The 72,089-nt window shown below is 44.7% G+C and overlaps 2 long non-coding RNA genes across 4 annotated transcripts; one reads left to right on the top strand and one right to left on the bottom strand.

Annotated features, from left to right (window-relative positions):
* Positions 1 to 23,164: 23,164 nt before the first annotated feature.
* On the bottom strand, positions 23,165 to 47,636 carry LOC120324794. 3 transcript variants are annotated; one of them, XR_005566383.1, is made up of 3 exons: positions 47,557 to 47,636; positions 35,920 to 39,016; positions 23,165 to 24,205 (listed from the first exon to the last, which is right to left on the bottom strand). It is a non-coding gene; the product is annotated as an uncharacterized LOC120324794 (long non-coding RNA). The 3 variants fall into 3 exon arrangements; XR_005566381.1 differs by lacking the exon at positions 23,165 to 24,205 and adding an exon at positions 27,370 to 30,700; XR_005566382.1 differs by lacking the exon at positions 23,165 to 24,205 and having other exon boundaries at positions 34,891 to 36,034; positions 36,772 to 39,016.
* LOC114002349 lies at positions 36,790 to 44,801 on the top strand. Its single transcript, XR_005566384.1, has 3 exons — positions 36,790 to 36,931; positions 43,626 to 43,726; positions 44,647 to 44,801. It is a non-coding gene; the product is annotated as an uncharacterized LOC114002349 (long non-coding RNA).
* Positions 47,637 to 72,089: the final 24,453 nt, after the last annotated feature.

Genomic DNA, 72,089 nt, shown 5'->3' with positions numbered 1-72,089 from the left:
CCGTGCTGTAAGCTGATCCAGTCAGGCAGGAGGTTTTAGCCTGCCTGAGGAATTTGGAGGAAGGGTTTCTAAGCCTCTCAATGCATAAGCCATGCGAGCATATGGCCATAAATCCTATAAGCTCGGGCACTTAGTGGTGATCCAATAGCACTGGATGGACCCCTCCGGATAATGCTGCTCTAATGGAAGGTGGATGCAACAGGGAGGGACTGGAGGGCTTTGCTGCCTCAGGCAATGTGGCAAATGTCCACTGTACACACAGACAGCTCCAGCCCCAGCAATCCCCTGGGGCAGCTGCTTCCTGACCCCCCGGCACACAGATGGACCCGGCATCGTCTGCCAGGAGGAGTTTTGGGAAGGGCGGCGGGATGTGCTCGTGGCACAGCTGAGAGCTTCCCCCTGGCCTTCCCCTCTCGGCCCCCGGCTGAGGATGAAGAGCATCTGTTTGGCCTCCCCATCCCTTCCCTGCTCCCCTGAAGCGTGGCTCACAGAATCAGGGAGCCACAGAATATCCTGAGCTGGAAGAGACACACAAGGATGGTGGAGTCCAAGTCCTGACCCTGTGCAGGACAACCTCAGGAATCACACCGTGTGCCTGAGAGCTTCTCCAAATGCTCCTGGAGCTCTGACAGGCTTGTGGTCACGACATCTTCTCTGGGGAGCCTGTTCTAGTGCCTGACCATCCTCTGGATGCAGAACCTTTCCCTAATGCCCAACCTAAACCTCCCCTGGCACGGTTTCATTCCGTTCCCTCTGGTCCTGTCACCGGTCACCAGAGAGCAGAGATCAGTGCTGCCCTTCCTCTTCCCCTCAGGAGGAAGCTGCAGACCATGACATTAAGGATCTGTCTTTCATACTGGGTGCCACGAGCCTCAGGACCCCAAAATGCCACCCCTTGTGCCAAACCCCAAAACACCGGGAAGGATCGTCGCGATTTGTTTCTGTTTGGTTACGAGGCGATCACGGCATTTCCTCCCGGGGCTTACGGAGCAGCGCCACCCCCTTCCTCCCCTCTCAGATGTCCTGGGGATGAAGGGGCTAATCCTTTACATTAACCAGCCCATTAACTATTGTGCCTGTAAAAACACCCAGCCTGTCACAATTACTTCTGGCTCTGTTCCCTCCTGCCCATCAACTTGATCGAAGATAATGTGTAAGGGGATAGGGCAGCGCTGCGTGCTGTTGACACTGGGAAGAAAGATCCCGGGGCTGGAGCGCCACTCAGGTTACAGATGAGCTGGAAAATCCACCCACTCCTCAGAGTGGTGACAGCTTTGTATACAAACTCTCGCTGCAGAGATTGCGGAGGGGGAAAGTCTGCGAGCACCTGACAGACAGGACCTTGACGGGAGCCAACAGGGAGAGGGGCTGGCTGGGGCTGGAGGTCAGCTGGGTCGTCCCTTTTTAAACCTTGATGCTGCAGCATAAGTGGAATGAGTTATCAGCTTAAGATAAATCAAACAGGGGCGTATCTGTTACAGCTCCTCCTTTTTGGGGCAGGCAGGTGGAGGAGCTGCATGTGCAACGTTGTCGTGGCCATAAATTGCTCTGGCAAACCCGCAGGGCTGCAGTTGGGTGGGTTCCTACAAACCATGCCTGAGATATCTGGCACTGCTGAAGCACCTACAGCATCCAAACCAAGGAATTAGGACCAGCAGAGTCCCACTCAGAGGCCCTGCCTTGTCCTCCTGGTCTGACACCAGCAGTTCACACTCCCCTGGCAGATATGCAGGGCTGCAGTTGGGTGGGTTCCTACAATTGCCCCGGTAAACCTGCAGGGCTGCAGTTGGAGGAATTTCTACAATTGCTCTGTTGAACATGCAGGGCTGCAGTTGGGTGGGTTCCTACAAACCATGTCTGGCACTGCTGAAGCACCTACAGCATCCCAAGGCATTGGGACCAGCAGAGTCCCACTCAGAGGCCCTGCCTTGTGCCCCTGGTGTGACACCAGCATTTCACACTCCCCTGGCAAACCTGCAGGGCTGCAGTTGGGTGGGTTCCTACAAACCATGCCTGAGATGTCTGGCACTGCTGAAGCACCTACAGCATCCAAACCAAGGAATTAGGACCAGCAGAATCCCACCCAGAGGCCCTGCCTTGTCCTCCTGGTCTGCCACCAGCCCTCCACACTCCCCTGCTCTGCCTCACAGCAGCAGTTTTATAAAACCACCTTTATAAATGCTTCAAGGCAAGACTCCAATATTGACTTTTTTTTTTTTTTCCTTTTTAACTTCACCCCTCAAAAGTGTGGGTTTTTTTGATTCTCTCTTATTTTTTTTTTTTCATGGGAAAAGGTTAAAAAGTCACCTTCCAACCTGCGGTGGCTCAGCCCGGAGCAGAACGTTTCAGTTTTATCAGCTGGCACGAAGGGATCTGTTTCAAATCATTTTTGACAGCATATTAAGCTGCATTTCTATCCCAGCTTGAAACTGGCCTGCCCATTGGGTCGTTCCCTTTTCTCCAGCAACAATTTGCTTTCCTCCAGCTGAAACCCAGGTGAAAAAGCTGAGTAGGGGGAATCACTGGGACTTGGTGAACTCTGCTCAGAGGGGAAAAAGAGGGGCCGGGATTTTTGGAATATAGATCAACAAAGGAGCAGTTTGATTTTCACTCCATCTGAAAATAACCCCTGCAGCCAGGTTTGATAAACAGAAATACAATAGTGCAGAAATCCTGCAGTTCCCTCACCTCTAACATTTATTTACCAGCGGGCACAGCCAGAGTTCACTGTTGGCTGAGACTTCCCATGAAATAGCAGGGATATGGAATAAAGGCTTCTGAATTCTCTGGGAGGGATGAAATATGTTGGGACTCGAAGCAGTTTTTAGAATAAGAGCTCACATAGAAGGATTATCCACACTGGGATGGAAGAAGTTGACCAAAAATGTCTTTATATTTTTTTCATCCGTGGCCTTTCACTGATGTTGTGGCACAAGAAAGCTCCTCTTACCAGGACAGAGAATGGAGTAACAGAAAAATAACACTGGTTTTCCCAGAGAAGTTGTGGCTTCCACATCCCTGGAAGTGTCCAAGGCCAGGTTGGATGGAGCTTGGGGCAACCTGAGGTAGTGGGAGGTGCCCATGGCAGGGGGTGGAACAAGATGAAATTTAAGGTCATTTCCAACCCCAAAAGTTCTGTGATTCCATCATTCTGGGGATTCTGCACCAGCCATGGAGGTTTATTTCCATGATTTGGCCATTTCCAAATCATTTCCATGATTTGGCCTTTTCCATTCCTTTCTGGGGTTCCTAAAACCTTTCTTAATGCAGCAGTCCTCTTGAACTCAGTACATTCTGGGATTCAAGGAGATTCTGGGAACCAGTACTTGGAATACCAGCACAGATCGTGTCATAGTTTCATCATTAATTAATAATGATCATTTTTGGGCTGAGACAGGGTGAAAAGTAGTGTTGAGCAGGGCAAAGTGAGTTCATGGTGTCATGAATGTTCCTTGACCTCCGAGGGGTGATTCTGTCAGAATCTCACGTTTCTGGGGTCAACTTAGGGGGAAAAAAAAAAAAAGTAAAACTAAGGGCAGATTTTGAAAAGAACAACTCATCACTTCCATGTCATGGTCAACAATTCCTCACTTAACACAGACAGGGTGAAATGGCTTGGAATGGGGAATATGAACCAGATTCCATCCTTTGTGCCTGAGGTGAATAACCAACAGATTTCAGCTGAAATATTTCCTGCACTGATTCTTCTGCCCACGGTGGCATATTCTGGATGAAAATTCTGGATGAAAATCCTCAGGAGAATTTGCAAACAAAGGCAGCAAAAGCAACGAGAGAAGCTAATAACAGAATCAAGAGAAAGTCTGGATAAAAAGAATACCTTGGAAAAATAAAATGATATGGACTTTACTAATTTTAAGCACTTTTGGAGGCCCCTAGGAAATGACACTGGGTTCCCATTGATTCAGTTGGCACATCCAGACTTCACTTGCCCAGAGAAACTGTGGCTGCCCCATCCCTGGAAGAGTTCAAGACCAGGAGGAACCTGGGATAGTAGAAGGTGTCCCTGCCCATGGCAGAGGGTGGAACTGGATGATCTTTAAGGGCTCTTCCAACCCAAACCATTCCATGATTTTCTGATTTTCTGATTTAAAGAGTCTGGGCATTGCTGTGACTCCAGATGTGGGAGATGGGGCAAGAATTTGTGTGGAGATCTGAACTTCTCCCGAACACAGAAAAAACTTTGTACAATTTACACCCCCTTGATAATTATATTAAATCCTCTTCTCAGCATAGAAATAAAAGGACTGAGAGTAGATCTTTGATAAACTACAACAAGATGCCTCCGTTTAGCTGCTCCCAACTTTATGTCAAGAGCAGGAGCAGCGTTTTCCAGGTTCCCGGGGTGCAGATGTTGCAACAGCCAACAATGAAACATCTGGAAAATGGTCAGCAACCAGTGCAAGGGAGATGGTGATTTCAGCACCTTAATTCCATCTCTAATGGGTGCTGAGGAGAATTAATCTCCTGGAGTGAACTTCCCCAAGCCAGAACTGCAGATGATATCTACTCTTAACAGCTGGAAAGAACAAAGAGGGATGCTGGGAGGGGAGCAGTGTTTGATTAGGGCTATAACTGGTGACAAAGAGAGATCAGAAGCCATTTTCCTGCTCTGAGCAGCTTTTTGGGGATTTCTACAAGGGATATTTATACTTGGATAAAAAGGGCCTTGACCAGAGACCACTAACCACTGGATTAGGCAGCCAGATTCCCCTTTGCTGCCTGCTCTTCAAGCACCATGAATCTTCACAGAATCCCAGAATATTTTGAATTGGATGGGAACCACAAGGATCACCCAGTCCAACCCTCAGCCCTGCACAGGAACATCCCCAAGAGCCACACCCTGTGCCCCAGAGGATCATCAAGATCATCAAGAGAGTGAATCTTGATGCCACATCAGCAGGAGAGAAGAAGTGGGTTCACTTCCAGACTCCAACTTAACCTTTACAGTGCTTTTTTTTTTTTTTTTTAACTCGTGGAGATGTCATTCCACAAGTTTGGCATTAGTTGTGGAAGGTTGTTGACCACTGCAGTGGTCTTTGAAAGCAGTTTGGTCCAACAAGCTGGTTCTTAACTGGGGAGGTATTTCTGGGGGAGTTAAGTGCTGATCCATCTGCTTTCTTGTCTTAAGGAGGAAAACATGTGCTGGTCAGTCTGTTGAGATATATAAATTTATCCTACATAAATATATAATATATATATAAATATATATATGTAAATATATATAAATATATAAATATATATAAATATATAAATATATATAAATATATAAATATATATAAATATATAAATATATAAATATATATGAATATATATAAATATAAAAAATTATATATAAATATATAAAAATTATATATAAATATAGATATAAAGTTATCACTTTATATATTTATATATCACTTTATTTATCACTTTATATATTATATATGCACACTGGGCATTAAAAGCATAGGTAGTAACATGAATTCAGCTTCAGAGACCTCAGTGTGACAGGTTAGGAGAAGGAAGAGAGAGAGAGAGAGAGAGAGAGAGAGAGAGAGAGAGAGAAAGCGTGTGTGTGATGGGAGGCTGGGCTTGGAAAAACGAAATAACACCCAAAGTGGCAGCGTTGCTTTACAAACACTTCACTCTGGAGCTTGGAGAAACGTGGAGACTTTTGTTTTAGAGGTGCAGGAATTTGACTGCCTTTCTGCTCAGTTCTGTTCCTTTCCCAAGGTAAAGGGCTATACAATGAAAGGCCCTGGCAGAGCTGCCCGGGATTTTGTCATTAGAGGTCGTCGGTGCCTCCTCTCCCGTCCCTCTCCTCCTCCCCTTTTCCCGCTGCCCGTGGGAGCAGCCCCGAGGCTGTCACAGGAATTGTGAGCAAGATTTGCGAGCAAATGTTGCTGACTCTGCTTTCAGTAGAGGGTTTGCAGGGCTTTTCCAGCCGGGCTTTCCCCTCCAGGCCTTGGGGCTCAGTGGTGGTGGACACAGGAGAGGACTTGGCCCCCCAAAACTATGGGAATTGGTGGTTCCAGTAACCGCTGGCTCCAAGCAAAGACAGAAAGCCAAGGAGGGGAGGCATCAGGGTGAAGAAGGAATTTCCACCACAGCATGATGTTGGCTCTGTGATCCAATACAATTGACATGTGGGGAGGTTTATTTCTTCTCCTTCTCCTTTCTTCTTCTCTTTCTCTTTTTTTTCCTTCTTCTTCTCCTCCTCCTTCTTCTCCTTCTTCTCCTTCTCCTTCTCCTTCTCCTTCTCCTTCTTCTCCTTCTCCTTCTCCTCCTTCTCCCTCTTCCTCTTGTTCATTTTCTTGTTCTTGTTCATTTTCTTGTTGTTTTCCTTCTTCTTCATCTCCTCCTTCCTTTTTTTTCCTGCCTTGGACAGAACTGGAGGTGGTCACTGTACCACAGAGAGCAAGATCCCTCTGCAGAGCCAAGGAGACTCGGAGCACGAGGCAGCTGAGCTCAGGATGGCTTCAAAAACTCATCCCACTCGTGCAGCAGAGCCAAAAAACATGGATTTAAGGAACATGAAGGATCCCTTTCCTCTAAAGCCGAGGTGCTGGTGGTGGATCCATCCAGAAAAGCTGAGGAGAAGCTGCAGCCTCACACGATTGCTTTAATCTTCCACCAACAGTGTGGTGGTGGCTTTACAGAACAACCAGGTTTGCTTTTCTGCAGGAATATTCACTGGAAGTTTTTCCGGAGAGACAGTTCTGCGTTCAAAATAGGATCGGTATTTTTAAATGTTACTTTTTTTTAAGAAACAAAACTTCGAGCAGAAGAGCTGTGTCTGCTCCCAGGCTGCGTTTTGCAAACATATGTGTGTGTCTGTGCCTATGCAAATGTGGTATTTTGTGGGATGGAAACGTTCTGTCTCCGTCTTGGGCAGAAAACAGAACGACCAAGTTTCGTGTCGTCGTGACTTTTCATCTTTTCAACTGTTTTATATGACATAATATCCATTATAATTCCATCAATTATTATTACAGGTTTTACCTATTTCATACCTGCGAGAGCTTTGTCTTTAATCCAGGGTTTTTTGTATTCTTTTCCCTCAAAAAAGTAATTTTCAGGTTCTTTTGGTCTTGCCAGCAGTGATTTTCTTTTTGGATATTTTGAAATATTTCAGAAAAGACAAGTTCATATTTTTATGAAGACCGAGAAACTTCTCAGATGCAGACAAGATACACAACATTTTTCTGATCAAAACCTCACTGACAAATGGGTGTAAATCACTCTACATGATCTAAGAATGTGCATTTTTGCCCCGTGAGCTTTATGTGAACATTGCTGCTGCCAAAACTATGAGCTGTGAGGTCTCTCCAAGCCCCAACAGCAGGAAAAAGTAGAGAAAAGAGGCTGCAGTTGTTTCATTCTACAGAAAAAAATATGGAATTAAGATGTTATTTAATGGTAGAACTTTAGCAGAGCTGTAGGATCTATGGAGTAATTTTACACAGGGTGTGGGGAAGGAGTAGAGTCACATAGGGTTGTCACAGGTGGAAATCCTGCTCTTAGTTAAGGGACTAGGAGCAAGACTATTTCTAAATGTGGCTTTGGGATGTAGTGGATTTCTTCTACATTTTGTCACGGAGATATCTCCCAGTTCCCATCCTAAAATATGGGATGTGGAAAAAAGAGCAGTGGAATAAGGTTTCAGGGTCAGTGAGGGACTGTGAGAGTGAAGGACCTGAAAAACTAAACTCCACGTGGTTGTGTCTGAACACTTGAGTGCCTCCTGGGACGTGCCATAGTGTGGAAGAAATGCTCAGGGTCTGTGGCTCTGGAACACTCTGGAGTGTATCCCAAGGAGGAGAAAATCCCTGTGGATGGCAGGATTGTGGTGCTGCAACAGGAGATGTGGGACGGGCTTGGCTGAGTGGTGGAAAAGGCATAAGGAATGTGGTGGGAAGGGAGCAAAGGAGCTCCCAGCCCATAAGGGCGCTTGGAGGGAGGTGAAGGACATGGACAGTGTAGGGATGAATGTCTGGGAAAGACACACCAAGGCCTTGGATAATGAGCAGGGATTGAGTCAATACAAGAGGGAGCACTCAGGGTGCAATTCGTGCCCAGAAATAGGCCAACAAAGGCTGATAAAGACTGAAAAGCTGGAGTCTGTCATGCATTGAAAACCATCTCACTGGTGGGATTCAAGTCAGTCCTACAACCTCTCTGATGTGAGGCTGAACTCGCTGTCCTTCAGCTTCTCTGGGCAGAGGTTACAGATCCCCTGTGATCTCCTGAGACCCTGTAGAAAATAAACCCTTTGTCTTGACCACCAGGTGCAGGAAAAGAGCTCTTAAACAACACCACTGAACACAGAATTTGGGTTGAAAGGGAACTTAAGGACCATCTCATTCCAACCCCTTGCCATGGGCAGGGACACCTTCCACTGGTTTAGGTTCCTCCAAGTCCCATCCAACCAGGTCCTGGAGACTTTCAGGGATGAGGAACAATGAATAAGGAATGATGGCTACTCATTTCACTGACAATTTCTGTCTGAGACATGTTTGCCAGGGTTTTGGAAGAAGATAAAATCCCACCCAACATCTATTATTCCTCTTGGTCCATCACCACTCACGAGAAGAGACTTTGCCCGCGAAATCTCCCATAAAAAGTGACATTATGGGCCAGACTGGCGAGTGGTATAAATGGAAATCTCCAGGGGAGATGCTGATTCACTCGAAGCCGAGGATGCATCATTCTGTTTTCCGTTTGGAAAGTCAGACAGGGATGTACGGGAAGGCTCAGCCCCGTCTGGAAATGCCATCTGGGGAAGGTGGGGGGGCACAGGTGGCCAGAACTCAGTGGGTGATCACAATCACACAGTGATTGCTGAGGGGAAAAGATGGTCTTCCCTCAGCAAAGATCTTCTGTTGAGCTTCGGAACCGCTGCTGTCTCGTGTGTCCCGAGAGGAAAATGACCCTGAAAGAAAACATTCATGGATGCAACTGGTTTTTTTTTGGTCTCTTCAGGTGAACAAAGATCTCCCCGTTTTTCCTCCAAGCCATCCGACAGCGGTGGAAACTGTGCTTGTTTTTCTGCCCCCTCCTTCTCCCCTGGGAGCACTCACAAATCCCGATTTCCCAAACTGATCCCGGCTCACGGCACTGCTAAGCCTCCTGTTCGTGTCAGCACCTGACCGGGAGCTCGGGCAGCCAGAGAGCTTTGCTGTGGCTGCAGGGCTGAGCACACGAGGGGCAGGGGCTCAGCAGTGACAGGGTCCTCCTAGCATCCCCTTCCCTACCCTCTGGCCACTGCTGGTACAGGATTTGCCTCCTTCCCTGCCAGCAGCAGCGCACAGGCTTGCACCGCCCCGCCGGGAGCTACCCCGTAAACAACAACAAAATGAGCTTAGAACCCTTAAGCCTCCAAATGAAATAAGAAGCTAATTTGCCCCATCACCGAGCTTGCCATCTGTAAGAATTAGTCCCAGGGGGAAATGAATAGAGCCATTATTCCTACTGTGCTCTTGGCCGTGTAATTCCTACGCTGGTGAAACAGGAGACAGCGAGAGGAAAAACATAATACTTGTGTGACCAGGCTGCCATTGGCTGAGGGAGGGCGTGTGTGTCCTGGTGGTGAAATGAAGAGTCGGGCAGGCAGCTTAAGGGGTGACAGACTTCAGTGGCCCAACTGCTCCTCAGGCACCGAGTAATTAAAGCAAGGGATAACAGGGCTAGGAGGCAAGTTCAGAGTTCATTTATTGATGGGAATGACTCAAACCATGGAAAATATCGGCCCCTGACTGCAGTGATGTTTGTGCTCCCTCAGAAGATCTCTCGCTCCCTTCCTGTGTCTCCTTTTGTTGGAGATGATGTTAAAAGTGAGGTGTGACAGCCCCGTTAACCCTCGCTGCTCGTTCTTGCCAGGGGAGGTTGGATCCTTCCCAGGTGGAAAATGGCCTGATTCCCATTTTATCCCATGTGAGGATGTGGCCTCGGAATTCCTCAGCTGAGCTGGACCCAAGGAGTGAAGTAAAAGGCTCACAAAGATTTTCCAGCCTTAAGCAAACGTTACTTTATCTGAGAGGAATGAACAGGAACAAGCACAGGGAGCAGGACAGAGATGGGAAGCTCCTGGCCAGGGTGGAAAATGGTCCTGGGGAAAAGAAAAAAAAAGGATATTGTCACTGAACACCCAACTGAGTAATTCCTGTCTCCTGGAAAGGTCAATGTTATATCCAGGAGAGCATCTAGGAACTCATCTGCACTCAAACCTTGCCTTTATTCCTTATGTCTGTGTCAAGGAGGTGCATCTACAGTAACTCACAATGTGTCAAATGTCACACAGGAATTCCCAGTGCAGGGATTGTGCCCCCAAACCACTTGGATTTTTCCCTGTCCCATTCACTATGATGCTTTTTTGGCTTTGCCAGTGAAGGAATAAGTGATTCTGCTCATCCTGATTTGGATTAGAAGCTTCAATTTTGCTTTCAAAATGGAGATTCTCTGAGCCCAGAGGCGAAGGTAAAAAGCATCATGGGACTGTCACCCTTTCAGCTGAGGAAAGGCTGCTCTGGTAGGAGCGAGGGAGTCAAATTTGAGGACTTAGTAAGTGATTCTACATGATAAGCAGCTTTTCTTGTGCAGCCCAGCACCACTCTGTGCAGGCACTGCTTCCTGCCAACTTTCTGCTGCTGACACGACTTTCATAATTTTTGATTTGTTTTTCTGCCCAGAGGCCCCTGTTCCTGCTCAAAGACAAGAATGTCTCCATTGATGCTGCTGACCTGCCCTACAGCTTTTGTTTGTTCTTTCCCTTGATGTTCCATTTGGCTGTATGGTTTATTCAGAGCTATAACTGGAACTGTCCTTCACCATTCCCTTCCCTTCCCTTCCCAAACCTTCCCTTCATTTGAATATCATTTTAAGACTGAACACCTCAGTCTCTGAACTAAAGAGGAATCCAGAATTTGCACTGAGAACATGGAATAGGATCACCAAGCAGGAAATTGTACTGGAAAGGATCCTAAAGATCATCCAGTTCCACCGCCTGCCATGGGCAGGGATAACTCCCACTAGCCCAGGTTGCTCCAACCTGGCCTTGGACACTTCCAGGGATCCAGGGGCAGCCACAGCTTCTCTGGGTAACCTGTGCCAGGGCCTCCCCACCCTCACAGGGAAAAATTCCTTCTCAATATCCCATCTAACCCTGCCCTCTGGCAGTTTGAAGCCATTCTCCTTTTTCCTGTCCCCCATCCCCTGTCCCCAGTCCCTCTCCAGCTCTCCTGGAGCTCCTTTAGGCCCTGGAAGGGGCTCTCAGGTCTCCCTGGATCCTTCTCTTCTCCAGGTGAATCCCCCCAGCTCTCCCAGCCTGGCTACAGCCCTCGGAGCATCTTTGACTCCCTCAATTTATTGTGTCACAGCACATTTTGATACTTTCTTTTTAACCTGTGCCGAGGAAGACAATTTGAATCCCAGTGGAAATGGATCTGACTCCTCAGAAAAGGGCTTTGTAGGTTTGGGTCCAAATGACCTGAGTACTCAAATCTTCCCAAAATCTACCCAAATCTTGTCTTGCTCCAAAGACCAGCAGAAGAAATGCCTTTGATGCTGAAAAGGCTTCTCAGGCACGGCAGGAGGTTCAAAAGGGTTTTCACTCTCCACAGCTGCTCTCCCATGCCTTGGATCTCTGTGTCCAAGAGGAGAGGTGCTGCTGTTCCACGTGAATGCTCTGGACTGGGACAGAGCAGATTCCACATCCCCTCCAAGCCCATCAACTCCAACAGTTTTAACTCCTAAAAAAAAGCAGCCTGAACCAAACCGAACTAATTGCTTATCACGTTGGGAGCTGGCAAAGGGGTGGTTTTTGGGGGGAGGTTGAAGGGGGGGGGGTGAAGCGTCTATTTGATGTGGAGAAAGAAAAAGTATTGTGTTACTGACTCAAGAAAAACACTTTGCAGCCAATTTGCACAGTTTGAGCCCGTTGCCATGGCGTTCCTGCAGGAGTGGGAGCCCGCAGGAACTCGCCGTGGGATTTGCGAGCGCCGAAGCCCTGAGGTGTCTTTCTCCATCCACCCCACCAGCTATTAATTGTCCGGGAGAAGCTCGTGAAAAATGGTGAGCCAACAGTTTGCTGGGAAGGGACCAAGACAAAGCAGGGGTTTCATAAAGGGCAGCCCCGGCCCCGTCGATTCCGTGCTGGCGGGCGGATCCGCACGGATCCACAGGCGGTGGAAAAACGGGGGCTGGATGGATTGCTCGGAGCTGCCATGACGTTACCAACAAGTGTTACCTCCCCACAAACCTGTGACCCAAACTCAGATGTTCCTGCTGGGAATATCCCGGCCCAGGCCATGACGTCAGCCCCGCAGGGCTCCCCGGGAGCGGCGCTGCCTTTTCCGCCCGGCGCTGGATATTCCTGCCTTTCATCTCTTGGAGAGTTCCCAGCACTGCTCGTTCTAGGCATGGAAATCTGGCCTTCCAGCTCCTTAGAGCCAGTTAACACATCCCACGGAACGCTCGTGTTCACATGGGTGGACAACATCATAGGTCAGGGAAGGCTTGTGTTGCCTCCTCTGCGCCAGCCCGGTGAGGTGATGGTGACCTTCCCAGATCCCTGGGTCTGCTCCAAGGACGTGAGAAGGTCACCATCACTGGGATAATGAGAGGAACAGGAGGGTCACAGAATCCCTGAATATGCTGAATTGGGAGGGACCCACAAGGATCATCCAGTCCAACCGTCAGCCCTGCATAGGAACATCCCCAAGAGTCCCACCCTGTGCCCCAGAGGATCATCCAAACCCTCCTGGAACTCTGGCAGCCTTGGGGCTGTGCCCACTGCCCTGGGGAGCCTGGTCAGTGCCAACCACCCTCTGGGGAAGAACCTTTCCCTGAGATCCAACCTGAGCCTGCCCTGGCACAGCTCCAGCCCTTCCCTGGGTGCTGTCCCTGGTCCCCCCAGAGCAGAGCTCAGTCCCTGCCCCTCCTCTGCCCCTCCCCAGGAAGCTGGAACTGCAGTGAGGTCTCCCCTCAGTCTCCTCTTCTCCAGCTGAACACACCAAGTGCCCTCAGTGTCCTCCTACGGCTTCAAATCCAGGCCCTTCCCCATCTCTGTTGCCCTTCTTTGGACACTCTCTTGAGGCAAATGAAAGGTAGGTGTGGAGAAATTATCCTGAGATGGAGAAGGAATTCAATTAAAACAGCAGAAATGTCCCCAGAGATGCGACATCAGCAGGGCTGGATTGCCTGTGCTATTCATAATTAAATTGGTCCCAGCAGAATCAGAAGGTCGATGGTGTCAGAGAAAGGGAATCTTGTACCAGTCCATTGGAAAAGTAAAGATCCATATTGAAGAAGTTCTTCCCCTGGTCCACATGATGTTCCCAGGTGGATGGGGTGGGTGCAGGATCAGTCTCCTGCTGAGTGATGGCACATTTTTCTTATCTCAGTCCTCCTTTTGACAAGACAATACCAAATACTCGCTTACGACCCAGCAACCACAGTTAAATTCAAAATTCAAAATTCTTTGTTCTGTCAGGACCTGGATCTCTTTTAATCAACCTTCACAAGCTGCCTGTGGTTGCTGTTATGTCCACATGGAGACACTGTGAACCCCTGCTCCTGACTGATCTCTTGACAACTGTCCTGACTGGAAGTGTTCAAGGCCAGGTTGGGACTGTGTGTCATCCATAAGAACTATGAAAAAGAGGGAGAGCAAGTTTTCACACAGGTAGATAGTGATGGGGCAAGGGGGAATGGTTTTAAACTAAAAGAGGAGTGATTTTGGTCAGATATGAGGAAGAAATTCTTGGCTGTGAGGGTGGTGAGGCCCTGGTACAGGTTGCCCAGAGAAGCTGTGGCTGCCCCTGGATCCCTGGAAGTGTCCAAGGCCAGGTTGGACGGAGCTTGGAGCAACCTGGGCTAGTGGAAGGTGTCCCTGCCCATGGAAGGGGATGGAATGGGATGATCTTTAGGATCTCTTCCGATCCAAACCATTCTGTAACTCCAGGATCCTCTGATTCTCAATGGCAGATGTCTGTACCTCACGGATGAAGAGTGGGCTGTATTTAGGTCACCTATTAAAGTGCCTGAAGTGGATGAAGATGCCCCAGATGGTGTTTCAAGATGTGACAGTGATGAATAATTCAGAGCACCCACTCCCAGAGCTGCAGGGCTCTGTCCCTGTGCCTGTGGAACGAAACAGTCACGACAACACAATTCAGCTCCACGAGTAGGTGGTCGAGACACAATCCCTCCTTCCCTCCACTCACTGGGAGAGGTGCCAGTCTCTGGCAGCCCTAGCTGGTGGGTATTTTGGGTTCTCATCACTCTTCCATTACCAGAGTAGGATCCCATCCCTGTGAAGGACACCCCAGAGTCCATCACAGGCACAGATCCCTTGCCCTTGCAGGAAGCTTCTTGGGGTCTCTCCCTGGGCCTGCTGAGGGTGGGGAAGCTCAGCCAGCACAGACAGAAAATCAGCCACCACACAGCCCGTGATTCGGGCCCCCCTCATTATTTTAATTTTGGGTTTGCAGGGAGACAAGCTGGCAGCCTCGAGCCGTGCTTGGCACCGCAGAAGGGTTTAATAATCACCTCATAAAACTTTTCATCTGGCTTCCCACATCTCTCCCTTTCCCAGATTCCTGCCCTGCCCTGCACTCTCTATCAGGGATGTGGGGTTTGGCATAACACACATCATTGCTGTGGCAACCACCTTCTCCCTTGCAGCTGCTGCTGCAGGTATTTGCAGGTACCATCACAATTTCAGTGTCTCTAATCCAATTTCAGCCAAAATTGCCATTTTTGGTCTGTCTCCGTGAGTTTCCTCATGCCCATTTTATGGGATTCCTCCCTGTATCCAAGGGTAATGTGGATCTAGGTTTTGTATTTGGTCAACAGCACTGGGAGTAGTTCAGTGCTGAGGTGGCTCAGGCTGTGCCTTCATAATCTGGATTGTTCCCGGTGGTGATGCTCCAATGAAACCATGAACTTCCCAACCTCTGTTCTTCCAAGGAAGGCATGAGAATTCTGACCTTGAGCAAAGTGGCAGATTTGGAGACGGAAATGCAGATCAACATCAGCCTGGGCTGACCCAAGGTGACTGAAATCATGTCTTTTATGGAATACTTGTTCCCTTCCTCGCTGTATCCAGAGGAAAAGGAGAATGTGGATCTTGATTTTATATTTGTTTGGTCGACAGCACAGGGAGTAGTTCAGAGCTGAGATGGCTCAAGTGTCTTCACAACCTTGACTGTTCCTGGTGGTGATGCTCCAACGAAACCTGGAACTTCCCAACCTCTATTCTTCCAAGGAAAGCATGAGAATTTTGGCCTTGAGAAAATGAGATGGAATTGGAGATCAACATCAGCCTGGGTTGACCCAAGGTGACTGAAATCATGTCTTTTATGGAATACAGGTTCCCTTCTCTTCCTCACGCTGTTAATGTCAGAGAATGGCATAAAAATAATCTATTTAAAGCAACAGGACAGTTGGAAAATGAACATTTTCTAAAAAAAAAAAGGGGGGGATGGAACTATAGATGTGCAATAATTGACAGTTCTTTACAAAAATTGCAGCTGAGCAGCAGGAGACAAAAGTGCTTGTTTGTCTTGTATCAGATGCTCCCCTTTGGGCCAAAGAGAGGAAATGGAAATTATAACCCTCCTGAAAGCAGCAAAGCATTCCTAGGAAAAAGACATTTATGGAGGGCAGGGAGAGAATGAGATACAGAGAGAATGAGCCCAGAGGAAAAGCAGAGCTCCTGGGAACTCTGGTGAGCACAGCATGGCAGGTTTCCAGTGTGACCAACACTAATTCCCCAGGGGAATTTGTCCAAATGGGGCTGTGTGGAATAATTTGCAATCTGGGATGGTGCTGACAGTTCCTGGGCTGAAAACAAAGCTGTGCAGAGAGACCCCTCAGACCCCTGGGACCACCAAGGGCAGGTGGGGAGGCTTGTTTACAACCAGCTTCATTTCTAATCTCGTTTGGTTTGAGTTTTTCCCAGTTCAACCCCAAATGAGTGGGTAATTCTTTTTCTTGTTCTGGGATTTTGGGGTAGAAACTCCTTTTGGTGGCTTTGGAGAGAAGCAATGGCACAGGACAAAGGTAAATGGGACTTATTCCTGTATGGGCAGTGATGGTTTAAGGTGTTAATCAACCCACAGCCTGATGTCAGGGCTTGAGAACATGTTAAACCGACTTCAGGGCTTCCAGTGATGAACAAGAAATGCTGCAGGTTCCCAGAAAATAAACTCAATTAATTTATTCAGATATTTTTCTTGGCCAGTTAATGGAACAGCCCCATTTTACTCATTCTGAAGTGGATGCTTTGATTATGTGGCTTACATCCTAAGACCCTTTTTTTATTGTCTCTAAGCAGAGCCAAGATTTACAAACTCAGGCAGATTTCTGCACTGTGGACATCTCTATTTTTGCTGCTTGGATCCCACTGAGTACAGTTTGACTCCTGAAATATCTGTGTGGATGTTTCTTGGTCCAAATTCTGCAGGTGAGTTCGGCAGCACTGCTTGTGCTGAAGGCAGAGAAGGTGTGCAAGGATTTTGAACACCAGGGAACTCTCTTTGTGCTGCATCTCCTCCCTGAAAAAGAAAAATCAGTAGGACGGATCCCAGGTGTGGCATTTTATTTATCAAAGACATTTGGAGTGGTGGAAGGTAAGTTAAATGTCACTTTGACCAGGACATTTTGGGTGAATATTCCCAGTGATGTGCAGAGTGCACCAGGTCTTCCATGGACACACGGTCAGAAGGACACGGGTTTGACCCACTGCCCAGAAGAACAACTCCAGTTCTGCTCCCAGCTCTGGAATAATCTTTGACTGAAACAAAGTTTTCTGCCAATTGATGGAACAGCCCCATTTTTGATGGACAGGGGGGGTTTCACTGAGAGGAATCTCATCCAACCTCTGCCCTGGGCTGACCTTGCTCAGTTTGTGAAATCCGAGAGGATCCCGACCCTCTGGATCCCAGCGTGTGTCCAAGTGCACTTGAGGAATTCCAGCAGGCAGATAAGCTGGCTAAATGTCTAAGAAGAGCAAAATTTCCTGCTCTGTTATTGTTAAAAACACATCCATAGGATCCTTTTTTATTTATTTATTTTTTGGTTTTTTTAAGAGGTCATTTCGATTTGTTCCCCGCCCGCTTTTCTTTCAAAAGTCAGCGTTCGGCATCTGATACCTTGTGCAACGTATAATCCCCGTGGTCCAAAGAGCTTTAGAGAGCCAGGAAATCCAGAATCTTGGCATGGAGCTGGGGCCCAGCTCCCATAACACGCACGGCTGCATGACTTTCCTCTGTTTGCGGTATCTTTGTGACACCGCGGGACGTGGTGTACTCACAAAATCAGCTGTGGCTTTGAGACCCTGGGAGAGGATCCCCCCCCATCCCTCCCGCCCCCTGAAACTTGTAGGAGCCCCAAAACAAAGAAGGGCTTGTTCTTTCCAAAGAAATCAATGATGCCTGGGAAGAATAAAACCCGGAGTGTTGCCCCCCTCCCTGAGGGGAGGAGAAGTGGTGGCCAAAGGAGTGATTGATTGGCCACAACCCTTTGACACCTGAATTCACTGGTGGCACGTTGGGCACTGATGGCCTGGGCGGGCACAGGAAGCCCTGGAGCATCAGATTGTGGATTCAGGGATAAATTGTATTTATTGTGCCACTTAGATCCACTCACAGATTCATCTCCTCTGGGCTGAGAAGCTCTTCTACACCTCAGCCTCTGAACAGCTCACTGGGAGAGGAATTATTACAGTTACTGCTCTTCATATTGGAGGATAATTATTACAGTTACTGCTCTTTACATTGAATGAGGAATTATTACAGTTACTACTCTTTATATTGGAGGAGAATTATTAAAGTTACTGTTCTTTACATTGAATGAGGAATTATTACAGTTATATAATATATAATGGCCAGTCTTCGCGAGCGAAGATTTTTGGGAAAGGTCATTAACCCTTCCAGCCTGCGCAGTGGATTTTTAGGTGAGACACAGCGTGCGCTGAACTGAGCCCACCCTTTAGTCCTGAGGTTCATCTGCCGGGGCCGAGCAAAGCTTGGACAGTGGCAGTGAGGTCCCCAGGATGTCGGTTTGTTTAGAGTGACCTTCTCTTAGGTGGATTGCCTACCAAGGCTGACGAGCTCCACCTGCCCAGGGGGCCGGGAATCGAACCCGGGTCGCAGAGGTGAGAGTCAGACACTCTAACCACTAGACCACCAGAGGCCCCATTCGGCCCCGGCAGATGAACCTCCGGACTAAAGGGTGGGCTCAGTTCAGCGCACGCTGTGTCTCACCTAAAAATCCACTGCGCAGGCTGGAAGGGTTAATGACCTATTACAGTTACTACTCTATATATTGGAGGAGAATTATTAAAGTTACTGTTCTCTATATTGAATGAGGAATTACTACAGTTACTACTCTTCACATTGAAGGAGGAATTATTAGAGTTACTACTCTATATATTGGAGGAGAATTATTAAAGTTACTGTTCTTTATATTGAATGAGGAATTATTAGTTACTACTCTTTACATTGGAGGAGGAATTATTAAAGTTACTGCTCTTTACATTGAATGAAGAATTACTACAGTTACTACTCTTTACACTGGAGGAGGAACTATTACACTTATTACTCTTTATATTGGAGGAGGAATTATTAAAGTTACTGCTCTTTACATTGAATGAGGAATTATTACATTTACTACATGACATTGAATGAGGAATTATTACAGTTACTACTCTTTATATTGGAGGAGAATTATTAAAGTTACTACTCTTTATATTGAATGAGGAATTACTACAGTTACTACTCTTCACATTGAAGGAGGAATTATGACAGTTACTACTCTATATATTGGAGGAGAATTATTAAAGTTACTGTTCTTTATATTGAATGAGGAATTATCAGTTAGTACTCTTTACATTGGAGGAGGAATTATTAAAGTTACTGCTCTTTACATTGAATGAGGACTTATTACAGTTACTACTCTTTATATTGGAGGAGAATTATTAAAGTTACTGTTCTTTATATTGAATGAGGAATTATTAGTTACTACTCTTTACACTGGAGGAGGAACTATTACACTTATTACTCTTTATATTGGAGGAGGAATTATTAAAGTTACTGCTCTTTACATTGAATGAGGAATTATTACATTTACTACATGACATTGAATGAGGAATTATTACAGTTACTACTCTTTATATTGGAGGAGAATTATTAAAGTTACTACTCTTTATATTGAATGAGGAATTACTACAGTTACTACTCTTCACATTGAAGGAGGAATTATTACAGTTACTACTCTATATATTGGAGGAGAATTATTAAAGTTACTGTTCTTTATATTGAATGAGGAATTATTAGTTACTACTCTTTACATTGGAGGAGGAATTATTAAAGTTACTGCTCTTTATATTGAATGAGGAATTATTAGTTACTACTCTTTACATTGGAGGAAGAATTATTAAAGTTACTGCTCTTTACGTTGAATGAAGAATTATTACAGTTACTGCTCTTTACATTGAATTAGGAATTATTACAGTTACTACTCTTTACACTGGAGGAGAATTATTACAGTTACTTCTGTTTACATTGAAGGAGAATTATTAGTTACTACTCTTTACATTGAATGAGGAATTATTACAGTTACTACTCTTTACATTGGAGGAGGAATTATTAAAGTGACTACTCTTTACATTGAGTTAGGAATTATTATGGTTACTACACTTGACATTGAATGAGGAATTATTACAGTTACTACACGACATTTAATCTACTCTTTACATTGAATGAGGAATTATTAAAGTTACTACTCTTTACACTGGCTGAGGAATTATTAAAGTTACTTCTCTTGCCCTCCAGCATTCCCAGATAAAGTCCTCTCCACCTTCTCCTCTCCAGAGTGACCTGAAGCTCGGGATGGGATCCACAGTCACTGCACAGATGATTTCCACATGTAATAACTGCACCACGTGTGTAATAACTGCACACCATCACTGAGCAGGGTTGTTTTGTTTTAAGGAATACAGACATTTTTAATTGCATTTAAATTATGTCCATTAACATCCCCTTCGGAAAGAAGTTGAAATGTTGCAATTAATTGAGCGAATGTTATCTCTTGTTCTAAAGAAGTCGTAAAATAAACTGTGAATTTTCAGTGATCTGGTAGGACTAGGTAATGGAAAACAGAATTTTGGAGAGGTGGAAGAACTTCTGGTTCCCATCAGCTGATCCTTGGAAGCTTCTCCTGCAGGAATCTACCTCAGAACAGACCAGTGTGGATACCACTGTGAGTCTGCACATGTATCCTTGATGGGCTTTGAACATCCCCTTCTTCCTTCATGAGACTCACGGAGCTGGAATCCCACCCTGGAGGGACTTTATTTTCACAGCAATTTAAACAAAAAAAAAAATAATCCTAAATTATTAATTATGTCTTTCCTCCAGAGAACTTTCTTGTTACCACGTGTGGAGAACACTCACAGGAGCAATAGTTGGAAAAAAAGTGAATATTGGTGCGTCTTGAGAAGACTCAATTTCATGGTTTTCTAATCAGGAATTCTCACAGATAAATTTTAGCACTCTCTCTCTATATTTCTAACCAAAATTAGAGAATTTTCAATTAGAAAGGAGTTTTAACTGGTATTAAATAAAAATGAAATCAGCAGCTGCCAATCCCTGACAAGAAACTGGTAAGTGATAAGGAAGCAAATCAACGAAAGGGAAACAACTTTTCTTCTTTATCCAATTAAAACTAGTGAATTAGAAAGAAAAATTAGAAAGAAAAATAAGTCTAAAATGTTTCCTGTTTTGGAAGAGTTAAAAAGTTATTCCGGAATGGTGAAACTTATTTTTGCTTAAGGTGGAAAACGGCAAAAAGCCAATATTTTTGCAAACGTGCATCTCGGTGTGGGCTGCTGAAAATGAAACACATCCTTGATTCCTGTTGGGGAATGGATCCCAAACGTGAGATTCAGCTCGTGTGGCTGAACTGGTCACGGCAGCTGCTCATCCAAGGGTCATTTGATGCTCTCTGGGGTGGGAAATGTGTCTCCAAAGGGTTTTTTTCCTCCTTCCTGGACGTGCCTGTTTCTTTCTCAGATTAAGAAGAAAGCCAAGAGTGACTTGCTAACATTCAAACTTCCCCTCTAGAGTTCAGGGTTAGTAGTCAAAGTGATTTTCACTAGAAAATAGCATTTTTCTATGGGAAGAAAATCTGGAGAGTAGAAAAGGCAGGGATGTGATGACGAGAAATCAAGATATTGTAGCAAAACAAGTTATTTGTACCAACACTATTCAGTTTTCCGGGCTGTGCTGATGAAGAAGTTGGTGATTTCTGGTGATAAATATAATTCTTAGCTGAGACAGCAAAATAATTTTTGTGTAGACATTCATTTGCTCACACAGAGGTGCTCAGTTTTAATTAAGGTGCCCTGAAGTGTCTCAGACACAGAATCACAGAGCCACGAAGGTTGGAAAGACCTCTGAGATCAGGATCCAGCACCACCACCACGTTCACCACCAAACCATGTCCTCAGAGGCCACATCCACGGATTTTCTGAGTGCTTCCAGGGGTGGTGACTCCCCCACAGCCTGAGCCAACATCTGACACCCCTTCCCTTGCCCACTTAGGCCCAGCTTTAATTTTTTAATTGTCTGTAGGGTCTTTTAACTTTGTGGTCCCTCAGTCTTCAAGGAGAGGGTACAAAGGCCATGAGGAATCCAAGAGGTGGAAAATTTTACTGCTTTAAAGAGCCCCAGCTTGGCCTTTTAACACCAGTTTTGTTGGTTTACATGTCCAGGAGAGCTGAGCCTCATGTTCCACAACTTAACACTCTGAGATAAGGACAGACAAAAATGGGATGATCCCATATTTCACCTGGAAAACCCCAGGCAGCACATGAGCAGGCTGTGCATGTGCAGTGATCCCAAGATAACCAGGATACAGGACCCATGACTGTATTACCTGCACAGAAAATTCAGCCCTTTCATGATGTGTCAGGTTCTGGGCATCCAAATCATCCAGGCTCTGTTAACCTTCCTTTTCCAGGGAAGCAGAGCTGGGGCTTGTTTGTGCCAGGGATGGACATTCTTTAGCTGCTGGTCAAGTGACAAGTGCTGGCTGAATGGCAGCATTTTCTGCTCGATGAAATTTTGGGGTAGCAAAATAAAAAAAGACGTTTTTATGGGGAGTGGAGCTGCCAGAGCCTTAAAAAATGGACTTATCAGGAGTGGAATGGATGAGACAGAGGAGTAAACATCTTCCCCAGCTGTATAACTGCTGTGTGGGATGAGGGTTATGGATTCTGAGCCACCTTCATCCCTGTTGTGGATCGTTTTTCAGGACATTTTTCGGGACCTGTGACGAGGCGGCTCCGTCAGCAACGCCGGAATTAGTGGGAGCTGCAGGAAGAAGGGATGAATGTGCCTCAGCTCAACCACAAGTCATTGGTGACATTCCTCCAGAGGAACACGGGAACCAGCCCGTGGCATCCAGTGCTCTGCTCTCACAAGGCAACCTGATACCCATCATCAGTTTATTAAAGCTGCATCTTAGAAATGCGCTCACATAGTGGGGAGAATTCCTCCCATTCCGGGAATCACTGGGTAAAGTTTCTAGTCTGAGTTAAGAAAGGTCAGGTTAGATGATCATTGGGTGTCTGCTGCCTTCAATGCCTCAAAATCTCCGCAGGGATTTAGGAGGAGCCAACACATTTTCACTTGGAAGTTGGGATTTAAACAGAGGTTTGGTAACGTGCTCCTCTCACTTGCTCTCTCTTTCCTCTGCATATCAGCTAATCAGCATCAGGACTGAAATATTTCTGTCCTTCCCCTCATTTTGCCCCATTCCTCATTTCTCCTCCTTCTGTCTTTTAGAGCTGTAGCAGCGAAAAAACCACCAAAACTAAAGCCTCAGTCCCACCAGGGAAAACAGCTCAACTTCCCCACTCTACCCCTTCCCTGTCCCCAAACCCACTCCTAACACCACCTGAACGCAATATATTTCATTATGCAGATAAATGTAATGTTTATTAGTAATTCCAAGCACAGTCTGGACCACACCACTATCCCGTGGAGGCACAGAAACCATGGAAAAGCCGGGCAAGGGTTGGGAGCGATGGCACTTCTTTTTTTGTCCTTTCAAAACCAGAAGGGCCTTGAAGGTGCTTTGCTATCCCCCCTCCCTATTGAAAATGGAATCTGGCTATGGAAAACATGGATAAAAATTCCATTGGGCTCAATTAATGAAGAACTGGAAGGGTCACAGGTACCTGCATGGACCGAGAGAAGGCAAAACTGCTCCAGCTCCATTTGTGTGGTTCAGCAAAGTCAGGGACACGTCTGGGGCATAAATCTGGGATATTTATAAGGCTTGTGGAGTTCTCATTGATAGGATAAATGCTAAGCTGTCCCTGCTGAAAACCAAGGGCCTTTAAAAGAGCAGGTTTTCACTTTTTTCTCTGAAATAACCCAAATTTGTAGCTCGTGCTCACACTGGGAAAAAAAAAATGAATAGCTCCAGTTTGATGCCAGTGACAGCCTTGAGCATCTTGGCAAAGGCTCGTGGAAAAAAGCCAACACCTTTAAAAATAATGACAACAACAAAAACCAGTGCAAGATTCCAATTAAATTGCTGTGCCACTGGGTGAGAGTAATTCACTGGCCAAGAGCTACTGGGGATTTATGGAGCAACTGGTTGGTCTCTGATTTATTCAGCAGATCAGCCACAGTGACTGTGAGTGAACACCACGTTCTTTGCTTGCCCTCAAGTTAAATTATTATTGAGGTCAGCAGAGGTATAATGATCCAGGCCAAGAGGGAATCTGGCACAGCAGTTCCTAGTACTACAGCTACATTTTCCATGATTTTTCTTTTTTTTTTTTTTTTTTAAACAGAGAGTTTCAAAAAGAAAATGCTCCTTTCCGTGAAAAAAAAAGTGATGATTCAGCAGATTAGAGGCAGGCAGATAAAAAGGCAGATAATGTGGTTGGAATAAGGAATGTCAGCTTTGGTTGACAGAAACTGGAACATTTTTCCCTGTCTTAAATCAGTCATGTTTTGTCAGCGTGACACGAACGTGAGGAGCTGACACTGAGGAGCTGTTTATCATGGAAGACAAGGACACTCCAGCTCTTTCCTTGCTCTGGGTTTTCAGGTGAAGAAATTAAAAATTCAGCCTCCAATTTCCTGCCACAGGTACCTTTTCCTCCTTTTCCCTGCTCAGAAATATCCTGAAAAGAAAGGACAAAGAAATTCATGTTCCTTTTGTCCAAGTCTGGTGCTAGGACTGCAATTCCAAATCCTCAGGACTTGTGTGGGAATTGAATCCAGCTCTCCTGCTTTTTTTTCTGTGGTATATCCAAAGATTCTGCTTTGGCACACCAGGATCTCCTCTCCCAGTCAGTCCCTGTCCCTAAATGTCCCTAAATGTCACTGGTTCATCAGGCAGGATGTGAGTCCACGCCTCGGATCAACCCCTCCCAGGGATTTGTCCAGAGAAACAACAACACTCCAGACATCAGATGAGCCAAGACACGACTCCTGGTTCATCCAGGAAGATGTTTGTGGAAGTAGGAAGCACTGGGAATAAATTGTAGTAATATCATTTTTTATTTAGTTATCTGAAATATTTGACCCACTCAAAAGTTCTCTCTTAGAGGGATCATTTAATTATTCACAGGCACGAGCTGGTCCTGGACATGTGGCATAACTAAATTTTGGTGTGTAACTGAATTTTGGTGTGTAACTAAATTTTGATGTGTAACTAAATTTTGGGGTGTGGTTCCCTAGAGGTAAAGCTGAATTTTTGTGCTTTTCTCTGGATTTTTGGAGATGGAGGAACAGAGGATGATCAAACACCCTGTGTTTGGCTTTACCCCTCTTTTACACGTCCAAGCCTGACCTATTCACCCTAAAACTGTGCAATCAGTGAATCCCACGAACTTAAAAACCTGTTTTAGGTTTTAATTTCCCTTCTCTGACTCTTAAATTGGATTTGGATGTCTGATTTCTGGGCATATAAAACCAGGGAAGACGAATCCCAGCCTGTATTCCCAATATATATGTGGGATTAGCAAGGTAATGAGATGTGCCATCCCGCTTTTTGTCTTCCTCCCTGGTGGATTTTTTTCCCTGTTCTTCAGCATGATTTTGCAACAAATAGTTGTTACTGTTGGCAGAAGGAAGGGGGAGGAAAAACTTATTTTAGTAACAATTTTATAGCCTTGTTAGCATTGCTATTAAAATGTTCTGCAAGTAGATATCAAGGTGTTCGGCTTCCTGAAATTTGGATTTACTGAAACTTTGTAGCTAAAAATAATTTGATGAGGTGAAATTAATTGCCTCATTTATTTAAAAACAAAAACCAGAACAACAAAACCAACAAAACAACACATAAAAAACCCCCAAAGCACACAAACAAAATGCACCCAAAAACCAACCAAAAAAACCCAAAAGCAAAACAAAACAAAATGAACTAAATAAAAAGGCAAAACAAGAAAATAAAGAGGAGAATTTTCTGAAAATTTAGAACATAATTAAAAAAAAATCTCTATGGATTCCTGGGAAATGAACACAATGGGGAAATTCCAGCATTGCTGCAGAAATTGTTTTTCAAGCCTCCTTAAAACACGAACCAGATTTTGCTGAATGTTCAACTGAATCACCTTTTGATTTCAGATCTTCTCCAACCTTTCAGCAGGTTTTCTGGGGGGGGGGGGGAGCTGGAAACAGGACAATTCTGTTTTTATAAGACATTTGGGCTTGGGAAATAGAAATCTCCGAATTTCTCCCGTGGATTCCTGACCCACCTCCCGGCATAACCAAGCCGAATTTTCCTCTGCTCTGTATCAATGTCACGGGGGGACCTCCCCTCGTACCCTGAATGAAAATATTCCCACTCCAAAAAGCTGATTAATCACGTGGAGGTGCATTAGCTGGCTACTGGCATTTCCCAAGGAGTGCTGGAAATTTCAATTTGAACACAAAGATCTATTGCCTGATGTTCCAAGGCCTCTTTCTTTCCATTCTCTCAGCGCCTTGCCCAAGTGACCCCGCGACGGTAACACACATAAATACAGCAGGGACATGCCCAGCCCGTGATTAAATGCCCTGATAATTTTGAGGCCCTCCAAGAGATTGTGTTTCACGCTATCACGGACTCACCCGGTAGCCACAATCCATTACTCAGAGAGGCTCCGCTCCTGTTCCTCCTCCAGAGCTTCTTGAGCGGGTGCCAAGTGCGTTAAAGGCCGATCCGCTTCCCAGAGCCAGGGAAAAAAAGGGTAAGCTCCCGCAGGGATATCCTCAAAAACAGGTATGAACACACTGCCTGGCAACAAAACAGCCCCTGCCCGGAGCCTGGAGTGCAGGGCTAACAAACAGTTAAACCCTCCACCCCATCCCACATCCCACTGACGGGGCTGACTTGGATATAAAGCAACCGAGTGACTGGGAGCCACGACCAGTTCCAAGAACACTCCGGGACCGGAGAGCTTTGGCCGGGTAGGATTTCAAGGTCTTGTCCACAAGGATCCACAATTAAAATTTCTCGTGCTAAAGTTTCACGGTGAAATGAAAACCCCGAGATTCCAACGCTTCCCCGCTCCCCCTCCCAGTTCCAAACCCCGCTCACGACGCACACGGAGCAAGGAGAAGAAAAACCTCCAGCGTTTTGGCAATCGGCGCTGCCCCTCTTTTACATTTTTCAATTCCATCTTTTGGAAGGGCTGTAAATCTTTCCCCCCAGTTTTTTTCCTCCCCCCCCCCCCTCCTCCTCCTCCTCCTCCTCGTCCTGTCTTCGCCTTGCTTGGCTGTGTAACTGCAGCGTTCCTGTTACTCGTGTGTGCGTAGGAAATGATGCTTAAAGGGAAGGGAACTGAAGGCCTTGCCCTTCCTTTCTCGTCCTCAGCTTTAGGGATGCCCTGGTAAATGCTGGGAAGTGATAACTGGATTGTGCCATCGACAGCGTGGCAAGCAGGATTAGGGAAGTGATCATTCCCCTGTGCTGGCACTGCTGAGGCTCCTCGAATTTTGAGTTCGGTTTTAGGCCCCTGAGGACAAGACACTGAGGGGTTGGAGCGTGTCCAGGGAAAAGAAGGGAGCTGGGAAGGGGCTGGAGCAGCAGGAGTAGCTGAGGGAGCTGGGGGGGCTCAGCCTGGAGGAAAGGAGGCTCAGGGGGGACCTTCTGGCTCTGCAACTCCCTGACAGGAGGGGGGAGCCAGGGGGGGTGGGTCTGGCTCTGCTCCCAGGGAACAAGGGACAGGACAGGAGGAAACGGCCTCAAGTGGCACCAGGGGAGGTTCAGATTGGATATTAGGGAAAAAAAAGTCATGGAAAGGGTTATAAAGCATTGGAACAGACTGCCCAGGGCAGTGGTGGAATCGCCATCCCTGAAAGTGTTCAGAAACGTGTGGATGTGGCACCTGAGGAGATGGTTTAGTGGTGAACACACAGTGGTTGTGTTGGGTTGGTGGTTGGACCTGATAATCTTAAAGGTTTATTCCAATCTTAATGTTTCTGTGGTTCTGATATAAAATGTTTTTTTTTTTCCTTCCCTCTACCCTGATTATTTCTTTCTGTTTTATTTGTGGTCTTCACTTGTCATGGGGTGCTACCTGGCAGGCAAGAGCTGGTCATTCTGGGTGCTGTGAATCCAAGCATCACTCCCATCCCCACAGCCTCTGCCTCCTCCAAATGCTACCAACACTCCAAATAAAATGGGCAGCAGGAATGACTTGGTCTCTTCCTCTCCAGCTCATGGCTTGGATATGTCTGAGGTGGCTTCTGATGGAAGAACTTGAGCACTGTCACTCTCCCCATGGCCAGCAGAAAGGAAGAACATGGTGCTTGTCCTTTATTCAAAACACACGTTATAATTCCAGGAGCTTTGGGAACACTTTGGGAGCAACATCTGTACTAGAGCAGCCTCACAACTCCCAAATTATGGAACAGGAGCAAATGGCTCGTGCCTGGGGATCCAAAAGGATGCCAGAAGGTGAAGGTCAGTTTGCCAAACAAGGTGACCTCAATCTTTGTCCCTCACTTGTCACAATATTTGAGCTTTTGCTCTCCCTGCCTTGAAGCTCCACAGGTGAACCCTGCAGACAAACCCTGGGCAGGTGGTTCTGAGCAGCCAAGAAGTGCTTTTAGAGATCTTTGACTATTAATATTCAGGACTTGTGGGCAGAAAAAGTTGGGGAAAAAACCCCCACACTGTATTTTAGGAATAAAATGTTTTTTCCTTTCCGTTTACTGAGTGAACAAACTTGAATCCTCTCAAAACCTGGTGGGATTTAATGCTGATTTTGGCCTTGTCTTCGTGCTTGTACGTGGCATCTGGACAGGAACTGCTGATCAAATTTCTTGTCTTATTTCACTTAAATGTCAAAAAAAGGGAGATTTTTTTATTTCCCCCAGAAACGTTCCGGTTTCCATGAAATTTTCAGTGGGAAACTCCTCTGCAGCAGAGGATGAAGTGGCCAAAGAGAGAGAATGAGTCATGGTCCCTTCTCATTTAGAAAGCGGGGTCAAGACAATCCCATGGGATGTGGAAGAATCAGCTTCGAGTCCTTCATTGGCACAGCTTGGACTTGTGTCCCAAAAAATTGCTTTCTCCACCCCCACAGCGGTGAATTCCTGGATGTTGAAAATCCCGGCGCTCCCCGAATTCCCCTCGACCTGCTGTGACGGCCCCGACGTGCTTTGGGGAAGGCACAAACAGCTCCACTCCCACATCATCCGTCCGTGGGAAGCTCATTCCATGGCCTCATCCCTCTCTGGCAGGATGGGGAAGGTTTCTGGCCAGCTCGGTGATGCAGTTGGTGGATCCAAGGGGTTTGGATTTGCCCTTGGCCTTGGTTTCCCTCTGACGTTGCCTCCGCTTCCCTTATTAAGTGTGTAATTTGGGAGGGCCGGAGCTCCTCCGGCTGCCAGAGCCTTTGGAGATGGGATAATTATCCTGAAGAAAACCCAGGACAACCCAGAGCTGGAAACTGTGGCTTTGATGGAAAGGAAAATCATTGTAGGTTGTTTTATTGAGCGTGTAAACACGGGCTTTGCCGGTGCCCTTAAGGACTGTCCTGATTTTGACCTTGTTCAGCCTTAAAACTCGCTTTAGGCTTAGCTTGGAACAGAAGCCTGGGGTGGGACACGGGGGGACATGTTTTGTTGGATCAAACATTAAATAAATGGGGTGAGGAAAAAGCAAGAAGGTGGGAGAAATCAGACAACGATGGATTGGGCCATGGTAAAACAACACATTATCTCATTAATCTCAATCAGATTAATAGGGGAAATTAATGGGACCATGTTTCTGCCAAAAGAAATGACTTTTTGATGGCAGCATTGCTGTAACTCCCTGTTTGTACACATGCTTGATGAGTTTAAGAACCAGATCCATTCCGAGTCTGCTTTTCTGGGAGAATGGAATAGGGGTCCTGGATGCCAGATAATACAGAGAGACAACCATCTCTTTCCTTTTCTTTTGAATTAAAAGGTCAATAACACCCAAGTTTAATTGAGGAGTAGAAAACATATTGATTTTGAGTGCCTGTAAACTGGATGAAACCAGCTTGGAAGAGGAGGGAGGTTTCCTGTTGTCTCTTCACTGCAGTTTGAGTTCAACCTTTTATCAGAGAGCAGAGAGCTCAAGGGTGGGGGCAAAAGGACACACAGAAAGTCTTTGTAGTCCCAGGTGATCCAACAGCTTCAAAATCAACCAACCTGCTGTTGCACACCTGGAAAAACAGGGGGGATTCATCTGACTCCATGATCCTGGGGGGTGCCTTCCAACCCAGGTTATTCCATGGTTTTGTGGCCTGGGATCTTTGCTTCAGGCTCTTTTTAAAGTAACCATCGCCAAAGGCATCAAGGACAAAATTTAGCTTATCTTTTATCAGGATCCTGCAACAGGTTCAAGGAATCATGAAAAAAACCCAACAAAACCCTGTTGGGGAAAAAGGAAATATAAAATCCTGATTCTGTGATTCAATGATAAAGGGAGCTTGAGGTGTCAATGAGAGGATTTTAATACCATGTGAGACACATTCCTTCTTGTGCTAAAGAATGGACCTGTTGCCCCTCCATCAGGGGTTTCTGGGTGTAGAGAGAGCTCCAAAATTAAAGGGGAGAGCTGATGTTACCAACCTTACTCTTGGTAGTGGACGAGAATTAAATTAAATTAAATTAAATTTAATTAAATTAAATTAAGGCAGGGCTTTACCTAATCTGGGTTCCCCTCACATCAGCCACATCTGCCACAGCTGGTGTTTTCCATCCTGCTCCCCTCTGGGTGGGGTTTATTCCCAGAAGAGGTTAATCAAGACTTTCCAGCCTCCTTTTCCAGCTGCATTTAGGCCTTTTAATTTGGAACAGCTCAAAACTCTCTCCGGGTCTTTCTGGGAGCTTCCTCTTGTTTGCTGCCACAGCCCAAGGTAACAGGTCTTTCAGGTCAGCCTAGAAAGGATTTGACTTCCCAAAACTCACGCTGCCCTTCCCATAATCTCCCTCTCTTAACTCCCAGCAATCATTTGGGCAGAATTCCTGAACGTGCCTCCACATGACTGATGTCAAATGCAAGGATTGTCCGTCACACACACGAGGGAAAACCAGGAATCCTCTGCAGAACAAGAGTGTGCAGATGCCACTGATCCCTTTTGCCTTGGCAATTAATTTTCCTTAATTCTCATGACTCCTCAGCGAGCTGTTGATGAGCTTTCTGAGTGCTCCTATAAAATGAAAAGTTTAAACGTGCTAAAAGTGGTGAGTATTTCCCCAAATCAAACACACACACACGCAGACAGAAATTAGATTGCAGGGTTTCCGTGGGGGGATGTGCTTCCCTGCTGTAAAAATGTGCTTTTTCAAGCGTTTTTTGTTCATTTTCCTCCCATGCAAGGCTGGGTGAGGGAGCACAGCATCTGCAAGTCTTGCAGTTCTGTCCAAAACAAGATGTCAGGGGGTATCTGTCAACCTTCATTTCACACGAAGCAGGCATTGCAGGGAAACGTTTCTGCTCAGGATTTGTGGCTTGGCTGCTTTTCAGCCCATCAGGAGCGATGAGGAATCCTGGGCACTGGTTTTAAGTGGGTTTTAAGCTTCCTCAAGGATCCAAACTCCAACACTGGCCCCAAGGTCACAGCGAAACACTTGTGTGTGGTCACCATTGTGTGGTTTGGGGCACTTTCTGGAGGCTGAGGAAAGCCAAGCTGCCGTGTGGGCACCAATAATATTCCCAACAGACCTGATTCCTTAATCCCCTTCTCCAGTTATGCGATTCCAAGACTCCTTTTCTTTACCTGGGGAAGCAACTACACCTGAGCCAGGTCTAACTCTGCTGCAAGCTCAGTCCAAGGCAGCAATCACATCCCTCCTCTAAGGTTACAATCCTTGTATGGCTGGCAGGGAGAACCTATTAGGAATGTGGCCAATGTCATATTACATGTGCTATTTGTCCAAGAAGAATTTTCTTTGCTTTCTCCTGTTTCTCTAGGAAGTGGCCACAAAGGTCCAGTGTAAGGTTACGGGGCCCACACAATTTTATTTTTTTTTTATCAGATTTTAGCAGCTATTCCTGGAATCACATATTGTTTGGTCTTTTTTGAAGTGAAATGTCAGCAGCCCAGGTGTCGATTTTCATATCAGGGGCTGCTTTTTACCCTGGAGGAGTTCAAATTTTACTAAGATGACAAAATCAGAAGGAAAGGTTTGGATGATAGGGGACCATTTTTTTTTTTTTTTTAACTGGTGATAGAGCAGATTTTTTGTTTTCTAAAGTTCAAAGTAAAATAATGATTATGGTCCTTTGGGGTTAAAAAAAAATAGATTCTGCTACAACCTTGTGCTGGAGGAAGAAGTCAGGACAGAGTGAGGATATCTCAGTGTCTGTGTGTCTGTGGGTGGTTCCGTGGAGGTTCCACAGGGCAGATGGACACCAGCTTTTAGTCCTCACCATTCAGGAAGGAGGAAGGTCTAGAGAGCCACAAAAGTCATCCCTAATTGTTGAGCCCTTTCTTGTCATATGAGAAGTATCAAGTGTGAGGCATCTCATGTCTAATTCTTTGACACTACACAGAAAATAAAATCTTTAAGATTTTATCTGCTTTGCCCTTCACTGCAAAGAAGAAATGTGAGGTTTTGGTCTTAGTGTGGCTCAGCCTTAAATTTCAGATCAAATGAAGATGGCACAAGGGAAATGTGGACCTGTTGGAATGAGTCCAGAGGAGGCCACGGGGATGCTGCCAGGGCTGGAGCCCCTCTGCTCTGGAGCCAGGCTGGGAGAGCTGGGGGGGTTCCCCTGGAGAAGAGAAGGCTCCAGGGAGAGCTGAGAGCCCCTGGCAGGGCCTAAAGGGGCTCCAGGAGAGCTGGAGAGGGACTGGGGACAAGGGATGGAGGGACAGGACACAGGGAATGGCTTCCCACTGCCAGAGGGCAGGGCTAGATGGGATATTGGGAAGAAATTTTTGTCTGGGAGGATGGGGAGGGACTGGACTGGATTTCCCAGAGAAGCTGTGACTGTCCAATCCCTGGAAGTGTCCAAGGCCAGGTTGGACGGAGCTTGGAGCAACCTGGGCTAGTGGAAGGTGTCCCTTCCAGAAGAGTTGGAATTAAATGATCTTTAAGGTCCCTTCCAACCCAAACCATCCTGAGATTCCATGACTCTGGGATTTTATGGCACTAATCCCACAGCTGAAATAGCTGAGACAGCTTGAGACATGGGTAGAACTCATCTCACCAAATTTTAGCCATTTACTTATTTACTTACTGAATCTCTTCTAAACTGAGTTTCGACTGGACTAGTTAAACACCCAGTCTTTAGCCAAACTGAGCTCAACCAACCTGTGTCATTAGAAATGAGATAAATCACCTTCTGGAAGTGTTTGCATGTGTTGATAGAGAGGGATCATGGATGACTTAGGTCAGGGCAGATGATTCCTTCAGATGTCTGAGATGTGTCCAACTGCAGTGGGAGCTCTGCTTTTTGCATCATTTTTAATATTAATATTGGAAAAGCAGCCTAATGAGGAGGTGAGTTAATTCATGTGAATAAAAACTCTAGTGAAACAACTCAGGAATATTTCTGAGGTGAAATTTTTTTGCTTTTAGCCTGATTAATCTGCTTCTTATATCTTCCCCAACAAAACTGTTGATTTTTAAGAGATTTGATGTCAAATTAGGGTTCAATTAGCCAAGTGTGTGATATTGTATGTTTGATAGTGATTTGATAATGATTTGATAATGATTTGTCATTCTCTGGGAAATGAGTTGTGATGTTTGCTTTGTCCCAAATGTATGACTTGAATTCACCCTTGAATTCACCCACTTCTGGCACAAAACTGGGATGTCCTAGTGAGGAGCAGTTGGCTTGGACTTCCCACACAGCAGAAGGAGCAGGAGAAACATCTCCAACATGGCTGAGAGTTGTCTCTCCTGAGGCTCCTTCTTCTTCCAAGAGATTAGAGCAGGGCCTGAACATGGCAATGGAGAACCCTCAGGTTAAACTGGGATGAAGCTGCCCCACTTGGCACTTTGGGAAATGTGGGTGAGCGTGGAGAGAAACAATTCCCTTTGGTTTAGGGAGTAACCTCCCCGCTCTGGAGCTGGGATGGACTCCAACTCTTTGAGCTGCCTTGGTTTGTTGATTGCTGGTTTCAGGTTTTTTCTTCTCTTTAGCATTTTTTCCCCTCTTTTTCTTCTCCCCCTCTCTCCAAGTGAATCTCAGCAAATTCAACAACCCCCCACCCTCCCTGGCCCCCCTGATATGATTTAAATGCCACTGCTGCTGGTACCAGCGCTGAAAAAAGACCTGGCTCCTGTTCAAGTCCTTCTCCTTTCCAAATGTTTAGGGATTTGGAGCCCATACATACAATTACTGCGTGTTTCTGGGGAAGAGAAAATAGCCAGCAGCTGTTCGGTGTCTGATCAATTAGGAGCTGAGGAAGAGGAGTGAAGGAGAGGGGGGTTATTGCTCCAAAATCTGCACACAATTAGGAAACAATGCTCAGAAGGGGGGCTGGGGAGGTGTGGGGAGCACAAACACCCTTCCAGTGGGTCCTTGGGTGGGCAGGTCTGCACCATCAAGAGATTATTGCCCCTAAACTGCTGTGGATGTATGTGCTAAGGATTTGGGAAGGTGAAGGAGGAAGAGGAGCCAGTGCTAGTCTGAGAACATGAACACTTGGTGAGTGGGTGTCTTGGAGTAGATCTCCTCGTCTCCAGTCCTGCAGTGACTTCTGTGGCATCTTGGACACCCACTCCATGGGGAGACACAGAAATGTGAACATCTTGGACACCCACTCCACGGGGAGAGAGAAATGTGGACAACTTGGACACCCAATCCATGGGGAGACACAGAAATGGGGACAACTTGGACACCCACTCCATGTGGAGACACAGAAATGTGAACAACTTGGACACCCACTCCATGGGGAGAAACAGAAATGGGGACAACTTGGTCTGCAAGATGAATCCTGCCTGAGGGGTTTCACTCAGTTGCCCCCACAAAGGTGTTGTCATGTGAGAAGCCCAAGGGAAAGGCACACAGGACTGGAGAATATTCCTAAGTACCTGAAAATATTTCCTCCTTAAAAGACTTTGAAATGGACTTTCAGTCCCCTCTGGAGTTCAATCCAGAGATCAGAAGGTTTTCCAGGCAGGAGTAGCCTCCCACCTTTGTAAAAAGGAATTTAGCCCCAGATCTCCACTGCATTTGGTATAAAGAAAGTATTTTTTCCTTGATATCTTGTCTCACATTTTACCTGAGGTGACTGGGGGGGGTAATGGGGTGAGAGACTTCATTTATTAGCACTACCCAGCAGCAAGTCGTGGAATGGTTTGGGTTGGAAAGGACCTTAAAGATCATCCAGTCCCACCCCTTGCCATGGACAGGGAAACCTTCCATCATCACAGGTTGCTCCAACCTGGCCTTGGACACTTCCAGGGGCGGAGCAGCCACAGCTTCTCTGGGCAACCTGTGCCAAACTTTGCCCTTTAACTCCCAAGACATGACCTGTGCAGCCTCCTTTTGTTATGTGGTGACTGAATGTGGGTTTGGATGACGTTTATATTCACCTGAGATCCAGGTGACAACTCTTTCCCATACAGCCTGAAGGACAAAGGATGCTTGAACCTTATCTTCTATCACAACTTGAAGTTTGGGGGGAAGCTGAAGGGAGGTGTTTGTTAGGGACAAAATAAACCCACAGACCCATTGTTTACAAAGAATATGGGTCAACCTTGGAGGTATCATGTCTAAAATTTTGATGTATTCCAAAGTTTTTCCTGTACACTCTTAACTCAGTCTCAGAGAAACTAAAGCTGTTTTCCCTGGATCACAGTCCTGGAATGGTTGGGTTTGGAGGACACCCCTGGAGATCATCTAGTCCAACTTTCCTGCTAAAGAAGGTTCACCTAGAATAGGTGAACAGCATCTTGTCCAAGTGGGATTTGAATATCTCCAGAGAAGGAGACTCCAAACCCTCTCTGAGTAGCCTGTTCTGGTGCTCTGTCACCCTCCAAGTAAATAAGTTTTTCCTCATATTCACATGAAACATATTAAGAAGAGACTTTCCCTCAAAGGTGGTTCAGTAATCTGTGATGAAACAGGCAGAAGGGTTTACACCCACTTCCAGGGAATGAGAACAAATGGAAAGGTTTGGTTTACAAGGTACCTGAGGGCAAAACCAAAAACATTTTCAAAATCAGTCATTTGTGGGGAAAAGGGTGGATAAAACCTGACAGTTGTAGCCACACGGACTGAGACCTTTAGAGCTGGTGAATTTAATGCCATCCAGCACCCAGAAATGTGATTCTACAGTCACATGGAGTTGCAGAAAGGCCGAGTCTGTCCCTCCTTCACTCAGCAACAGGAGCATTCAGTGGGTTCTGCTCAGCACTCCCATCACCATGGAGACGTTTGCTGTTTGGGTGGTGACGTGTGGAACCTTACCTGGAGCCTCAGTTCCTTTGCAATTACATCAGGTTATTTATCTTCGTTGAGATTATTCATCTTCATTAAGATTATTCGTCTTCATCACACATAAAGTGCCCTTGAGCAGGAGTACCTGAAAACGTGACCCAGAAGGCTTTTCAGTGCTGAAGGAAAAGGGGTTCACGTCGCCCTAAAATAGATTTATTATTTCACCTGATTTCTTACTTTAAAATTTAGATGTCTAGTCAACACAGCTCTCTGCATCAGTGGAAAAAGCTAAAAAGTACTAATCTGAACCTAAAATATACGGGATGAGCCTTCCAATCTTTCCACTGACTGGAGACTTGCAGATGATTGGCTTCGAACAGACATCTAAGATTGGCTTTGAATAAACATCTAAGACTCATCAATAGACTCTTGGATGGAGAGAACTGGGTGAAAACCCAGTTTAATGCCAACCCAATTTCTTTAGAGGCTCTTTAGAGATGGAATTCACCCCTAAAATCCCAGAATAAATCAGCTGGAGCAGATGTGTCTGGGCTACGTGAGAGCTCCAACGCGTTTTCCCGCGGAGCCATCGGGAGGTTCCGACCCCGGAGCCATAAAATGGTGGTTTTTTAGATTAGAGCTGCAATTTAATTAGAGCTGATTTCCAGGAACGCTGATAGTGCTCCTGGCTCTGCCAGGTCCCATTCAAAGGTCGTGTTCCCCAGCTGGCTCTTTGGTGCCATTCGGGTTAAACTGACACCGTTCTGGCCAGTCAGGGATCCCCAAACCTCGAGGGTGCTCCAGCCCTGTATGGTTATTTATGGGGCTGTGTCCTAGTCCAGTGGTGACAATGCAAAAGGGAAGTTGAAGATGAAAAATTACCTTCTCAGATGGCCCAGATTAGATTTTCCACGGTGCTGTTGCAGTTTCCACTCTGCCCAAGTGACTCGACGCCACCTTTGCCATCCCTCTGCCCTGTCTCCAACAACACAGCTCCCAGACTTTTCCCTGAAGTGACCTGGGCCTCCTTCCACTCCTCCTGGTAAGTGACATGGAATTCTCTCCTCTGACCCGCTGAACCTCCCACAGAATCATCCCAGCCCTCTTGGCATCCAAACTTTTCCTTCCGCTCCTTCAGTGTCTTAAATCAATAAGAAGGACGGGGCTCAAACAAAGATTGTCACCTTCCCTCCTCCACTCCTCCACCTGTGAACCTGTTTTTCCAGACTCCTGGATGTAACACCTGAAAGTCCCCATATGAGACTCTTTCCTGACCCTCCAGGATCAGCACAATCTGGAGATGCTCAATCAGGGATTTCTGCAACTTGTAAAATAGCTGCCACTTGAGTTCCCAGGGCTCAATTTTGGTCATTCTTGATGTCTTGGGACATTCTTCATGGCTTTTTCCTATACAATGGCTACTTTTCCCTAATTATTTTCCCCTGACTATTTTCCCTTTATCACTTTCCTCTTCCTGTAGTCAGTATAAATTTAATTATTTGTGTTTCGTGCCCAAATGTGACTGTCACAGATGATTTACTTTAAAACAAGTTGGTTTTTTTTTTTAGTAAACAGAGACTGAAACTTTTTTAAACTTGATTATGACTATTTTTGGCCAGAGATTTGCTGGTAGAGTCAATCAAATCGACAAAAAAAAATTCATTTTGTGTTTCTCGGGAAAAAAATTTGGTTTTGGGGGAAAGGCAAGTGAGCAGAACTCCTTGAACTTCTTGCTGTGTTACTGAGCTTGCAAATAAAGTATTTTAGCAACTTTACCCAGAAACCTGCAATGATAATTCTTCTATTTCATTTTTTTTTTTTTTTGGAAACCTGGTCCATCAAAGGATGGTCAAAATCCTGCCTGGATATTCCATGGAGAGATAAATGTGTCCAGAAGATTGATATTCTAAATTTCCAGTAGATATCTAATGTCACTAAAAAGAAGCATCCTTTGGAGGTGTTGTTCTTTCCAGTGGTTTTCCAGGAAGTTTCCATGACCAGTTCAGAGTGAAGAAAGTCCTGTGACATTCAGGAAATGTTCTTAACATGAGTTGGGTTTGGTGTTGATATCCTGTTGATATCCTGCTGATCCCTCTTTTCCTACAGAAAAGGTTTGGAATATGTTTGGCTGCATCTGCTATTCAAAACCATGTGATTAATTAAAGTTCCCCCCTGTAGCTTAATTTGCACCCTTCCAGGATTTTTTTTCCATTCCCTCTTCCCATCCCTGTGCCCTCCAGCGGACAATTTCACCAGGTTCCTCTTGCTTCTCCAATATTTCCATCTTCAAACAGAAAATTCCTGCACCAAGACAATGATTCCTAGGAAAGGACAAGAGAACTTTGTGTACCAAGGTATTGCACACAAAAACCTGTCCAAAAGTGTTGATTTTTGGTTTTAAAATGAAGTCATTCCATGTTCTTGTCTCGTTCTCAAGGTGTCCTCTCCATCCAAGTCCCATCCATGCAGCTCCCATAGTTTTTCACTGAGCTTTCCCCATCATTTCCTTCTAGGATTGCTTGAAAATGCTTTTCCAGCTTGTTTCCTCCCAAAAGGCTTTGTGTTCTCAAAGAAATTAAAGATTTAGCAATAACGATTTCAGAATATTGTAGGAGGTGCCCAAGTGGGATTAATTTTTCGTTTTGTTATTTTATGTGAAACACATGAGACAAAACTTCATTTTCTTGGCTCACAGGAAATCCTTTGTGTTTTGAAGCAGAAACATTTATATCAGAGTATGCTGGAAAACAGCAAACATTGATTTGCCTCCCCTGTAAAAGAGAAGCAGCTTCAACCTTTTTGCTCCCTAAAATAATATTTTCTCCTTTCTCCTCACTTCCATTCTTGAAATGGCCTTGGTATGAACTTCCCAGTGCCAGTGGAATTCCTGAAGTGCTCATTCCTTTATTAAACAGCTGCTTAGAGTTGGTCAGACCTCAGTGACAATTCACCATCGGAATCTTTACCCAGGAAAACACGAAGGAAACAACTTCACCTCACCTGTGGGAATTAGGAATTGAGAATGTGCCTCTCTGAGACAAATCCTTTATTAGCTCCAAAACCGAGTGTTGAATTATTCCTTTTGATCACCTGAATATTGAAATATTCCTTTGGATCACCTGAGGCCCTGCAGTAGAAGGCAGAGGAATTGTCAAAGCACTGCTGGGAAAAAAAAATGCTGAGAGTGTTGATTGTGGTCCTTTGACCTTCTCTGGAAATGATCATAGAATCATAGAATCATAGAATCAGCTGGGTTGGAAGGGACCTCCGAGATCATCCAGTCCAACCCTTGATCCAACCCCGCCGTGGTTCCCAGCCCACAGCTGGGATCTTATCTTTAAGATCCAGTCTTATCTTAAAAACCTCCAGGGATGGAGAATCCCCCCCTTCCCTGGGCAGCCCATTCCAATGGCTGAGCACCCTCTCTGCAAAGAAATTCTTCCTAATGTCCAACCTAACCCTCCCCTGGCACAGCTGCAGACCCAGCCCTCTTGTCTTGCTGATGGTTGCCTGGGAAAAGAGACCAACCCCCCCCGGCTCCCCCCTCCTGTCAGGGAGTTGCAGAGAGTGAGGAGGTCTCCCCTGAGCCTCCTCTTCTCCAGGCTGAGCCCCCCCAGCTCCCTCAGCCTCTCCTCACAGCACTTGTGCTCCAGTCCCTTCCCCAGCCTTGTTGCTCTTCCCTGGCCCTGCTCCAGCCCCTCCATGTCCTTCCTGAGCTGAGGGCCCAGAACTGGACACAGCACTCCAGGGGTGGCCTCCCCAGCGCTGAGTCCAGGGGCAGAATCCCTTCCCTGGCCCTGTTGGCCACCCTGTTCCTGAGCCAGGCCAGGATCCATTGGCCCTCTTGTCCCCCTGGGCACACTCGGGCTCCTGTTCAGCTCCCTGGCCATCCCCACTCCCAGCTCCCTTCCTGCCTGGCTGCTCTCCAGCCCCTCTGGCCCAGCCTGGAGCTGCCGGGGGTTGTTGTGGCCAAAGGGCAGGACCCGGCCCTTGGCCTGCTTGAACTTCATGATCCTTCATTCCTCTTCCCCACCAACTGCCTGGGTTTCAGGGTAGTCCTACACTGAGTGACTTCCCAGCTGTGACACCTCAGCACTGATGTGTCCAGGCCGTTTTCCTCACGAGGAGAAAAATAAAGGAGCACTGACACAGGCACTGGAAAAAGCAGCAGCACCTCCCGAATTCCCACCAACCACTTCCCAGCGCAGTTGTGGCTGGATCCGTCGGGGAAAAGCTCCACCTTCCAGCCAACTCCTGGCTCAGCCTGGCCCCACCTTCACGTCCAAGACCTAATAAGATCAACCTGAAATTCCTCACATTGGGGTGGATTCCAGCCAGGATCACCAACCCCTTAAATTCCCTTTGGACAATCGTAACACGCCCCACCATTAGAGATTTACACTCAGGGTGTGTTGGAACCTTGTGTGGGGTCAGGGTTGACGTGGAAAAGCTCAGCTGTGCCCAAAGTCAGCGCTGGAAGGTGGAATAAAGGTTGTCCAGAGCTGAGTTTCTCCCTTCACATCTGGATTAGAACCTTAAACTGAGAGTAGGACTGAAATCTCCCCCAAAACACCCCACCAGTGTTAATTTTAGACAAGCTTTTAATTTTAGACAGTGCATGTAAGATATGCTTTCCTTTCCTAGAAAGTCTCAGTGTGAGCTGAACTCGTGGGAAAAGCAAAACTCACCCCTGGGAGTCATCACTGATTTATATCATAAATTCTAATGGACCAGGGCTGATGGCACCACCTTTTAATTCGACCCCTGCTGGGAAGTCACTGTTCAAATTCTCACTGAACTAGAATTCACAGATCTGCATTGTTTTAGGGATATTTTATTTCACCTTTATTGCACTTTCCCCCCTTCTTATAATTAAAAACTTTAATTTTTCTCATCCTTTTTTTCTCTCTCTGTAGCAAAATTCTGTCCTTTATGAGTTTTTTTTTTGTTGTGTGAAAGGATCTTGGTTGGAGCTCCTGAAATTGCTGCAATAATGACACTAAAAAGGCAAATTTTAGCAGACTTCTTCTGCCTGAGGAAGCTCAATTTGGCTTTTCGTGTTCAGAACCAGGTGAAGGCTGAGCAGATGAACACCAGGACCTTTCTACTTTGTGGTTTGGGATGAACTTGGAACACCAATAACATAAATCCAGAACACTTTTGCCGGTGGAATTGTAATCTGAAAAAAGAAAATGGATGCATGGAAATCATATTCCCCCCCTGTCTTTCACATGCACCCTCTCAATACTCTTTTATTCAAGAGTTTTTAACTCTTGACCTCATGGCAAATTCATCCCTCATTTAATGCTTAAGATGTTTAGACCATTAGGTAAAAGCAGCATTGTTATTTGGGTTACGTGTCGAAAGTCAGAGTGCCTGGAAAGAATTTTGCTCTGTGGTTTCCAGGCTGACTCCAGAAAATTAGAATTGCAGGGAGGCTCTCCGTGGAGTTCAAGTTAAAATGAAAAAAAAAAAAAAAATCCCAACCCCAAATCCAGACTGAAGCAAAGCTTAACAGCAGGAGGAATCAGTGCAAAGGTTTCAAAATTTTCGCTTCACTTCATCAAAATCTGTCATTTCCTAAAGGAAACCAGGCAGGTTAATTGTGTAAAATATATATGTATAAATATATATGTATTTCACGTATATACGTGTATATATGTGTATGTGTGTGTATATATTAATTTTTCCCCTGTTTTCTTCATATCAGACTTCACCATATGGCACTAAACCCATCATTTAATGTGGAATTATGGAGCTAATGGAATGTGGAGAATGAGGTCTTGCTTTCCTATTGGTCACCAGGCTCCCCTTTAGCTGCTGGGGGAAGACCAAACTTATAAACACAGGTCTGTGACCATAGAAACCCCCAAAAGCTCAACTTTTGAAATTGCATCACATTAAAATCATTGGCTTGATTTTTATTTTTTTTTTTCTATATGTTACACAGGAGGAAAAAAAAATGCCTGGCATGTGTGTTCGAATATATTGTCCAAACCTATATATTGTGGTTCAAAAACGTACCAATCACATAATTCATCCTGGGGAGAGGTGCCAGTTTATTTCTCCATTCAGTCATGGTTGAAATGCAAGTAAAATTCGGATCAAAAAGCTCTTTTATCAGCGAAATTTTTAATTTATTCCCAGCTTTGGTGCTCAATCTCACTGTATTTTTCCCGTCCACTTTTCTAGCTCTCTGTACACACACGTGTGTATTTTGGAACACCCACTTCTTGCTCAAAAAAGGGCTGTACCCAAAATCACATTGTCCCCCTGCCCACCTGAGATTTGAGAATATTTTTCCTTCTATCCAGATGTAATTTCCCTTTCTGGAACTTGTGGCTCCTCATCCTTCTCCTTCACCTCTGAGTATCTGCATTTCCCACACCAATCCTGTTTCTGGAGTGGAATTCTGAAATTTGTTCCCTTTTCCTATGACTTCCCCGATAACATTTCCTCCCAAACCTAATTCCTTACTCAAATAAAGCTCAAGTTGGTAAATCCGAGCCGTTCTGTTTATCAATATTTTATAGAAATAACTTTCTTTTCCTTTCCTTCTCTCATACCTACCAGTGACTTTCTATATATCTTGACATTTTGCCTTCAAGTGGCCCATCTGGTTGGATACATCACAAGGAATTCATCAAGAAAAAATGTGAAGAAGATCGACTTTTCCCATAAGAAACCTCAAATCTGACTTTGCATCGCCGCCCCTAGAATTAATTCTTTCTACAAGCCCTTATTATGTCCCCAGCTCTCATCCAGCTTCTTAACACTCATCCTTTTCCAAAATTTGATTGATATCCCAGCATCTATGGTTTGCTCAAAGAGGGGCTTTCTGTTGAATACAAAAAAAATTCATCTATTGATGAATCTTCATCACGATCTTCCTCTTTCTGCCTCTTTGTCTGATTTTCAGGCCTATTAGCCACATAATTGTCTTCTTTCTTTTATATTTGAACATTAGGTGTCTCCTCTTAAGCCTAAACCAGCCTTACTTTCAATGCCTATAAAAACCTGCTCTTAGTTCTGGTCAATCAAGGTCTTTGGAAACTTGGTCCAAATGCCACGAGAAACTCCACGATGTTTCCACTGATTTCTGCAGGCTCTGGGTTAAAGTTCCCATTTAGAACTCTTCTGATAAGGTATTGATCAATAATTCTTTACCCTCACTATCATCACTGCCCTGATCAGTTATTTATTGGGATTCATGTCTGGTGCTACGTGACCGCGGTCGAGGTTCAGCTCCTGGAGCGACCTGGAAAAATGCACAATAAGACACAGACTTTGCCCCTTTGGAGAAGTTATGAACTGAGTCAAGAGCTCAGACAATGAAACAGAGCCTTTCCAATGTCGACTTCATGGTCAGGGACTTGTCTAACACCCTGTGGACCTTGAATAAGCCCTGGAACAGCAGAACACGGAGCTGTTGTTCCAATAGGAATGCTCATTCCCCCCCTTTTATTTTTGGCGTGAGAGAAGAGAAGCCCAAGGAGATAAAGTGCCAGTTGGAAAACTTGATGCCAGTAGAAATTCTATGCTCATTTCAAGTCTATTCTATGCTCATTTCAAGTCTATTTTCATTTCAAGCAGTAAAGTGCAGGTCCTTGGAGCTTTTGTAGCCAGTTGAAATTATGCTCGAGCACAGTCTGATTGGGAAATATCCATAAAGTTGCCTAATTTTCTACTTTGGAATGGGATGAATTGCACCCAACACCACCCATATTTTTGCCTAGAACTCTGCTGACTACAAAGGGAGCCCAGAATGACTCATTTCACTGGAGGTGTCCAAATTAAATGCCAGCACTGCCTGATGAACTCTACCTCCCCCTCTTCGGTGCGTGTTTGAAGCCTGAAGCTTTCCAGACGTGGTGGTTTGCCACCGAAAAAACCCAAAGTGGCCCAGAGAAGCAGCACCAGCTTCTCTCAGGGACAAAATTTCCTCCCTCTGATCGTGTTGCAAACGAGTTCTGCCTCAGAGGCTCGGGGCACAAAGAACAAAAAGGGATTTGAGCAGCCGGGCGGTGGGAGAAGGGCCGTGGAGGGAGGAGGGGGCTGGAATGGGAAAGGGCAGAAACAGTTTTAAATATTTGGAATCTGCAATTGTATTCCCCCCCCCCCCCCCCCCCCCCCTTCCCCTCCCAGAGCTTCATTTTTATTTTTTTTTTTTTAGCCCAGATTAACTATTCCCCCTACAATGCTTTTTCATAAAGGGATCAAGCCCATTGTTTATAGAATTTGCTAATAACAGCCTCAGTCGTGCTGTCACAGCAGAGTGATTCAATTACAAGACCGGACAATAAAAGCTCAATAAAGAACCCCAAATCCTTATTAAATTCTTTTTTTTTTTTTTTTTTTAATTAATATTAAAAGAAATACCCGAGCGGGCTGGGATTGCCAGATGGGGGAATTTATGCTGCCCAGAAGAATGATATGATCTCTCTGAGTAGCACGGTGCAAATTAAAAGAGGTTTAGCGTTAAGTGTTCATGGCACAAAAGCAATTTTAAGTACCTGCAATCAGCTTAGGTTGGCTAAGCCTAAATATGTACAAATCGTGTAATGGGCAATATCCCTGGCAGTACCACGCAGAGCTGTGACAGATGTGCCCTCCAGGCTTTGCTCTGGGCCCTACAACAGCTCGCCAGGAGCGTGGGGGGTGACTGGGAGGGGGGGGCGTGTGTGTGGTTTGTGGGCCACCTAGTGTCCTGCTGGCGACTACACTAAATAATTTGTTTTTTTTTTTCTTTTCTCTTAGAACCGATTTTAAGACATAAAAAAGAGCAATTCCATCACCGGGTCAAAGAAACCCACGGATTGTTTCACCGTTGTCTTCGCTGCTTCAGTTGGAGACTCGGTGGTGGAAGGGTGTTTGATCTCCTTTTAGCCGTTGTCCCACTGGAAAATCCATTGTTTCCCTCCCTACTCATCTCAGTTGCTGGTTATCTTTGCTGCAAGGAACTTGGGATTTTTGGAGGGTTGGGGTTTTGTTGTTGTTGTTGTTGCTTTCCCAGCCTGGCATAACTTGGCTGCAGAATCACGGAATGGTTTGGGTTGGAAAGGAACTTAAAGTCCATCCAGTCCCACCCCCTGCCATGGGCAGGGACACCTTCCACTAGCCCAGGTTGCTGCAACCTGGTCTTGGAGACCTCCAGGGATTTGGGCAGCCACAGCTTCTCTGGGCAACCTGTGCCAGGGCCTCCCCACCCTCAGACAACAATTCCTTCCCAATATCCCATCTAACCCTGCCCTCTGGCAGTGGGAAACCATTCCCTGTTTCCTATCCCTCCAGGTCCTTGTCTAAAGTCCCTCACCAGCCCAATTTCTTCATGATGAAGGACAAGCAAGTTACAGGTGAAGATGTTTTGCATTTGAGGTGCATAAGATGACTCTTGTTTTAGCTGATTTTCTGGCACCCAGTAAGGAATGACCCTAATAGGACCATTCCATGATTCTAAGGTTCTCTGACCTCTGCTCTCCACTTGGTTTTGTTGATTATCTCCGAGCTTAATGGAATGTCTGATTATTCCCAGAAATTTGCTTAAAATTGTTCCACAGCTGAGGCAATTTTTGAAAGCATTTTACAGTCACACCTATATCTACATATGTATATGGTGTCATTAATATGGGTTTATGATATAGGTAAGAGAAGGCTCTGGGGAGACCCTATTATGACCTTTCAATAGATAAGAAATTATAAGAATATATATTTCAATATATAAGAATGTATTTACATATTTTAATATGTAAGAAGTTACATGTCAATCAAAAGAAAGATGTGAAGAGACTTTTTATGAAGGCCTGTAGTGACAGGACAAGGGTCAGAAGTTATAAATTGGGAGAGGGTGGGTTTAAATTGAGTGTGAAGGGGAATTATTTTAGGATGTTTGAGGCACTGGGACAGTTTTCCCAGAGAAGTTGTGGATGGCCCATCACTGGAAGTGTTCAGAATGTGTCACTGAGCAACCTGATCTAGCAAAAGACGTCCCTGTCCATGGCAGAGGGGTTGGACTCGATGACCTTTAAAAGTCCCAAATCATTCTGTGATTCTTCAATTTTGGCAGTCCTAAAACAAACCCCACAACACTGGGAATTGTGGTTGGATCCCCCTTGGATGAGAAAGCAGTGCCAGTCAGAGGCCAGCAAAGCTGGAGAGCCCTCCCAGATAACATAAGTAAGGAGGAGAACATGACACCAGTGCTGGTCTTTGTCGGGGAGATCATCCCCCAAAATTGCCTCTGTTGTCACAGACCCCTCTGTGGGATTCATCATTAGCTAATTGTCCAAAATAGACGGCAGGACGTGCCCTCCCCAGTGACCTTTTCCCTGACAAAAGCAGGAAACCTGGCTTAAAGCAGGGGCTTATGTTTGCACTGGCCGTGGTTAAGGGGGATTAATTCCCCCCTCAGCACTCAATCCCGTTAATCAGCGGGGCTCTGGCTGTCGGCTGCAGAGACACGCGGAGCATTCACCCCGTTTTTGGGATGGTGCTTTAGGATTGCTGGGATAAACCGTCCTCCAGAGCGGAATGAGAAGCTCTTCGGATGCTTCAGTGACTTTGCAGTGACCAGGAAGGAGGAACACGGGGTTTGAAGTCTTTGCAACAGAGGCCTGGAGGTTTCTCCGGAGCTGCGTTTGGGTCCTGCCTTTACCACACGCTGTGAAATGATGGATGCTCCTCGTTTTTAGGGATAAAGTGGGGTGTTCATTGCTGGGGGTAACAACAGCTATAGGTGCATTTAATTTGGGGGTTCCCTCGCCTTAAATTTATCATTTAGAACTTTAATGTTGAGTCCTATCCTAGATTGGGTGTTTAAGACACAGAGCGGAGTAAGTCCCCTCAAAGTACCTATTTCTGCTCATGGTTCACGGAATCATAAATTCATGGAATATCCTGAGTTGGAAGGGACTCACCAGGATCATCAAGTCCAACTCCTGGCCCTGCACAGGACAATCCCAAGAATCCAACCATGTTCCTGAGAGCCTTGTCCAAGCACTTCCTGAAATCTGGCAGGTTTGGGGCCGCCACCACTTCCCTGTTCCACCCTCTTGTGAAGAACCTTCTTCTAATATTCCTTTCTCTCCAGCTCGGATTAAACTTTGACTTTGACTTGTAAACAAGTGAAAAGTCTTTGCCTTTGGAGATGAAGAATGATCCGAATCTGTTATTTCCTTTCCCGATTTAAGAAACACTCGGAAAGAACGGGAACAGTGAGGCAAAGGTGGATTTTTACCAATATTAAATAAATATAAATGCTAAGAGACCGATCAAATTCAACCAACGTGAATTTTCTCATATAAACTTCCCCGAAGTGGGATGAATTTCCAGTGTAGGAGACACATATTTTTTAATTAAGAGAAAAGCATTTATGAGATGAGAGGGCCAAATCAGCCCAATCTGATGCCTTTGAAGCTCCCAGCCCCCTGCTCCATTCCCTGAACTCCCCCTCCCCTGTCATGGGGCTTTATATTTCACAGCATCCATAACATGGATTTATCAAAGGTCACTATGGCAACATCCAGGCAATCCGAGACAAATCCGTGGACGAGCATGGAAACAGGACAAAACAAACTGAAATCGCCCCGTTCCCACCCAGGTTCCCCCCCCCACCCTGTGCCCCTCCAGCTCCAAATTTAGCCCAGTCCTATTATTAATACTCAATATTACCTCAGCTGAGGGTGAAAAGCAGGAGAGGAATATCAGTGTTGTCCGGGATGGCTGCGGCTGCGGGTAAAGCGGGATAATTGTATTGGCATGTGTGAATTCTGGGAATCAGAGCCTCCCAATATTTGTTTTGGCCGGGTTTCCATGGCAATAAGGGCACTTGCTATTAATTCTCTGGTTTATTGCTAAGTCTTTATTGGGAGTATTTGGGGAGGGGGTTATTCACATTCAATTTGGAATTCCAGGCCTTATATATATATATATATATATATATAAATATATATACACATATATATGGCTCTGGGGAGACCCTATTATGGCCTTTCAATAGATAAGAAATTAAAAGAATATATATTTCAATATATAAGAATATATATATTTCAATATGTAAGACATTTGTATATATATATATATATAAGAAATATATACATAAAAATATAAATATAAAATCATAAAAATAAATAAATAAATAAATAAATATTATATACATATAATATATATGGACCTGAACTTACTAACAGTAAATAAATATATATCCAATGACATATAGGTATATCTCATCAAGTCCAACTTGATGAGATATAAGTATATCTCATTGGAGATAGATATATAGATATATATATCTCCAGAATATGTATCCCAGATAAACAAACAAACAAATAAATAAATAAATAAATAAATAAATGTAATATATATAATATATATATGGACCTGAACTTACTAACAGTAAATAAATATATTTATTATATTTATATCCAATGAGATATATTTATATTTCGTTGGATATATATAGATATATCCAGAATACAAATATATATCCCAGATAAATAAACAAATAAATACAATAAATATAATATATATATAATATATATGGACCTGAACTTACTAAAAATAAATAAATATATATCTAATGAGATATAAGTATATCTCATTAGAGATATATATATATCTCCAGAATATAAATATATATCCCAGATAAATAAATAAATAAGTAAATAAATAAAATATATATCCCAGAATCCCAAATCCCTACTCTGACAATGAGAAGCATTTTCAGAAGTGATTGAGAACTTTAAGATGCATCAAAATTCCTTTGCCAACGCCATTTGTGGTTGTTCTATTGGAGATGTCCAACCACAGTAGATTTTATGACATATATATTTTTCCTTTCTTTTGCTCCTTTTGGAAACCGGGACAATTTTAGGAGTTGATTCTCAAGAAAGAAGAAAAAAAAAAATACCCAGGAAGTGAAAGAATTCAGAACATTTATCGTTTCTCTGCTGTTGTGCACATTAATATATTTTATATATTGCCCACACAGCCCAACACAGGTGCACAATCTGATCTATGTGATAAAAAAAACAACGGGCCGCCGGTACAAAGCGAATTTCTCAGTAATTAAGATAAGAAAAAAATAAAAGTAGCTCGTGAACCCTTACCTTTCTCCCTTTTATCCCACCTTATCTTGCAGCTCCGTGCTACAGTAGCCTCCTAGATTGAAGTGGGAGCCTCCCACGCCTGGAGAGCAGCAGCAATTCCTTAGGGAATTTTAGTTTACTGGGCAGGAGTTGCTTCCAGGATGGATTTTCTCCCCGTGGTTCAAAGGCTGCTCTAAAGACAGAGCTATTATTTTCCTCCTGTTTTTTTTTTTTTCCTTTTTATTTTTTTTTTTTGGGGGGTATTCCTGAGTGGTTTTCCAAAATTAATCATCTTTGGAGTATCCCTCTCAGACTGGAATGTTATCCTGATTTTGCTGATGGGAAGCTGATAAATAGATTAAGATTAACGTGAAAAGTATCCGGTTATTTTGGCCTCCTGAGCTCTGAGTGCCTGCTTTGGCAAAGCTTTTTTTAAGCATTTTTTTCTTTTTACCTTCTTAATCTCATCCCACTTTATCCGTCTAGGAATCATTCCTTTCTCTGAGCTCCTTATCTTCTCAGAGTCACTGGGCAGAAAAAAAAGCACAGTCAGAGGTGCTTCCTCTGATATATCTCGGATTAATATCTTGGGATAAGATGGATTTTCCTCCAGAGAGACTCAGGCAGATAAATCCCATATGATTTCTTTTTATTTTTAGGGAGTTTTCCTGGATTTTGGTTACACTTTGAGGGCTCAATATTCCATTGGGACGCTGGAAATCAAGGGTGTGAGGGACTTGAGGGAGATCCTTCTGTCAAAACTCCAAAATTCAAGTCACAACACACGAAAACAAAAGTTGGGACTTGAATTTCTTGAATTTTTCTGGGAAAAAAAAAAAAAAAGATAAATTTTCCACCTTCTTTCTGAGGCACCATCAGCAAATCATTGCTAATGACAGATTTAATGTAATGACGGATTTAAAGTGAAACAAAGCAAGAAAATGGTGATAAAGGCACTTAAATCCCGGTTTTCAGGGAGTTTTACACGTGTATAATTAGGCAGTTAATTGATTTGCTCATCAGGGTCATCACAGGCTCGTCACATCATTTAGTCTCCTAGGGTTCTGAGTGATCAAACCACAGGAGAAGGGGATTATTTTTGGGGACACAAAACCATTAGGATCAATTTTGAGGCATCTCATAGACTGAAACTGCTCCTAAAGAACAATAAATGTCTTTTTTCTGAGCGGGTTAAACCCAAGGACAGAAAATGGTCGCGCACACTGATATAAATAAATACACTCAAACCACAACAAATGAGATTATTGGTCTTTTATTGGTCTTGTTAAACTACTGGGTTCAGTGTTGGTCACCAGGTTGCAAGAAGAAGTGAAGGAAATATCTGGATTTCAGAAGAGAGCAGCCAGAAAGCTCAGAAATCCAGCTAAAATGGCCCACCAGGGCACTGAGGGACTTACACTTCAGTATTCCAAACAAAAGGAATATATTTGCCTACAGATTTGTGTATAATATGTGTATAAACAACACGTAGAAAAATTAGTAAGTTGTTTTTTTTTTCCATGAAATATCTTTAATCTTAGTAAAAGACTCCAATTCAAAAGACTTTAAAAATATTATTCAAGGAATATTAAGGGTCTTTATCGTTGCTATCATAAAGTGCCTCCAAAATATGCCATGACTTGATGAAATGTCCTCCAGAACCATTTTTTCCCCTAATTCCCTGGCTCCTCTCCTACCAAAAGCAGGGATGACCAGCTCAGCCTTTACAGGGAAGAGTGTGCAGAAAGTCTGGACTTAACATGGAAGTAGATGTCCCAAAATCTCAGGATATGGAATATGCCAAATTCCCAATTTCAAGTTCTCCACTGTACCCATAATATTCCTGGGTTAATAACTAACAGGATTTATTAATATATTTACCTGGTTTTTCTCTCTTCTCAATAAATCTGTTCCCTAGACCTGACTACTGGTTGCTGTGATGTCCCAAAGTCTGAGGACATGGAATATTCCAAATTCTCAATTTCAAGTTCTCCACTGTGTCCATAGTATTCCTGGGCTAATAAATAACCAGGATTTATTAATAAATAACCAGGATTTATTAATGTATTTACCTGGTTTATCTCTCTTCTCAATAAATCTCTTCCTCAGAGCTGATGGCTGTGATGTCCCAAAGTCTGAGGATATGGAATATTCCAAATTCTCAATTTCAGCTTCTCCAGAGAACTGTATCCATAATAAATCTGGGCTAATAAAAGAACAGGATTTATTAATGTATTTACCTGTTTTATCTCTCTCCTCAATAAACCTGGGCCTCAGACCTGACTACTTGATGTCCCAAAGTCTGAGGATATGGAATATTCCAAATTCCCAATGTCAAGTTCTCCACCTCATTGTGTCCATAATATTCCTGGGCTAATAACTAACAGGATTTATTAATATATTTACCTGTTTTATCTCTCTTCTCAATAAATCTGTTCCCTAGACCTGACTACTGGTTGCTGTGATGTCCCAAAGTCTGAGGACATGGAATATTCCAAATTCTCAATTTCAAGTTCTCCACTGTGTCCACAGTATTCCTGGGTTAATAAATAACCAGGATTTATTAATAAATAACCAGGATTTATTAATGTATTTACCTGGTTTATCTCTCTTCTCAATAAATCTCTTCCTCAGAGTTGATGGTTGTGATGTCCCAAAGTCTGAGGATATGGAATATTCCAAATTCTCAATTTCAGCTTCTCCAGAGAACTGTATCCATAATAAATCTGGGCTAATAAAAGAACAGGATTTATTAATGTATTTACCTGTTTTATCTCTCTCCTCAATAAACCTGGGCCTCAGAGTTGACTGCTTTGATGTCCCAAAGTCTGAGGATATGGAATATTCCAAATTCCCAATTTCAAGTTCTCCACCTCATTGTGTCCATAATATTCCTGGGCTAATAAAAGAACAGGATTTATTAATGTTTTACCTGTTTTATCTCTCTTCTCAATAAATCTGTTCCCTAGACCTGACTACTGGTTACTTTGATGTTCCAAAATCTGAGGATAAGGAATATTCCAAATTCTCAAATTCAAGTTCTCCATGGTGTCCATAATATTCCTGGGATAATAACTAACAGGATTTATTAATATATTTACCTGGTTTATCTCCTCAATAAATCTGATCTCTAGACCTGACTACTGGTTACTTTGATGTTCCAAAGTCTGAGGACATGGAATATTCCAAATTCTCAATTCCAAGTTCTCCACTGTGTCCATAGTATTCCTGGGCTAATAAATAACCAGGATTTATTAATAAATAACCAGGATTTACTAATGTATTTACCTGGTTTATCTCTCTTCTCAGGAAATCTGTTCCTCAGAGTTGATGGTTGTGATGTCCCAAAGTCTGAGGATATGGAATATTCCAAATTCTCAATTCCAGGTTCTCCACTGTGTCCATAATATTCCTGGGATAATAACTAACAGGATTTATTAATATATTTATCTATTTTATCTCTCTTCTCAATAAATCTGTTCCCTAGACCTGACTACTGGTTGCTGTGATGTCCCAAAGTCTGAGGACATGGAATATTCCAAATTCTCAATTTCAAGTTCTCTACGGTGTCCATAATATTCCTGGACTAATAAAAGAACAGGATTTAGTAATGTATTTACTTGTTTTATCTCTCTTCTCAATAAATCTCTGCCTCAGACCTGACTACTGGTTACTTCCTTGAAAAAAATTAAAGATGGGAGGAATTTGGCTCCAAGATTTGGTTGTAAAAGTTTCATTGTATTTTAAATCCGGAGCCTCCTGACAACTGGCAGCCTGGAATTCACCCGTGTTTTCCTGGCATGTTGAAGCTGATAAAATTATTTTCTTATTATTCTAAACAAGTCTTGGACCAGTTTGTGGTGAATGGATGTTTCTGTGATTCCCTAAATCCAGACATCTGCTAAGTAGCCATGGAATATAGAAAATTATGGAGCAATTTTGATCAGGACAAGACGAGAAAAGTGGCTGGTGCAGACAAAGTGTTGAGAATTCCTGAATAATCCAGCTTTTAATTATTATTACAGGGCAGGACCTGAGAATGTGCTCCATGTAAACACCAGAGGGTGGAGATTTCTGCTGATGGATAGAAGAGGGATCCCAGGGTGGGAGTCAGTCATGAGGCCACCAAGGTGATCAGAGGGATGGAGCAGCTCCGCTGGGAGGAAAGGCTGGGAGAGTTGGGAATGTTCAGCCTGGAGAAGAGAAGCTTTGAGGGGAACTAACTGTGGCCTTCCAGGACCTGAAGGAGCTACAGGAAAGATGGAGAGAGACTGTTTACAAGGGCCTGGAGGGGCAGGACACAGGGAATGGCTTTGCACTGGAAAAGTGTAACAAGATTTAGATGGAATATTGGGAAGGAATTGTTGGCTGGGAGGGTGGGGAGGCCCTGGCACAGGTTGCCCAGAGAAGCTGTGGCTGCCCCTCCCCTGGAAGTGCCCAAGGCCAGATTGGAGCAACCTGGGCTAGTGGAAGGTGTCCCTGCCCATGGCGGGGGGTGGAACTGGATGATCTTTAAGGTCCCTTCCAACCCAAACCATTCTGGGATTCTATAATATTTTTTTCATTGGTAAGTGCTGATAAACAACTCCTGGATGAAATACCTGAAGTGTGAGGAATGTGCATGTCCAAGTGGATAATTTCCCACCAGCCCACTAGAAGCTGCATCATTATACTTTTTTAAACGAGTTGCCCTTTGCTGGTTTTCTCTCTCCTTCCCCCTCTGTCCCAACCCCGTCGTGTCTCCTGCCTTAATGAAATGATTGGAGGGTCTGAGTAAACTCCTGATCAGCAAAGACACACTTTGAGAGAACAACCATTGCAATTAGAAATAAATAGGGTTTTCAGGAGCCAGCTGCCACAAACTGAGCTGGGCCAGAGATAACAAACTGTTATTGTGAGCCACGACCTTGTGTGGTGGCTCCTTCCTCGGGAGATCTTCCAGAGATGTTGGTTCTTGTTCTCCCTCCCTCTGGCTGAGCAGAGCAGCAGCCTTTGGGGCTGTGTGTGACAGACAGGCATGAGATGCTCTGGCAGGAGGTATCCAGGCAGTGGGATAAACGAGTCAAAGAATTCCAAGCCACAGGCTCTCCCATTCCTCCCCACTGGATTATGGCGGCAGCCAGAAGAGGGATGCAGATGAAACGAGAGAACGCGGATTCCGTGCCCGGAGACGCATCCAAAGAGACACCCTGGTTTTGGGAGGCCTTGGGCCACCACAGGGGGCCCAGAGGGGCAGGGAGGGAAGGAGAAGAAGGAAAAATAGAGGATTCTGAAGGCCATTGCCTGATGGTGGTGGTGATTGGTTGCTCCAAGGCCACCCACACGGGGTAAGGGACACTCGGGAATGAGCCGGCGAACGCCCCGGGGCCTGGGGAGGCAGCGAACAGGAGCCTCTCTCTTCAAACAGGAGCCTCTCTCTTCATCAGAGAAGAAGTCTTTTAAAACCAGAGCCCTGGAGGGGGCCTGGGAGGGTGGGAAGTGCTCACAGAAACACAACAGCAGCGAGGAAACGGGAGGTCTCACGAGGTGGTCGCCGCTCCCTCACACGGGGGTTTGTTCTCGGTTTGGGGGGAATGACTCAGGCTCACCCTTTTAATTCTTTGGACATAAAACTCAGCATGAGGCAGCCCAGGCCACCTAGAGAAGCCGATGTTGTTCTTAGTGAGGTGAGTTACCTCATCCCGAGCCGAGAGGTGGGAAAAATCCCGGCATCTCACCCTCCACCAACCCTCTGCATCTCCAAACGGTCTCTGCGGCCCCTAAGAGCTACAGAAAAAAAACATCTGAAAGCTCTCCGAGCTGAAGGAGCCTCACGAGGCTTTCTGAGAGTAATAAAACTACTTCTTCCTAATCCCTGTTTTTCTTCCTTATTTTTCTTTCTTTTTTTTTTTTTTTTTTCCTTGCTAATAACGCTGAGAAATGATAGGCACAAGTCCAGGTCACGTTCAGTTGATTGATTGACTGAACTGATTTTTCAGATTCCAAAAGGAATGGAAATTTAATTGTGATTCCTCATCCAGCATTGATTTTATCAGAAAGGATTTTCCCTCGTGTCGTTCCGCAGAATAATTTCTTTTTTCAGTGAAGTTTCAAAGAATTTTTGGAGTAATATTAAATTAGTCTCAGTTTTCACAAAGGAAGAGATGACCTGGATAAAGGCGTTGTCACCAAGTTAAAATCTGGCCAAGTTTAACAATGGTAACGAAGCAAAATTTGAAATGTTTTTGGTTCACAGCCTAAATTTTCTTTTTTAACTTTGAAATAGTGACCTTTCAGTGCCATGGCTGAAATCTGAACACAGATTTCTTGCTGTTCAACAGTGCCCTAACTCTTATTTTGAGTTAGGACTCAAAGCCTGAAGGGCTTTGCAATCAAAATAATTGAGAAGGAATAATTATCCCCCCGTTTTGCAGGAGCCGAGGCACAAACACCAATGTGTTTGCCCAGGAATCATTGGCACACCTGGGAAGTCGCTGACCTCTGGTTAAGGACATTTTCTTCCTCTAAAAAACACATACCTGGGACTTGTGAAGTGCAACTGGAAGCCATCAGCCCCGTTTCTTGCGAGCTCACCAAAGACAGAAGCTCCGAGAAATTCCAGAAATTCAAACAGAAATTTTGATTTGTTTAATAATTTTTATTTTTCAGTTTTTCTCCTTTTTTTTTTTATGATTTTTTTTTTCCTCCTCCAGCTTTACACAACCTCAGAGATTTCGCTCTGCCAAGTTTCACACAGCTCTGCTTCATTCCTGCTCAGGTCTTCTGACTCGGAGTCGGGTCCTAAAAATTCTTCCCTCCTGAAGGCTTCCCACTTCCAAGGGCCAGCAGTGCAGCTCCATTTGCTGATGAGATTTGACTAATCCCCCTCTAATGAGGAAGTGGAACAGCTGAGATGAAAGGCTGAGCCCTCACTGTGCAAAGGGATGAACTAATAAGTCCAGCTCGGCTCAGATGGAGATCCGGGCATTCCCGGAGGGAATTGGAACCAGGCTGACTTTGGTGTTTTTGATCAAAACGCTGCCAAAACAACCTCACCCCAACCCTTGAAGGGTCCAAAATCTGAAGCAAAAAGTCAAAATCTAAATTAAAAAGTCAACAATGCTACCACCTGTCTGTTCATTCGTGATATTATTGGTCATTTGGTGGTAAAAAATGACCAATCTCACCCCAAATTTCAATGTTTGGCAGAGTGGGGACACATTTACCTGTTTGCAGTGGACAGCAAACATCTGGGGAGTGCATTCCTGATGTGAAGAATTCCAGACAGTATTTAAAACTGTACAGAGAGTTGGGATAGTGCAAGGCAGGAATGTAATAAGGTGAATATGGACTGCAGTGAGTTTGGGGTAAACCCTAAACCGGTGAGATTTGTTATCCCCAAGAAGTGAATTGGGAGAAAAATTGGCACATTAGCAAGAGAAATTTAAAACCATCCCCGAACCACCCAGCAGAGAACATGCTGTACATCCCTGGTTAACACAGAGAAATCCTTCAGAGTGGCATTTTCCAGCCTCTGGAATGGAAGGGTGATATTTTGCTGTTTATGTTCCAGACCTTATAATGATGGTGGTGTCCTCGCAGAGTAAAAGACAGATTTCACCCCCAGGAATTTCCTCTCTCAGACAACAATTCAATACAATTTTTAAGCATGAATTTTCCTTTCTGTGCTGTCCCTGTTAAAGAAAGTATGCAGACACCAGGAGAACTTGATGAGGGTTTAATGCTCTCTTAAGTGGTTTGGGGGATCGGGGCTTAAAGTGGGGTTACTCTTCAATTAGTGAGGAAAGGAGGGTGGGAACCCAAGGCACAGAGGGTTTGGAGGAGTCATGTCTGAGATGCCAGGGATGACACAAAGGGGAACAAATGGAATTTGCTGCAAAGCCAATTCCACAATTGACTGACAGTCAAAAAGACGGTTTGAAGGATGTTTTAGCAAGTTCCTACCAATTAGGTGGAAAGCCTTGACGTGCTATTTTGTGATTTTGGTGTTTGGATCTGTACAGAGAGATGGATCCATGGAAAATTCCATTGGTTAAATCCTCATTTTCCTCTCAGAGTGAATTACTGGTTGCAGATCACTGTTCCTGTGACAGTGAGCGAGCCAGGAGCTTCTCCCAGGAATGTAAATTAAAGTGCTGAGCTGCTTTGTCCTGGATATGGGAAGGGTTCCCAGTTCAGCTGTCCAGGACAGCTATGTAATGACATTTAAGATCACAAAATCATAGAATCAAAGAAGGATTTGGTTTGAAAGGGACCTTAAAGCTCTTGTTGCAACCACTTTGCCATGGGCAGGGACACCTTCCGCTAGACCAGGTTGCTCCAAGCCCTGTCCAACCCAGCCTTGGACACTTCCAGGGATGGAGCAACCACAGCTTCCCTGGGAAAACTGTGCCAGGGTCTCAACACCCTCTTGGTAAAGATTTCTTCCTAATATCTAATCTAAACTTACTCTCTGTCAGTTTGAAGCCATTCCCCCTTGTCCTGTCACCACGTGCTCATGGAAAAAGTCCCTCTCTGTGTTTTTGGGTCCCTTCAGGTACTGAGGGCCACAATGAGGTCGCCCCAAAGCTTTCTCTTCTCCAGAGAAACATCTGACTGTGAGCCAGCAGTGTGCTCAGGTGGCCAAGAAGGCCAATGGTATTATGGCTTATATCCAAAATAATGTGGCCAGAGGAGCAGGGCAGGGATTGTCCCCTGTGCTGGGCACTGCTGGGGCCACACCTTGAATCCTGGGGCAGTTTTGGGCCCCTCAAATCAGGAAGGACATGGAAGGGTTGGACCATGTCCAGGGAAGGGAAGGGAGCTGGGGAAGGGGCTGGAGCAGCAGGAGCAACTGAGGGAGCTGGGGGGGCTCAGCCTGGAGAAAAGGAGGATCAGGGGGGACCTCCTGGCTCTGCAACTCCCTGACAGGAGGGGGGAGCTGTGGGGTGGTCAGGCTCTTCTCCCAGGGAACAAGGGACAGGAGGAGAGGGAACGGTCTCAAGTTGCTTCAGTGGAGGTTTAGGTTGGATATCCGAGAAAATTTCTTCATGGAAATGTTTGTCAATCATTGGAACAAACTGCCCAGGGAAGTGGTGGATTCACCACTCCTGGAAGTGTTCCAAAAACACATGGATGTGGCACTTGGGGACACAGTTTAATGATGAACATGGTGGGTGGTGTCTGACTTGATCTCAAAGGCCTTTTCCAATCCACAGTCAGATTCTGTGACTCTGAACAGCAGTGGCTGGAGAAACTGGGAGGGCTGAGAAGGGGAACTAATAAACTGCTGGGAGGTGAGGTGGGAAAAACTGGGCAAAGCTGGTTCTACAAAGAGCAGAGAGTGTCCTAGTGATGGTGGGACACCAGCACTGCCCAGGATCATTTGGATCCTCCAAGCTGATAAAGAGATGTTGTGTTACATCACAAGTCATCCCCTGCTCCTCCAGCATTTCCAAGGGAACTCTCTGATCTCATCCCAGCTAAAATAGGTCTTTGGCAAGTGTTCCAAGGCCTTGATTCCACCCCAGCCTGACACTTGGAGCCACACACCATGAAGGGAAGCAACATCACTGAGCACAGCCAGCTGGGTGCTGTCAGGGACAGCCAAAACCTTCCTGCAAACTGCAGAGAGGGAGAACCACAACCCCGTGTCAGGCCAAGAGGAAAACCTGCTCTCTGAATTCATATCCTCCACTGACAGGATTAATCAGGCTGACGTTGGGCTTGTGTGTGAGGAGAGGACATGCAGCAAACTGCTTTTACTCAAATAAATCTCCTTAAAAAGTTCTCACAAGTGATGCCCACAGACTTTCCAAATCCCCAATAAGATGTGTGAGCCTTCCTCAAGCAGTTCCTGTTTCAAATGCCCCCCAAATTCCACCTGTGGCCGCTGCATTAACGTTTGCCAAGGTTTGCCAGAGGACTCTGTGTTGGGCACAGCTGGCCAGGTTTGCCCTGAGCTTTGCCAACCAGCTGTGCCTGGGTGTTTGGAGTCAGGCTAGGGAAGGGAAGCAGCTTTCCAGGGCTCTGGAAAGAACAGTTTTATTTGGAAAGTGCATTCCCCGTGTGCAATGGTTCACTGATGTCCTTCCCTGCTGGTGTGAACACACACAGTGCCCACCAAGGGGCTCAAGAAGGAGCCCAGATCCACCACGTGATGTGCAGCTCTCAGGGATAAACAGAAAAGTCAAATTGTTGTTCCCAAGGATCAAGTTGATTTTCCCAGGGAATTCCCAAAAGGGTTTGAAGAAAGTGCGCAGGTGTTGATAGAGGGAAATGATTGCTGCTCATGGGGATGTTTGTGAAGAGGAATCACAGAATCATGGAATGGTTTGGGTTGGAAGGGACCTTAAGGACCATCTTTTTCCAACCTCCGTGGGCAGGGACAACTTCCAGTATCCCAAGTTGTTCCAAGCCCCATCCAACCTGGTCCTGGACAATTCCAGGGATCCAGGAGCAGCCACAGCTTCTCTGGGCAACCTGTGCCAGGGCCTCACCACCCTCACAGGGAAGAATTTCCTCCTCATATCCAACCTAAACAAATCCCCTTTCAGTTTAAAGCCATTCCCCCTCATCCCATCACTACCTGTACTTACAAAAAGCTCCTCTCCATCTTTTTTATAAGTTCCTTTGAAGTCCTGAAAGCTCCTGGAGCCTTTTCCAGTCTGAACAACTCCAAATCTCCCAGCCTTTTCCCATAGGAGAGGTGTTCCATCCCTCTGCTCATCCTCAGTCCTCGGGATCCCTGCCTGAGCCTGGATTCAGGTTGCAGATTGAGACAGAAAATGTGGGTGTCTGCAAGCAGGTGTGAGGTCTAGAGAATGCTTAATTCATTTTTATAAGTTATCCAGAAGTTCTTCCAGTTGCCCACTCCCAGGTGTGTTATGCCCTTGGATCTGGGAGGAATTCTGGACAGGCACAGGTTTCCTACAGGTCCTGTGACACTTTTAACAGCATAATTCAGATGTCCCAGAGCATCTCAAATGGCCACGGATGCTCCTACCACAGCAAATGCAAAGATCCCATTTATTTGGCCAGGTAAACATCTCCCCAGACTCCACTGGCTGTGTCTCTGTGGGCTCTTCCAAGATCTTGGACACGATAAATGAGATTTCCCTAAAATCTCAGTGTTTTTTCAGGGGACATCCAGAATGTGAAAACATAAGTGTGGTTGTGACACAGGACTTGTGGTGGCCTTGTGCTCTTGGGGACTGAAACATCAAATAAACATCCTGAAAATGTGGGATAGAACCTTCAGTCATAAGGATGGAAGCTATAAAAGATACTTCACTTGTAGGAATCTAAGGGAGGATTCAGTTTGCAGACAGGAACTGAGGGTCATTCCGAGTCAAATCATGGGTGTTTGCAGCCCTTTGGGACCCAAAATGAATCTGAGGACACTGCAGGAAGTTGTCAGAGGAGGCACAGAGCATGGAAAGCCTCCAAAAATAGGACTTCAAAGAATTTCTTTCACTATAGAAACATTAAAAGCAAGAAATAAGAACGAGCACCACGAATGCCCTTCACAAACAATGCAGAGGGGCTTTTATAAGGTAGTTCAGCTCATTAAGACCTGACTAGAGAAATCCTAGAGAAATTCTAGACCAAATGAGATCTCAATCCCAATTTTCCAGTGAAATCCTGAAAGCAGAAGGACTTAGGAACCCCCAAAGCCCTGAAAGTAAAAATAACGGGGATGGATTTTATCCCCAAATGTCTGAGATTCCCTGTCTCCCAGGGCAACCCTGCTTTTGTGTCTGAGCTCAGAAGGGGCCAGGCCAAGGAGTGACTCAGATCTGCCACTTGCAACCATCCCCAGGGCTCCCAGTTTGTACTGGATAAAAATGGGAATGCCCACATCGAATCCCTGCTGGAACAGATGGATTGCCTGCAAACACAGGGATGGTTCTGGAATGTTGGCTGGTACTGGGTTGCCCAAACAGGGAGTCTTCTGAGGCACAGTTTTGGTGTAATTTCCCCCATCCACCTGCAGGAGAAATGTGTTTGCACACAATTAGTGATGATCCTGGATTCCTTGAAATGAGGCACCCTCAGATTCCCACGGAACATCTCATGGTCCTTTATTTTTCATCCTAACACTGCTGCAATTCCTTTTGATGTTGCTCTGTGTTTCTGAGCTGTCACTTTTGTTTGTGGAGGTGATTGTCCCCCTGCTCAGGTGAGACCCCACCTGCAGTGCTGCCTCCACCTTGGAGGTCTCCAAAATCAGAAGGACATGGAGCTGCTGGAGAGAGTCCAGAGGAGGCCCCGGAGATGCTCCAGGGCTGGAGCCCCTCTGCTCTGGAGCCAGGCTGGGAGAGCTGGGGGGGTTCCCCTGAAGAAGAGAAGGCTCCAGGGAGAGCTGAGAGCCCCTGGCAGGGCCTAAAGGGGCTCCAGGAGAGCTGGAGAGGGACTGGGGACAAGGCATGGAGGGACAGGACACAGGGAATGGTTTCAAACTGCCAGAGGGCAGGGATAGATGGGATATTGGGAAGGAATTTTTGGCTGTGAGGGTGGTGAGAGACTGGACTGGATTTCCCAGAGAAGCTGTGGCTGCCCCTGAATCCCTGGAAGTGTCCAAGGCCAGGTTGAAGCAACCTGGGCTAGTGAAAGGTGTCCCTGCCCATGGAACTGGATGATCTTTAAGGTCCCTTCCAACCCAAACCATTCTGGAACTCCGTGATTGTGATGTAAGGGGTTGTTTCTTCCCTTTATCCATTTGAGTAGAGCCTCCTATCAGATGTAGAGCTCTGATGGTACCAGCCTGTCACACACATTCCTCCTTTCATCACATTTGGAAGACACTCAGGACAATCTCATGGAAAAATTAAGAGGCTGACACACAAGGGGAATATCTCCCACAGGAGCAGCTCCAATTGATGTTGCTAACAAGGGTATGTCTTACTAATACATAAAATTGTCTCAAAATTAAACATTTTCCCAGCTGAAAGACAACTTTTACCTCCAAAACTTCTCCTTTTCCAGTTCAAAAAGACAATTTTTATCACCAAAGCCTCTCATTCTGCAAGAGGTCTCAGGATTTTAGTATTATTTCATCACAAAAAGGCCATTTTGAACAATCAGAATTTCCTGCTGGATGACCCTGTTTATTTTTGTTCAGCAACACGGTTACCCTTGTTTTGGGCATCTCTTTTGTGAAATTTTGCCCTTTGCCTTTTTGTTTTTCAACAGAATTCTCCAGGAAAGATCACAAGTTCCATAGAATCACTGAGATATAAGGCTTAAAAAAAAAAAAAAAAATAGACACCAAGCATTTTAAGTCCTGCAATAAAATTTCCAGGTTTGGCAATCCAGACAAAGTCATAATTTCCTTATGGCTCATTTTTAACCTTTTATTTGAGTCACAAGAAATGTTACTGCATTTTTTTCTTTCACGTCTGGTTTTATGTTATAGGAATAATCCGAGTATTCCAGTCTTTGTGGAATACATTGATTAATCTGGCTGCATTCTTTCACCTTGGGGATTGACTCATCCTGGTTTTTCCCGACTCCCATAATGCCTGATCCGTGACATTTAGATCTCTTGTGTCATAACAGCCTGGATTTGTATTTTATGGGCCCCTTCTCACTGCGTTCACGTTTGTTGTTGCACCCGTGGGCACTGCAGAGCTCCAGCTCAGAGCAAGGGTGGAAAAAAACCACACGTAATCCCTTATTCTGTTCTTTAAATTGGGTCATTCTTGAGACCCTCAACTGCCTCTGACACCTTCTGGCCCTTAAAATCAAAAGATAAACCATGAAAACACTCTGCTCCTGGATTCATCTCAATCTGTGAGATGAATTAATTTATGCCTCTAAAACTTAAAAGAATGTATTCAATTTGTAGGTATTCCAAGTTAATGAGTTCTGGGTGAAGTTAGATGCCTCTGGAATATAATTCCATGTATTTCAGGATTATTTAAGGGAGTTGGGATGAGATTTTTGTCCCTGATTGTGGCCCCTTCCAGGACCTGAAGGAGACCCAAGAGAGATGGAGAGAGATTATTGACAAGGACCTGGAGGCACAGGGCAGGGGGGAATGACTTCAGACTGGGAAAATGGAGATTTAGATGGGATATAGGGAAGGAATTCCTGGCTGGGAGGGTGGAGAGGCCCTGGCACAGGTTGCCCAGAGAAGCTGTGGCTGCCCCTGGATCCCTGGAAGTGTCCAAGGCCAAGTTGGAGCAACCTGGGCTAGTGAGAGGTGTCCCTGCCCGTGGCAGGGGGTGGGATGGGATGACCTTTAAGGTCCCTTCTAATCAGGCCATTCCAGGATTCCATGATAATATTCTGTAAATCAAAGCCTCTCCCGTGTATCCAATCCCAGTAAAGCATCTCTCCAATCCCACTCTTAAGGCAAGAGAAGCAAAGAAGGGAATGGATTTTCTCAGTTTTCTGATAAAAGCCATTTACACCTTGGAATAGGCCAGAAATCCCTGACTTTCATCCCTGCACACTTCAATTTTCCCATATATGTGTGCACTGAGTTAAAGGGGTCACTGTGCTGCTCCTCCTTATTAGAGGAAAGCTCCAATCTGGAATTTAATCAGGATTTATCTTAAGGTTAAATTCCTGTAGCACAGGTACAAGCTGCTGGCATGACCAAAGTGCATTTATAAACAGCATAGAGATGTAAGGGTAATGTAAATAATTTTATTTTAAAAACACCAATAATTTTAGGGTGTGATTTATCTGATCCATTGTAAAGGCTTATTTTAGGATCACATGAACTGTGCCCTCAACTCCACTGAGGAAAAACCCTCCAGCAGCTCCCTCAAGTGTAAATATTGTCACCTTGGAGGTTTAGACTCATTAGAGACCTGAAGGATCAATTTTCTTCTCTCAGTCAATTTTTCCCATAATTACAACATTTTAAAATGATTTTTTTACCCCACGTCACGAGGTTCCAAAATATTCTTGTTATTTGACTATATCAGTGCCCAAATGTATTTATAATTGCAAGAGCTCTTCAGCAAGATGTGTCCATTCTGCTCTGCCCCCTTCCAGATTGTAAATTCAGTATATTCCTGTGAAACAAGAATTCTGGCTCTGAACACCAATTCTCAAGAGAAAATTTCTAGAAATTTATCAATTTTTTGATTATTTTGGGGATTTTTTTGGCCCCACTTCCCTTGGTTTTGTATTCGAAGCTGATTAAACCAAATGGTGTTATTATTCCAAAATGGTGTTTTCGTTTTCTTGGCCATCTTTCAGTGTCCAGATTTTTTTCGGGAATGAATTTACCTGTGCAAGGCCCAGCAGATTCCTGCTCTGCCTGCCACTAAATGATGGATTTTTATCTGGTTTAAAACCCTGGAAAAAAAATGGCCAAGTAGCAAATGCCAGGAGAACGAAGGAGTTGAGAGGTGAAAGACTAAAAACTGCCTTTTCTTCTCCTGAATTATTTCCCAACATTTCCCTCCCAACTTTCCCATTCTGAATTACCTTGCAGGAGCCTGTCTTTGGTGATTAGAGGTGAATTATAGGTCAATATCCCACAGAATATAATAAATTTCTGATGGATTTAGGCAAGATAACCTCCCACTTCTCATGTTTAGACCTCCCTGTCTGAACTTTCAGCCTTAATGCTGGACTGGAAGGGATTATTTTGCTGTGTGAATTATCAATCAAAACGTTATCAATCAAAACATTGTCTTGGTTATTAATTATCCTGAAATCCTCCTTTCACCTGGGAGTTATTCTCACTCCATTCTTTTTGTGGATCCACCAGATGGGCTTGGCATGAAGCAAACTCAATGTTTTCTTTTAAGTTGATTTATCTGATCGACTTCCCCAGAGGATCCCAGGTCACCTGTGCCTTCTCCCAAGTGGTTTAATCCTTGGAATTATCTTTCCCTAAGGAGACAATTCCTCCCTATCCTTACAAATAACCCAGCAGTCAGGTATCCAAACTAAAACACTGGCAACAAATTTGGAAAATTATGATCCACTTGAGCAACTCTCAGCACTGATTAGTTGATATTTATGAGTGAGGTTTGCAGGAATTATTGCTCCAGTAGGGAACCCAAAAAACCCAGGAATATCATGGGCAGATGGATCATTTTTATGGCTTTGTGGGGGACCTTTTCACAGAGCTTTGCAGTAATTTAGGCCTTTTATTCCTCCACAGCATCCATTTCACCTTGTAAATCTTGTTGCAGATCAAGCTTGTGAGCGTGGAAGTGGCCACACACAGCAAAATCTGGAAGCCAAGGAATGGTTGAAATTCAGCATATCATTTAAAGATATAGATATAAATATATATATAAAATATAGATTCCCTTCATATTTCAAAGAAAAAAATGAAAGGGATCTGTTGCCTATTTTTGCTGTGATTTTGTGGGAATTTATAATCTGCCAAAATACTCAGGAATTGAGGCACCACAGAAGAAAAAAAATCCAAACTGGAGAGATTTCAAGTTGTTTATAAATTTGTATTATAGCTGTGACATGAAGAAGGATCAGATGTGAGACAAAACCTGCAGCATTTTCAATAAAATGTTGTAAAAACTATCTAAAGTTTTTGAAGAGAAAAGGCAATTTTACAATGAAGTTAAAAATAATCTTTTGGGGGTAAAACCAGGAACCTTATAATTTCAATTTTGAAATTATTGGTAAGTAGGGTAAGTAGGTAGAGTAGACAAATGAGTTGTTTGCCCAGTGAGCTCTAATTGGAAGTAATTAATTAGCACAGCATCTGTTTTGTTAGGGAAAGGCTCCTTTGATATCCATAGGGATTAAGGAAAACATGATTTCACTGTTATTTTGGCACTAATCTGGGAAAGAAACCTGAGTGAAGACTGAACTTCAACGGGTGCATCAATGATGGGCTTGGAATATAAGGATCTTGATGGCCTTAAGCTGAAGGAGGAGATTTAGGTGGGATATTGGGAAGGAATTCTTGGCCATGAGGGTGGGGAGGCCCTGGCACAGGTTGCCCAGAGAAGCTGTGGCTGCCCCTGGATCCCTGGAAGTGTCCAAGGCCAGGCTGGAGCAAGCTGGGCTAGTGGAAGGTGTCCCTGCTTGTGACAAGGGTTGGAAACAGGTGATCTTTAAGGTCCCTTCCAACCCCAACCATTCCAGGGTTCCAGGTTGGGATAGTGGAAGGTGTCCCTGCTCATGGGAGGGGCTTGGAATTGGATGGTCTTTAAGATCCAACCCAACCCAATCCATGATTCCATGACCCTGGAGTCTTTATCTCTGCCAAGATCTGATCCCTTCCATTGATCCCAGGCATCTTCACCTGAAAATTGGGTCCTGTTCTTAGTTATATCCAAATCAAAGATTGAGTTTAAAATAAAGCCACTGAGGTGGTTTTATAAAGAATATTTATTCTAGGTAGGAGTGTCTAAGCTGGAGATGTGAAACAACTCCCAAAAATGGGGTTATGTTGATTATATATTGACTGGATTGAGATGTCCTGGATGAGCAGTTTCTACTTTATTTATTATTTATAATTTGATTTTCAGCTCCTTATATGACTCTGACTTCTCTACTCAATGTTCTTGAATGGGAATCAAAAAGGTGTTTAAATATCTTGGAGTGTTTACCCCTTGACTTCTTTTTTCCTAAAAGGGCATGACATTATCCACTCACCATTCACTGTCACCATGGAAATTGCAGAGGGATGGGATCATTTTAGTGCCATTCCCAAATTCTTCCGTTTATGGTTTTCTCAGTGAGTTCGTCATCGAATTCTTCAGTCTCACGAAGGCAAGATGTGAGCAAGGGGTGGAAAAGAAGAGAGGGAGAAAAGTGACTCTCAAAAAGAAAGTACAAACCACAGTCCTTCAGGATTTCCAAAATAAAAGTTAGTTTCAATATATTTATTTTTGGGGTTGGGTTTTTTTTTTTTAGATATTTTATATTTTTTTTTTTTACTTCTTTAGTTTGAATTCATTTTTTTCATCACTAATCGTAAATTGCCATAAATGGGACCATGGAAAGAAAATCCTCTTGAGCTTCTTTTCCTTTAATTTCTTGCACTAAATCATGAGATTGTCACTGTCTATTGGTGACACGAACCCAAGTCCTCCTGATTTTCAGTAGGAACAAGAGGCTAAAGGCTGGTTTATGGTCAAATATCAAACACCAACTTAGACACAGTACCCTTTGTGGTTTCTAAATTCAGGAAAACATCGAAGAACTGAAAGCTGCACACCTTGATTACTCTTAATTTCAAGATATTCCCTTAATTCCACCTGTTTAATGCAGGGATTTTGCCTGGTTGAGTGGGAATCAGCTCTTCCAAATTCAGGTGGAGAGGTCTAGAGCCTGAATTAGCCAACCCAGCCTCTCCTTAAAATTGATGGAGAAAAATACTTCTAAATACTTCTAAAAAAATACTTCTAAATATTCTAAAATACTTCTAAATATACTTTAGAAATGCTTTTAAGAGAAATTCTTCCTGAAAGGAACAAAAAAAACGTGGAAGAGCATCTTGACATGAGAACCGCCAGGGCAGAAAGGGAACGTGCCAAAGCATTCCTGCCTGTTTCCTAAGGAAAAACTGGGAATGTTGCCAACCATTGGTTTTAAAAAAAGTGGGCAAAGTGCTTTTTAACGTGCTCTGACTTGTCTGATCCCAGTTCCTATCGCTGCAATAATTCCCCTCACAAGAAGCGGCGGAGAAAGTCCTAAAGTGACCTGGAGCGGAGACAGATCTTTGAAAAGAAACCAATCAGGACCCGTCAGAAAATGTCACAAGTTTTATGGTGTTTTCAGGCAACTTCCCAGCTGTTTGGGTTTGCTTTCAGGCCACCTCTTCCACTGGGAAAGGTGGGAGCAGGCTGGATAAAAGACCCTCAACGTGGTTCTCCCCCGGTCGTGTTTGTGTTTCCAAGGAACAGCAAAACTAAAATGCTGAGTGAGCTTTGCTCTGCTTATCATTTAAATTGCACCTCTAATCACAATTATTCAATTTGTTGATAGGCACGAAGGGGGAACTTTTGCCTTTAAGGCTGAGAAGCTCTTTGATGGCTTTTTTTTCTCTCTCACCAAAGCTCTGAGAGGGCTAAAAGGTCTGAAGCATCCAAAGCACACCACAAACTTCCTCTGGGAATGAAGTCACAGCAAGATGGGACTTTTTTGTCTTGAGAAGTGTCATTATTTTATAACCTAAGTACTCATCAGCCTGAAATTCCAAACAGAAAGCCAGTCATTGCTTGCCACAGAATTCCAGAATGATTTGTGTTGGAAGAGACCCTAAAGATCATCCAGTGCCACCCCCCTGCCATGTGCACGGACACCTTCCATTGCACAGGTTGCTCCAACCTGGCCTTGGACACTTCCAGGGATCCAGGGGCAGCCACAGCTTCTCTGGGCAACCTGTGCCAGGGCCTCCCCACCCTCCCAGCCAGGAATTCCTTCCCAATATCCCACCTAGCCCTGCCCTCTGGCAGTGAGAAGCCATTCCCTGTGTCCTGTGACTCCATTCCTTGTCCCCAGTCCCTCTCCAGCTCTCCTGGAGCCCCTTTAGGCCCTGGAAGGGGTTCTGAGGTGTCCCTGGAGCCTTCTCTTGTCCAGGTGAACCCCCCCAGATCTCCCAGCCTGGCTCCAGCCCTTGGAGCATGTCCAGGGCCTCCTCTGGAATTGTTCCAGCAACTCCACATCCTTCTGATTTTGGAGGCCCCAGAGCTGGGATCTCACCAGTACAGAGGGGGAGAATCCCCTCCCTCGACCTGCTGACACTTCCTTTGATTCCAAGTGACTCCATCTGAAGTCTTGGATGGGTTTTGCTCTGCTGAAGGTTTTCCATGGGGCCTGCAGAGAATTACAAATGCAACTGGGCTTTAAACCCCCATTAGAACCTGGAAGCTCCTGGCCATTTCCTCCAGAAGCTTCTTTTCTTCGTCTGTCTGCAGCATTTTATGGCAATGATTGCTTTTCTTTGCCAAAGGATCATAAAACCATAAATCTTCCTGCTTTATGATGCTTTTTTGAAAGGGAAATGCACTGACAAAGCCCTGCAAGGTAAAGCTGGACTCAAGTGCTCGATCAGTTTGATGTTTGTGGTCCTCTGAACTTTCTTCTCTTAAATGGCTTTTGAGTCACTCTTATCTCTCTCACCCTCATTAACCCTCCCTTAATAATCAAAACACAGGAGGGGTAGAAAGGGCACTGGAATAAAGCTGATTTAAAGTGAAACTTTGTTTTCACCCAGCCAGAAGCTCTGCTTAGTCTTAGTCTCTACAAACCTTGTTCTCGAGCCTAGAAAGGCTTCACCCACACAGGCTTTGACCTGTGTTGTTAAAACTGCAGAGCCATCCAAGATCTACAGAACCGGGATATTAATTGAGCTTAATTTAATTAATTAACTCTTGTGTTACAACCTGATGGGTGAAGGAAAAACTTCCTATGGATGTCCATAGAGAAACAGATAACCCTGGAATTATCCTTAGTCTGGGCTTTACTCTTCTAACACGAGAGTCTGGATATAGAGTCAAGACTGAAACAAAACCGAGACATAAGCCAGGGATGGAGATGGGATGTGCTGGGAATTAAGTGGAGCTGTTCCCACTCCTGACTGAATTTATGGAAGGAGACTCTTCTCATGGGGGTTTTGGAGGAATAAAGTGACTTTTAAACCTGGCAGAGTGGGCTTGGACCTTCTCAAGTGGGAAGTTTGTACAGGAGATTTAGGAATCTGCTGCCCTATAAAAGCAGTGCCAGCAGGGGGATATTTTTTGGATGGAGTGTAAGAGATTTGGGAGCCAAAGTAAGTGGATATTGATCATGGAATTGCCTTGGAAGAGTCTATCTCAGTGTGTTGGTAACAAGTTATATCTGGGTGGAGGAACGCAGACAAACTGTCTCTAAAAGATACCTGATCCTGACACAGGGTTTGGAACAGCAAAATCCATGTCAAAAGAGCTTAAAAATTGGGCTTGAGAAGGGGAAGAAACAGTGGGACCAAACCTAAATTATGTTGTGAACAAGCCACTTTATTCACACAGCTCTATTCTATTGCCAACCTGTGTATCTGTCCCCAACCCTTCTCTTCCCTAAGGAAAATTAAACTCAAATGATGATATTTTTACGTAGCAAACAAACAAACAAAGCTCCATTTCCGTGAAAAGTTTCTCCCAACTTAAAAAGAAAGGAAAAAAGAACAAAAAGTTAATCCTCAAAACAGTCAAAATCATCTCAGGGTTCCTGGAAAGTTAACTTAATATATACTTAATTTATTCATGTCATACCTTGAGTCCTTTAGCAGGACTAGACATCAAAAATCCACGTGGTCATTGTAATTATTCCACAGCTTCTGGAAAAAAAACCCGAGTCTTCTATTAATTGCTTTGCTACCTTCAGCAGGAATAAAACAGATTTCCCTCCTCATTCCCTACTACAACATCTGGCCACAATTAGCTGGGGGGGGATCTCACATTTTTTGAGGAGACATCAGCAATAATTCGGATTTCTTTTTTCCCTTCCCCTCCTTTTTAGCCGCAATATGTGGGACACACTTCCCCAGGGAGCCGAAGCAGAATGTAGGACAGTCATTCCTGGCTGCATCCCTCCTTCCCAGGATGGATTGCTCACAGGACAACCCGATGCCTCACGTAGCAAAGGCCGTTTTTCCCTCCTCTGTCATTCCCAGCATTTGTCACCACCTCGTACTTTAAGCCCTGAGCACCACCCAGGGAGCTGCACAACTTCTGTGCAAAATTCAGAGACAAATCAATGCAGAACCAAATTATCCTCTGGTAGAACACAGGCTGTTAAATCATTCTTTATATTCTTTTTTTTTTTTTTTTACATTATATTTTTTTTACATTATATTTTTTTTTTGGCCGAGACGACGCTAATTTTTCATTTTTATGACCTTTTGAACACGAACTCCTCGTAAGCCCATAACCTGCTGTATGATTGAATACACAGAAAAAAACAAAACCCCCAAACAGGTTTAATATGAAAACCAGTGCTAAATCTGGAGAAAAACAGAAAAAAAAAAAATCAAACTGCTACCAGAAGGTTTTTTTATTTTAGTCCCTCTCTCTTGGCTCTATTTGCATTTTCAGTGGGCAGCCCGTGGGTTTGTTGGATGTATCAGTTAAACAGGCTCAAAATGAGGCACTGGGGGTGAAGGACACTGTGGTGGGAGGGGGGGAATGACCAGAAAAGCCCCTGAAACTCGAGGCACCCCATGCTGGGGGTGGTGGGGAGGGCAAGGAATCCCTGGTAGCAGGATAAGCTCAGACCAAAGTGTCTGGTTTGGATAGGGATGGAAGGGAGAACGACACAGGGATCAGGAAAATCCATCTCACTGGGAGGGGCTCGTTCCACCTTGTTGCTGCTTCAAAATCCTGTATTTCCCTAAATTAGGGGTTCAGCTTTAGGTGTTTCATCCCATTCCAGTCCCTACAAACTCCTCTGGTCTCCAGCTGACATGGCCGAAGGATTTAGACCTTCTGTGGGGTCTGAGTTGTCCCTGCCAGGCCTGTGTGTATTCCCAGACACCCCCAGGCATCTTCCATGGCATGAGATGTCCATGTTTGCATTGTGTCCTCATTATCTGGGCTGCTCTTTGTGAAAGAGGAGACAAACTGGTACCTCCAGGGGCTGATAGACCCGGCTCTAAGTGGTTTAGACAACAGTGATGGATTGCTTTTCTCTGCTATGTAATGAAAAAAAACCACCAGACAATTTAATTAGAAACTTAAGGTTGGGTGCAGCTGCCAAATTTCAGGTCTACAGAGCCATCTGAGATACCTCTGGGTGTCTGGAACATCTGGCAGATGAGACACAGGACACATGGGAGCTGCTGTCAAAGAGCAGCTCGAGGCCGGGCGAGATGAGCTCGGGCTTCTCCCAGGCTTAAGAAATTCCTGCTCTCAAATAAAGGGGCTCTGCTGCCTAAATGTAGGACCTTGTGCCACTTCCAGCACCACGGGTCATCCCCATTTGCCTCCAGTGGTTCTCCCAAAAGACAGTTCTCCCAAAAGTTTTGGTTTAAGAGCTCTTTGCATCCTGTGCTCCAAAACCATGGATTAGTGGCTATAAAAACTCTGTGTCTGTGGTTTCCTCAGAATTTGAGATAATTTGATGATTTATGACCACCCAAAGAAGTTCTGTTCTCACCTGGTCCTTTCTCTTTCTTTCTTTTTCTTTCTTTCTATCTTTTTCTTTCTTTCTTTC

This window comes from Pipra filicauda, unplaced genomic scaffold (assembly GCF_003945595.2).
Source record: "Pipra filicauda isolate LSUMZ 115617 unplaced genomic scaffold, ASM394559v2 scaffold709_size287848_pilon, whole genome shotgun sequence".
Taxonomy (NCBI): Eukaryota; Metazoa; Chordata; class Aves; order Passeriformes; family Pipridae; genus Pipra; species Pipra filicauda.
This window is presented reverse-complemented; position numbering and strand designations above follow the sequence as displayed.